This window comes from Salvia hispanica, chromosome 4 (genome assembly GCF_029641045.1).
Source record: "Salvia hispanica isolate PSC_SH4W2 chromosome 4, Shi_PSC_v1, whole genome shotgun sequence".
In the NCBI taxonomy this organism is placed as follows: Eukaryota; Viridiplantae; Streptophyta; class Magnoliopsida; order Lamiales; family Lamiaceae; genus Salvia; species Salvia hispanica.
In genome coordinates, this window is record NC_142695.1 from 49,042,307 (window position 1) to 49,095,626 (window position 53,320).

General features: G+C 34.6%; 7 protein-coding genes, 1 non-coding gene and 1 pseudogene across 14 annotated transcripts; 2 read left to right on the plus strand and 7 right to left on the minus strand.

Moving 5' to 3' along the window:
• Positions 1-5,695: 5,695 nt before the first annotated feature.
• Positions 5,696-6,289, plus strand: LOC125195297 (transcriptional regulator SUPERMAN-like). The gene has a single exon (XM_048093470.2). The coding sequence runs from the start codon at positions 5,726-5,728 to the stop codon at positions 6,212-6,214; it is 489 nt and encodes a 162-aa protein (XP_047949427.2). The 5' UTR covers positions 5,696-5,725; the 3' UTR covers positions 6,215-6,289.
• A 2,104-nt stretch (positions 6,290-8,393) lies between these two features.
• LOC125192660 (quillaic acid 3-O-glycosyltransferase CSL1-like) lies at positions 8,394-13,533 on the minus strand (annotated as a pseudogene). The gene is made up of 8 exons (XR_016137793.1): positions 12,800-13,533; positions 11,999-12,088; positions 10,826-10,930; positions 9,970-10,182; positions 9,785-9,887; positions 9,544-9,710; positions 9,118-9,465; positions 8,394-9,039 (listed from the first exon to the last, which is right to left on the minus strand). The product of XR_016137793.1 is annotated as a quillaic acid 3-O-glycosyltransferase CSL1-like (transcript).
• Positions 13,534-13,784: 251 nt separating this feature from the next.
• LOC125196276 (quillaic acid 3-O-glycosyltransferase CSL1-like) lies at positions 13,785-17,858 on the minus strand. The gene is made up of 8 exons (XM_048094726.2): positions 17,157-17,858; positions 16,501-16,590; positions 16,039-16,140; positions 15,440-15,652; positions 15,256-15,358; positions 15,012-15,181; positions 14,579-14,926; positions 13,785-14,462 (listed from the first exon to the last, which is right to left on the minus strand). Exons 1-8 carry the CDS (start codon positions 17,769-17,771, stop codon positions 13,920-13,922), a joined length of 2,184 nt encoding a protein of 727 aa, XP_047950683.1. The 5' UTR covers positions 17,772-17,858; the 3' UTR covers positions 13,785-13,919.
• A 2,527-nt stretch (positions 17,859-20,385) lies between these two features.
• Positions 20,386-25,821, minus strand: LOC125194493 (quillaic acid 3-O-glycosyltransferase CSL1-like). Of its 3 annotated transcripts, XM_089057308.1 has the most exons (8): positions 25,211-25,821; positions 24,659-24,748; positions 22,183-22,302; positions 21,883-22,092; positions 21,704-21,809; positions 21,465-21,610; positions 21,210-21,392; positions 20,386-20,987 (listed from the first exon to the last, which is right to left on the minus strand). In XM_089057308.1, the coding sequence occupies exons 1-8, from the start codon at positions 25,781-25,783 to the stop codon at positions 20,502-20,504; spliced, it is 1,914 nt and encodes a 637-aa protein (XP_088913434.1). In that variant the 5' UTR covers positions 25,784-25,821; the 3' UTR covers positions 20,386-20,501. The 3 variants fall into 3 exon arrangements, with proteins under 3 accessions (XP_088913434.1, XP_047948698.2, XP_088913433.1); XM_048092741.2 differs by having other exon boundaries at positions 20,386-21,392; XM_089057307.1 differs by having other exon boundaries at positions 20,386-21,388; positions 21,461-21,610.
• Positions 25,822-28,177: 2,356 nt separating this feature from the next.
• On the minus strand, positions 28,178-31,744 carry LOC125194494 (quillaic acid 3-O-glycosyltransferase CSL1-like). The gene is made up of 7 exons (XM_048092743.2): positions 31,096-31,744; positions 30,764-30,853; positions 30,226-30,345; positions 29,921-30,130; positions 29,743-29,845; positions 29,513-29,661; positions 28,178-29,434 (listed from the first exon to the last, which is right to left on the minus strand). Exons 1-7 carry the CDS (start codon positions 31,663-31,665, stop codon positions 28,544-28,546), a joined length of 2,133 nt encoding a protein of 710 aa, XP_047948700.2. The 5' UTR covers positions 31,666-31,744; the 3' UTR covers positions 28,178-28,543.
• A 4,932-nt stretch (positions 31,745-36,676) lies between these two features.
• On the minus strand, positions 36,677-42,400 carry LOC125193296 (uncharacterized). Of its 2 annotated transcripts, XM_048091070.2 has the most exons (7): positions 42,296-42,400; positions 41,981-42,211; positions 41,605-41,674; positions 39,934-40,181; positions 39,222-39,335; positions 38,237-38,291; positions 36,677-37,221 (listed from the first exon to the last, which is right to left on the minus strand). In XM_048091070.2, the coding sequence occupies exons 2-7, from the start codon at positions 42,065-42,067 to the stop codon at positions 36,857-36,859; spliced, it is 939 nt and encodes a 312-aa protein (XP_047947027.2). In that variant the 5' UTR covers positions 42,068-42,211; positions 42,296-42,400; the 3' UTR covers positions 36,677-36,856. The 2 variants fall into 2 exon arrangements, with proteins under 2 accessions (XP_047947027.2, XP_088926144.1); XM_089070018.1 differs by lacking the exon at positions 41,605-41,674.
• Positions 42,401-43,065: 665 nt separating this feature from the next.
• TZP (zinc knuckle (CCHC-type) family protein) lies at positions 43,066-47,924 on the minus strand. Of its 3 annotated transcripts, none has more exons than XM_089056451.1 (8): positions 47,690-47,924; positions 46,828-46,953; positions 46,561-46,719; positions 46,356-46,454; positions 43,990-46,132; positions 43,748-43,863; positions 43,543-43,655; positions 43,066-43,418 (listed from the first exon to the last, which is right to left on the minus strand). In XM_089056451.1, exons 2-8 carry the CDS (start codon positions 46,925-46,927, stop codon positions 43,311-43,313), a joined length of 2,838 nt encoding a protein of 945 aa, XP_088912577.1. In that variant the 5' UTR covers positions 46,928-46,953; positions 47,690-47,924; the 3' UTR covers positions 43,066-43,310. The 3 variants fall into 3 exon arrangements, with proteins under 3 accessions (XP_088912577.1, XP_047948177.2, XP_047948176.2); XM_048092220.2 differs by adding an exon at positions 47,197-47,255 and having other exon boundaries at positions 46,561-46,953; XM_048092219.2 differs by having other exon boundaries at positions 46,561-46,953.
• A 1,041-nt stretch (positions 47,925-48,965) lies between these two features.
• On the minus strand, positions 48,966-49,036 carry TRNAG-GCC (transfer RNA glycine (anticodon GCC)). Its single transcript has one exon. It is a non-coding gene; the product is annotated as a tRNA-Gly (tRNA).
• A 772-nt stretch (positions 49,037-49,808) lies between these two features.
• Positions 49,809-51,110, plus strand: LOC125195298 (uncharacterized). Its single transcript, XM_089056813.1, has 3 exons — positions 49,809-49,987; positions 50,108-50,164; positions 50,621-51,110. Exons 1-3 carry the CDS (start codon positions 49,809-49,811, stop codon positions 51,108-51,110), a joined length of 726 nt encoding a protein of 241 aa, XP_088912939.1.
• The last annotated feature ends 2,210 nt before the right edge of the window (positions 51,111-53,320 follow it).

Consider the following 53,320-nt stretch of genomic DNA (forward strand, 5'->3'; position numbering starts at 1 on the left):
AAAAAGTAATATAGCTTCAAACGTTCACTACAAAAAAATCACTAATTAGTGGCAGAAATCAGTGGCGGAATATTTCCGCCAGTGGTACTGGCGGAACAGTGGCGGATTATTCGCCACTACGAACAGTGGCGGAATTCTCACGGATTAGTGACGGATTTTAATTTGCCCACCCCTGTGGCGGATTAATTCCGCCACTACAAATTTTTTTCAAATAAAATATACAGAATATTATAAAAAATTAAATATAGTGGCGGATTTTCCGCCACTGCTACAGCGGCGGATTATATTCCGCCAGAGTACGAATTTTAATTAAATTAATTAGGGCTTTACGTATTTCATTCTCCCTCTTCGCGAATTCTCGCTCCCGCGAATTCACGAATCCTCCCTCCTGTAGCCGCCGTTTGCCGCTCCAGCCGCCGCCGTTCGCCGCTCCAGCTCCGTCGCCGTCGTCCGCTCGCATTCAACAACCACCGCTGTCGCCACCAGGTACTCAATTTACCATACCCCCGCCTCCTATCTCCTTGCTTGATTTTGTGCAACGACAGTAGAGAGTAAAGACTAGAGTGGGTGTGGGGAGGAGAGAGTGAGTTTGTGTGTATATATATGCACGGCAGCAGGGAGATTTGGTCAGATTAGAATATTGTATGGCTTTTTAATTGTTGATCCTGAATCTGAGAAATTAAAGGAGCTGTGCCAAAATCTGATAGCTGTTCTGTTGAAAGTATCGATGGTGCAACTGCCTGAATATTTGGCCTCTGTTTCTTGGCATTAAATATCATCATACATGGCGATGGCAGCCTCTTATTTGCTCTTACTGTTTTGACAACTTCTCATTTGTACACTCTGTTTTGATACCAAGAGATCCCTAAACTATTGCTCTTATTTGGTTGTTAAGTCCTTTGCAGCCTTTCGGAAGCTTAATTAAGAAATGGAGGTTCAAAACTTGCTCAACAACCTTAAAAAATTACGTTGATTTGTATGTTCTTCAAATCTAAACTCCTTGCTGCTGAAAATTTTATAGCTTCAGCTCCATTACTAAAAAGATTTCTACCCTTTCTTAATTCATGAATATATACTCCATCAGTCCGCGATTAGGAGTAATAATAGCTTCAGTGGTTACAAGCTTTCGATGCAGATTAGTACAAAGACACCTAATGGAAAATATTTCACCAGAAACAAACTTATTGTTGGAGATGCAGTTTGAATATTAGTGTATATTGCTGCTATGTGAACTCGACTTCCAAATCATAGAATCGCCTTTTAATCATTGTGATCAAAACTAGAATATCACTCTTTTAATCATAGAATCGCCTTTTAATCAGGCCATAAGACTGATTCTGTAGACAAGATTACTGATTGCTTGTTCACTTGTATTAAACCTTAAGTACATCTTAATATTTGCCTTTTTCAGGTCAGCTACTAGTCAAATACTACTTGATATTTGTCTTTTTTTGTTGATGATCTGATCAAACGAATCCTCTGAAATCTTTTAATTTATGTGTGGAAATTGAGTTGGATAGTCATGCAATCCGTGCCATTTGATTGTTGAAGAAATTAATGTGATGCCTTCTACTTCTTTGCTACCTCTCCTTAATGTAGCATTACTTCAGTAAAACATCAAAGTCCGCAATGTTTCTCACTATTCGACTTTCTGGTCCTTGTTACTGAAAAATTAAATCTGTTCAAAAATGACATTTGTCTGAATTTTCATGATCATGCTACATGTGAATAGGTGGCGGATAATTTGCTTCATGATACTTCCAGCAACATAGATACTTAAGTATTCTGTTCTCAAACTCTTAAAAGCAAGGTTAATAGTTCATTATTTTTCTTGTTACAATCAAGATTCTATTTAGTATTTCCTCATAATTAAATAGTTTTTCATAAACCCACTAATGGTATGCCAAGAGAATTATAAGTGTTCTCTTGTGGAAGCAGGTGCAACGTAAAATTTTCTCCCTTTCCCTAAACTTGTGTGGTTTTAGCTAAGAGTTTTAGGGGTATCATTCATTTTTTATGCAGTTTGTTATATAAATATTATGTCTGAGATGCTACATCTTTTATTGGAACAATCTTTATCAAAGCCATAATATTTTCGAGTGTTTTAATTTTGCATCTACTTTATGTAGACACTACTGAAATCATTTCACAAGGGACCTCCTAAAGTTAGGACTTTTTAAGGATTATGTAATGTGTTTGAGTATTAAATACTTGGCTTATTATGCTAATTCTAAGATATTCTAGTCTGGCCTATTCTAATTCTGGTGCAATAAAAAAATAGGTTTCTGTAGGTATTATTCTCATTATTAATTTTGAGTCAAAATCATATGTAAGTAATTATCCTTACAAATTCAAAACAGGTAGTTGGTGCTAGTGGGAAGAGTGGTGTTTGAGGACATCTTCTTGAAGAAACATTTGTAGTTGGTGCTAGTGGAAAGAGTGGTGTTTGTGGGCATCTTCTTGAAGAAACAACATCTGGTATGTAGTTAACATTAATGATGTTAAGGTATCTTAGAAGCTTTTCTAAGTCATGTTTAAGAATTTAGAGTAAGTATTGCACATACATAGAAGGTTTGTTTGATAAAGATAATATTATAACGTTTTATTTTCCTATAGAAATCTTTTTTCTGGCCGGATTCATGGGAACACGATGTGCGTACACTTTGGACGTCGAGGGCAAGAGAGAGATACTCTGGCTTCATCTCCACCCTTAAGAAATTGAAAGAGAGGCCAGCATTTGTGTCAGAAGAATTGTGGAATGGGCTGCTCGTGTATTGGGAAAGTAAGGATGTTAAATACAAGTCAGAAATCGCACGGAAGGCGAGATATTCAGAGAAAGGTGGACCCGGCACGGGCTATAGCAAACATTATGGGGGCACATCGTGTGCTGTAGTTAAAGCTTAGAAAATAGTAAGTGACATGTAATAAATCAAGTTCATTATTTATATTAATATTTGTTTTATTATCTTTGACAAACAGGCAAATGAAAAGGGGGTCTCTATTGGAGATTGTATGTATGATGCCTACTTGGCACTACACTTCAAGAATGGAAAATATACAACTAAGGAGGCCGAAGAGATAGATGTAAGTTTATTTAAAAGTTGATACGCATTTAAATTATTAATCATACAATAATTATTGAATTTTCATTTAATAGGCCAAGGTAAAAGAGATTGCGGCTGCACAAGGTGAGGGAGCAAATCTAAATGATATATATGTCAATCAAGTCATGGGAGGCTACCTTGACAAGAAGAAGCGGATGCTTGGAACGGGAGTCCTTGGACCAATGCTCTTAGGGAGTAAGTCTGTGACTGCTTCAACTAGCAATCAACAGGATGCCAAGTGGAAAAGTGAGATGCAACAAAATCTCAACGAAGAGCGTGAGCGTAGAATGAAGTTGGAAGAGGACGTGAGCAGGATGCAGAAGGTGGTGGATCTGTTGGTGAGCCAACAGTTCCACCAGTCCCACCAGTCAAGTTACTCTGCTGCCCGACCTGATGAAGAATATTCTACCTGATGCTAGAAGCGGAGGTTAGTTGTGATTTTGCTACTTGAATCATTTTTATTTCTGCAAATCTATGGCCATTTTATTGTTCATTCTTTATATGACTACTCTAAAATGTAGTGCATTTTGGCTTGCGTTTGTTGAAATTTGACTGAGGTTGTGGTCTTCCTCAAAGAAAATTATTTAATTTTCTGTGTTGTATGAAATCGAAGAGAAAAATTGAATAATTTGTTTCCGTTTTAGGATTTAGTTGTTGGATTTGTCTGATAAAAGTTATTGTGTTAGCTTTCTATTTTTTTGTGAATTTGTTTTTCTTCTCAGTAAAGGCCTTGATTTTTTTACTGAGAGTTGTGTATTTGCTGCTTGAACAAGCATATCTCACCCGTTTCTTATCTTCTGGATTGGATTTCTTATGGAGCAGTCTGGTGCTGCTAGTTCCTCAAACTTCGTCCAAATAACTTAATGAGAGGCTGTAGTGTTCCAGTGTATATCTGGGGATATAAGCTAGTGGAGGGACTTGGTTGCCATTTGAGAATCTGACAGCCAATAATGGCGTTACATATAGATGTTATCCTTCTAATTCCATGTTTTATTTTATAGTGGAAGTCAATAACTGTTAAATAGCCTTTTTTTTTTTTAACTAAATCACTTCTACTTACAATCAGCTTAATTACTTAAAAGTCATTTTTCAATCAATGCACTAGACTTAACTTTATGCTAGCAATTGTTTTTGATATAACTTCAATTGTTTTTGAAACTAAAGATGGGATGGAGGATTTATGTGGAAGATAATCCACTTATTTGATTTCTGGTTTTAGGGGAAGTTGTTTTAATGCTAATGTATATGTGTGTGGCTTCAGGAGGTGGCTCAAAGATGAACAAGATCCAAGATTTTGAGAGAGACGAAGTTTATTACACTAGGAAGGAACAAGATTGTAGATGATTAATTTGTCAAAAACGGTCCCACAACTATTTTGCAGACTTGAGAAGCTACATGCTCGGCTATTTTGTTATTAACTAAGTTTTAGAATTGCACTAATGATCAATATAATTAATCGCTGATGTTATGAGTAATATGAGTATTGATGTATCTATTGTTATTTTTACTATGAATGTATTGATTTGTTGAAAAATTATCTTAGTAGGGTGGATAAATAATAAAATAAATATAACCAAAATCTATACAAAAATTTAGTGGCGGATGCATTCTGTCACTAAAAAAGCATTATATGTAGTGGCGGAATAGTGGCCGAATAGTGGCGGAATTTCAGTGGCGGAACCAAATCCGCCACTATTTTAAATTTTTAGTGGCGGAATGTTAGTGGCGAACTATTTTCCGTGGGTAATCCGCCACTGCGACTCAGTGGCGGAAAATATTCTGCCACTGATATTTTAGCGGCGGTTATATAGCCGCGGTTATGTTCCGCCACTAACTGATTTACTGGCGGAAAAATGAGATTTAGTGGCGGAAATTTCCGCCGCTAATTAGCGATTTTTTTGTAGTGGTTATGATCATTCAAGTTGGACAGATCCACCTACAAGAAATGCACAATTCACACATGTGCCCCCAAAAAAAAGGTGAACTCTTTCGTTATGCAAAACATGTCTACATGATGCTGAAGTGGCGAAGCCTTATGAGAATGACCGAACCAAGAGAAAGTAGAACGAAAATTCGAATAAACCCTAGTTTCTTAAATGTGATATATTCTTAAAATCAAAAGTTGCCTCTCAACACAAGTTCATACTACTAGAATTTATATGACCTTAAAATATCCAGAAAAATTATAAAAAAAAAAAAACCAAAAACTTTAAATTGATCGTTGATTTCTCGTACCGCTTCTTAAGTTATATTCAAATTTAAAGTATATATGGGATTTTTTCTCAGCTAAACTATATGAATACATTCATTCAGTAACCAAACGCATATATTAATTATATTTCTTGAATTGTAAAAATGTGACGTAAAGATTGACACAAAAATGTGAAGAGGAATAAAGAAGTTGGAGCAGACGAGTTTCCTAGAATGGAATGGATTGGCAGGACGAGGTTCCACAATTAGCAACCACTGACCTAACATAGGGAATACGCACTTAATTCCAATATCCAATCCCATTTCTTACATTTTGGGTTTGAATTCCATGCCCTTTTCTCTCTCACATACTCACCCTCTCCCCACCTCTATATCACCTCTTCTTGCTTCTCTCTCTACACTTACAATTAATGAACACAATGGAGAAGGCCAGCAGCAACATGAAGCAAATGCATCATTTCAAGTTCAAGGTTCCATCCTTCGACTTGGTGGAAGGAGATTTGGTGGCATGGCCGCCGAGAAGCTATGTCTGCACCTTCTGCAAGAGGGAATTCCGATGCGCTCAAGCCCTCGGCGGCCACATGAATGTTCACCGCAGAGACAGGGCGAGGCTGCGCCAGTCTCCGCCGAGAGACAGTGGAGGTAATTACGCTCCCTTTAACCTAAATCTTGAACCAAACCCTAGTTTTCACTCAAACCCTAGTTCTAGCCCATCTTCTTCTCCGCCTGCGTCGATGAAATTTCCTCATTTCACTCCCAAATTGGCCACGCCTACACCCATTACCACGGATTTTATGAAGGTGAGAGCGGCAAAAGGGCTTCTCGACTTGGAGATTGGGTTGATTAGTTCGTCTAATGAGGAGGAACTTGATTTGGAACTTCGTCTTGGATATACTTAGTTTCTTGCACAACCAACCTTGAGTTTAAGCAATTTATCTACATCTTGATTTGAAGGAGAATGAGAAAGAAGAGAATACTGGGGCAGTAATATTGATGAATTTTTCATCCCTCTTTTATGTGTTTTTTTCTTTTTCTATGTTGTAGTACTTTGTTAGGTTTTCAGTTGATCACATATATAAAGGTCATGTTTTATTATTAATTAAACTGTGTTATTTAATACTGTTAATGTTTCCGAAGTATATTTGCATTAGCATCTCATGATTTTCTAAGGCCACAACAACTTTTTTTAAAGTTCTCTTCACCCATTTCATCAGCATGTAATGGAAAATGAAAAAATTGCTGAATCCATCTGTCTTTGGAGAGAGAGAGACAGTTTGGAGAAACAATTGTTCTTCTTGCTTTTTTGCTAGTAATTTATTTTTCTGAATTTATTATTTTTTCTCCAAATGAAAGTAAAAAAAATTTTATGAAGTCCGAGGCTTAATTAAACCTACTGATACTTATTCGATCTATGTTCAATATTCTGGGGATTGTGTTTAACAGCAACTTGAGATCTTTATTCTACTTATTGGATTCATACACATTACAAATTTGAATACATGTTCATTACAATAGCTTTCAATGAAGCATGTTTGGAGCTTCAGTCCATTCAAATTATTTCTATCTCAAATCATTACTTCCTTTTTAACTGAAGGGTTCAATAGATCCTTTGGGCCCACTCTGGAGGACTTACTGTATTTTTTAATAAATAGTTATGCAGCTGTAAGGAATAATGATATACAGTATATTCCAGTTTTTGCTTGATGCATTTTTTAACAAATGCATAGATTTTCAGAAATCCTATTGTAGGAGGACAATGCAATAGTGTGACACACTGACAAACTTAATTAGCTAGTGCGTATGATTAATACTTAGAATATGATGTCATCAAATGAAATGGAGTTAAATTTTGTGGGGCCATAAGCCCAAAACATGATAGTTTGCATGTTCCCGACAACGTCCAGATGTTGAATGGCATCATCACATTCCCCAAAATGGAATTTGGTTTTCTGCTAAGTTTCCAGACTACTCAAATACCCTCTTTCAATTCCTAAATTAGAAACAAAAGCCTCTTTAAAATATTATTTCATGCTCTATATATAATTAACTAAAATGGTCAAACGTTTGAGTCATCAAATAAGTTTATCACTAGAAGGATATATTTTAGATATTTTATAAGATGTTTGGAAGATTTGTAATTAAGTTGTTAAGGCATTCAATAAATTGAATTAATTAATAACTTAGGGGGGAAATCGTGAATAAGGACAAGAGTAAATACTATATTTATTGTAATTTGATGAAGAATAAAATTGAGTTCTATACGAACTTTTGATATATTTATAGATCCTATTATTACAGTTTTTAAGCTTGGGATTTATTTCACCGAACACTTCTCGATAGTTTATAAGCTTAGCATAATTAGTCAAACAACTTGCTCCTAGGTCAAAATTGGTGGAAATTTGACTTGTTTTATCGGAAAGGTAAAATTTAACTTATATGTTCCCTCAACTAGTTAATCTCTTGTTTGCGAGCTAATTAATTTATCCCAATTTCTTGATTTGGGCAGTTTTTCTGCAATTTATTACTAATAAGAAATACTAATGAGGTATGTTTCGAAGAAATGATGAGTAGTCCAATGGTAGAAAGCTTCCCATTATAAACTGGGGTAATGTTCCAACAAAGAATTTTCTAGCGAGGTATTTTAATTTAAAAACTGTAACGATCAAATTCAGTTTGGTACAAAAGGAATACAAAAAAGAACTTTGTGTTTATTGAGCACGAATGATTGGGCTCCGATTATTGGGCCACACATGAATCACAAAAACAAATGTGGCAGAATGAAGTCGATTCAAATACTGAAATAAATTAATAAGACAGAATGATGTAGTACTATAATTCTCTCGTGAGACATTTTATTTATTTATTAGTTCTACTCTATATTTTTAAAATAAAGGAAACCTTTCATTCAATAATTTATCTTTTTTATTTTCGACTCATTTAGATTGTAAAGCTCTCTGCCTTTCACCAATTAAATGTGGCAGAACAGAATGCATAATTTTTAAAACAAACGCAGCAAAATGACCATACTTTCAAGTCTCTCGTGAGACAATTTATTTTCTTTTTTTATATTAATAGAACTTTACTTAAATAATTTATCATTATTTTGACTCGTACGAATTGTGAACCTTTTAGTTCACTGTAATATTAAGTCCATAAACCATGAGTTGAAACGTACTAGCTAGTAATGAGCAAAGGCTGCACAAATCGAAACTAGAGAGGACACTACAACTGAAAGAAGTGAAACTGACGGTGAAACTCTGCCTCCATCCTTCCTCAACACCATTCCTTCCATCAAAGGGTAATGCATAACTACGCCAAACAATGGTACAAAAGCCTGCATTGCCATCTCATTCATCTTCCCATTCACCAAAACCCTTGCCAATCCGACGACCAAGGAAGCCAGATTTAGCATATAAATGGAGCACAATATAACCATGAATGGAGGCGGAGCTCGGAAGTCGTATTTCCCCATTTGATAAAGCTTATCCACTTCATCATCCGTGACTTTGCTCGTTGGCACAAAGCCAGCTTTGGCCAGTCCCATCTTCTCTAAAATCGCGTTTGCAGCCGCAAAAGAGAAAGATGTCAATGACTTCATCACCCATACCCTTTGCTCGTTCACCCAAGCCCTGAGTGAATCCCCTGACGCCAAGACCTCTTGCGCATGTTTGAGTAGTGATGAGACAAAAACAAACACAAACACCGCAAAAAATGGACTTGAAACCTGCTTCAGCAAACAAAGTGAACAAAACGCACCCTTGAAAGTTGAAGTGAACAAAACAAACGCAAACATAAGGCGTACCTGAGGATATAGAGGGACGCCAGCAAGGAAGCAAAGCTGGGGAAGGAGGGCTAGAATGTATACAGGGAGGAAGTGAATCGCGTAACATGCTAGTTCTGCATAGGCCATGCTTTGCAAAACCGACATTCGCATGGCCCCATAGACTAAGGGGGAATATCTGGACAGAGCAACCTGGCTCGCCCCGAGAAACCATCTCATGTTTTGAACAAGCGTTTCACCGAGGCTTATAGGAGAAGAACCCAAGAAACATGGCCTTGAAGGAGAAAAATACACTGAAATCCAACCCTCGCAATGCAGATTGAACCCTGTGAAGTAATCTTCCACTACTGAGAAATATCTATACCCCACCTGCATTTCCATTTAAACACATTTATGCATCGATCTTGTAATTAAGATATGTAAATTATACTATATAATAGGACTTGCCTCTTGCCCCCATTTTGTGTCCTTGTCGTAGCTGCAAGAAGCTAGCAATTGCACCTCATTCTGCAATGATTCTGTGCTTGGGAAATTCGGTTTGTAGCTTCTGTAAATCGACTTTATGAACTCGTTCGATGAACCATAATATTCGTTAAGCTGGTTAAGATCAATATCTGCACAAAATGGAAGAGGAAGATGAAACATAAATCATGGATCGACTAAGCTCTACAAAGTTAACAAGTATTACTTGGTTGAAGTTTCCGAGTTCCATAGAGTGCTTCTCTCTTGATATAGAACCCTGTCCCTGACAAGACTGGCCCTCTAAGACCATTAAAGCCCTCCCATTTTGTCTGAAATATATTAAGTAATTAATTCAGATGAATCACAATAGTGCATAATTATACTTAATCTATAATGAAAGTGAATGCTAACCCAAATAAATCTTAAGGCACCATCGTAGATATCATGTTCACGTCTGATGTTGTGAAATATTTGTGGGAACTGAACAAATGCAAGATTCTGGGAGATTTTAGGATCCAGATGGAAGCACATTGCTTGACGGGCCGATGTAGGATCGTTGCAGTACATGTCGCAATCAAGCGAGAGTATGTATGGCGAGTTGCTCATCATGCCCGATACTCGTAGCTGCGATTGCAAACACTAAGTCATCAAAAATAAAAACTATACTAAAAGGACAAATATTCTATCTTGCCTCATCGGTTTGCCGTGTTGGGTTAAGAATGTTCCCGAAAATATTCCACACAAAATTTCCTTGGATCCACTAAAAAAACTACTCCTAGAATTGATTTTTTTTTAAAAATAACCACAATCTAGGATGTAAAAGAAAACATCCATTAGTTGAGACTAATTTTCCACTAATATTTTCATATTGCTTCCATATTTTCATAATGCTTCCATTCGCACCACCTAATTATAGTTGGGACACCAAAAGAAAAATGTTTTTTGAATTGATGGTATTATATTTGGAAACACAAGCTAATGTACTTAAAATATTGAAAAATATCTTTAGTCATTCTTTTTTTTAGTAATTTTTTATATTGGTGAGGGATGTCCGCACTATACTTTTGCTAGGTCCTCAAATTTGCCAAAAATCCAAAAAGAAATTTTGTCTCGAAATTTTATTGGCATTCTTAAGCTAAATTGAAACATTAGGTATTTAATTGTGATTATCCAAATGAGTTATTTTCGTTAAATATGTTGAAATGATGTGACAAAATTTAATATTTATGAGTGATAAATGAATATATAAAAGATAAAAGAATATTACAAGAACATTGAGGGCTCCTGCTTTGAAATTGTGGGGATGAGATGGCCTTTTCTCGCGAGCAACGTAGACTACAAGCGGCATCTCTTCCCCGTCTTCACCTATCACCTGTCATTAGCCGTTGGTTTAGAAAATACTTTAACTAACTGCTTTATATTAACTCGTAAAGAGAAGACAAATAGTAGTAGTATTTAAGAATGGCTAAAATTCATTTCATTGTAAAGACTCTAATTTTAAGTGAAGACTAATGTCATCAATAAAGAGCATTGAGTTTGACTCGATTTTATATTATACTACTCTCTCCGTCCATAAAAAATAGACAAATTTTGTCATTTTGGTCCGTCCGCAAAAAATAAATTAAGTTTAAAAAGAAAAGTTTTCAATCAATATTAGCAACATCAAAAGTTTTCAATCAATACTAACCACATCATTCTAAATGTTGATCTCACAATCGACTAACACTCATTTCACTGCCTTTTCCCTCCATCTCTCTTACTTTTCGCATCTCTCTCTTACTTTACCAATTACTCCCACCGTCCGCCATTAGGAGTCTCATTCATGGGCGGCACGGGTTTTAAGAAATGCTAAGAAAAGTGAGTGGAAAAAAGTTAGTTGAATAAGGGCCTCACTTGTATATATTAGTTTTAAATGAAATGTGAGTGGAATGAGTTAGTGGAAGGTGGGACCCTATTACCATTTATAGTAAAAGTGAACCGGGATTCTTATTCGCGGACGGACTAAAATGGAAAAACGGGACTCTTATTCGCGGACGAGGGAATATATATTAAAATCCGTGTTATTCACAATCTTATCTATTTTTCGTAGACGAAGGGAGTATTATTTATCACGATGGAGACTGAGTAAAACACTAAATGAGATACTAGTTTAAAATAAACGATGAGTGTATTTAGTGTTAATTTATTTTGTACTTCACTTTTCTCATTCACGTGAAATTATAGTCATGTCTAGTCATGTCTATTTTCGTGTTAATCTATTTTGTACTATTTCAATTACAATGAAAAGCATCATCTCTCGCTGATTAAACATTCAGACTTATCTATTCCATCAAGACTCTGTAGTCTGTATTTGTCCGTTAGCAATTTTTTTCCACTAGATATGTTTATCAAATTTAATTCGAACCACAAAACTATAATCACACTCAATCATTTTCGATACCTCAACAATCGGTGAATGGTCCTTGCTGGCCATAACGTCTGCTTCAGCAACAATCTTACTCATAGAACTCTTGAAATCTTCGTATGCTTCCTGTATCATCCATACAAAATATCTCAATATAGTAATAATTAAGGAAAAACAAATTCCGACCAATGAAACTATATTAAGTAATATTTTAAAAGAACCTTTTTTATATCTAAATTTTCTAAATATTAATTAATAAAATTCCACCTAATGGTAATACGAAACCCATTATAGAGTAGAAAATACTTCAATGGTACCACAAACAACTCATCTCATTTTAGATTTTTGAACAAAATATATTCATTTTTGGATTTACGCATTTCCAATCATTTATATATAAACTCAAACTTTAAAAAATACTCGGTATTCTTTATCTATTTCCTTTTTTACTCACAAAATTTGTTAAAGGAATTTCAATTTTATGTTAGTGAAATTCTAAAAATAGGTACTATATTTTACGCATATACTTGATGGGTGAAGGTATATTTTAGATTTTTGTGTATCAATGAAGGTGGCCAAACAACTCAAATTACTTTTATAAATTCTGTGAGTATTAAAAGTAAGTTGACAGAATTTGGTGTAAATATTAGAATAAAATTACTACTCCATTTGATAGTATAATATTTACATTAAAATTAATTATAAATTTAATGTAAATTATCAGATATGCTATTAGCTAGAAAAAATAGTTTCGATAATATATCGATTTATTTTGTACATGGAGGGAGCATTAGTTTGTGAAGAACAAATAAGCAAGAAAGTGTAAGAAACACAAACCTCAATTGACTTCTCCTCGAGAAAAGTGATCAGTATCACCAACTCTTCTTTCCTCTCCCAAGAAATAAGCCTGAGGGCACCTGTTCTTCACCTCATACTTCCTGCAAAATGGGAGCCACACCTTGGCAAAGCTCCGTGCTCGTTGCAGGGCGCGGAGCGTGACAGGGGAGCCCCCGTCGTCGGATAGATAGACATGGAGTTTAGTGGGAGGGTAGTCGAGAGCCAAGGCCGATATAACGGTGTTCATCACACCCAAGCTTGGCTCCTTCACGGGATCGGCGGTGCAGATGAACACATCCAGCGACGGCAGATCATCGTCGGAAGGGAGTCTCTCCGGATACACCGTTCGAGCAACGGGGTTCCACAGAGAAGCCTGGCTGAGCAGCCACATAAACGAGAGAGTCAGCTCTGCCGCGAAGATGAGAAGGTGGGCCACAAATACAATGGGGCTGCTGCTGCTGCTGCTTGTGGCTATGGCGGTGATGGAAGTGATTCTGTAGTAAAACAGGGCTGCTAAAGCAGAGCCATGGATTAATAAATGGACTCTGTTTATAGCTCTCTGAGTTTTCATGGTATTCCATTCATTCATTGGGACTGACTTCTCCATTTTCTCTGATTTTTCATTCTCTGCCTATTAATAGACCCCCGGAGTCGAGCAATCAAAGATTTGTGACTCATGATATGATGTAAGCACAATTCTGTTAATTTTTTCATATTTTAATGATATAGTATAACGCAATAGATTCAAGACGAATTAAACTAGCCTTTGAAATATAATTTTATTACTCTATATAGATGATTACATACCCAAATACAATAAAATGTGCTCCTTTTTTTAATTTATTTTTTCGTTTTAATTATACTCCTTTCATTCCTCAATATTTACCGTATTTTTTTATGGTGCAGGGTTTTAAAAAATTAGTGAAATATAAATTGTAGTAACTGAAATCATGAGTAAATTTAAATATGAAATCTACTTACCAAGTTCAGTAAAAATAAAATATGCAATTAATTGGGTTCACAATGTACTACTAATACAGTAATACTATTTCCATACTTTGCTATGGAAACCTTTATTGAGACACACAAAATAAAAGGCATATATTACCATGAGTAAACACTAATGAGCTAGGGCTGCATAAGCCGAAACTAAAGAGGAAACTACAACCGAAAGAAGAGAAACTGACGGTGAAACTCTGCCTCCATCCTTCCTCAACACCATTCCTTCCATCAAAGGGTAATGCATAACTACGCCAAACAATGGTAGAAAAGCCTGCATTGCCATCTCATTCATCTTCCCTTTCACCAAAACCCTCGCCAATCCGACGACCAAGGAAGCCAGATTTAGCATATAAATGGAGCACAATATAACCATGAATGGAGGCGGAGCTCGGAAGTCGTATTTCCCCATTTGATAAAGCTTATCCACTTCATCATCCGTGACTTTGCTTGTCGGCACAAAGCTAGCTTTGGCCAGTCCCATCTTCTCTAAAATCGCGTTTGCGGCTGCGAAAGAGTAAGAAGTCAACGACTTCATCACCCATACCCTTTGCTCGTTCACCCAAGTCCTGAGCGAATCTCCCGACGCCAAGACCTCTTGCGCATGTTTGAGTTGTGATGAGACGAAAACAAACACAAACACCGGGAAAAATGGACTTGAAACCTGCATGAACAAACAAAGTTCCTAGGAATTTTGATTTTGAGAGTAGCAAATAATTAACCTCAATGTCTGAGAAAGGAAACCATAAAGTAAACAAAAAGTGGAAGCAGAAGGCATGCCTGAGGATAGAGAGGGACACCGGCAAGGAGGCAGAGTTGGGGAAGGAGGGCTAGAATGTAAGCAGGGAGGAAGTAAATCGCGTAAAATGCTAGTTCTGCATAGGCCATGCTTTGCAAAACCGACATTCGCATGGCCCCATAGACTAAGGGGGAATATTTGGACAATGCAACCTGGCTCAATCCAAGGAACCACCTCATGTTTTGGACAAGAGTTTCACTAAGGCTTATAGGAGATGAACCCAAGAAACATGGCCTTGAAGGTGCAAAATACACTGAAATCCAGCCTTCGCAATGCAGGTTGAACCCTGTGAAGTAATCCTCTACTACTGCGAAATATCTATATCCCACCTGCATTTCCATTCAAACACGACATAACTATTTATATCGAACTTGTTACCTTAGTATGAAAGAATAAATATGTATATATACTTGCCTCTTGCCCCCATTTTGTACCCTTGTCGTAGCTGCAAGAAGCTAGCAATTGCACCTCTTTCTGCATTGATTCATCAGTGCTTGAGAAATTCATTTTGTAGCTTCGGTAAATCGACTTTATGAACTCGTTGGAAGAGCCGTAATATTCATTAAGCTGGTTGAGATCAACATCTACACAAAATGGAAACAAAAAGATGAAATATAAATCATGGATCGACTAAGCTCTACAAAGTGAAAAGTATTACTTGGTTGAAGTTTCCGAATTCCGTAGAGTGCTTCTCTCTTGATATAAAACCCTGTCCCTGACAAGACTGGCCCTCTAAGGCCATTTAAGCCATCCCATTTTGTCTGAAATATATCAATTCTAATGAATCACAATAATAATACACAATTATCCTTGTGTAAACTATAATGATAGTCAATGCATACCCAAACAAATCTCATGGCACCATCATAGATATCATGGTTGCGTCTGATGTTGTGAAATATTTGTGGGAACTGAACAAATGCAAGATTCTGGGAGAGTTTAGGGTCCAGATGGAAGCACATTGCTTGACGAGCCGATGCCGGATCGTTGCAGTACATGTCGCAGTCCAGCGAGAGTATGTATGGCGAGTTGCTCATCATACCTGATACTCGTAGCTGCGCTTGTGCACATAAAATTGTCAAATAAATATTGCCTCACCATTTCGGTGTGTCAATGAAAACGTCTTAGGTAATTACAAAAAAGTACCAACTTTTTAGCTTACGAGTGTCCCCTAAAAAAAATACACAAAATTGCCTTCGAATTTTTAGAGTGGCGAGGACCTATTGCCTTATTGCTAGGTCCCCACTCCAAGAGAAAATTTGTTTGGAAATTTTCCAAAAATTCTTGAGCTATCTTGAAATGTTGGGTACTTATATGTGATGACCTAATATTGTGATATTTTTGTCAAAACATTAATGATAAGATCAAATTGAATATTTATCGATAAATTATATGAATGCATAACACATTTAGGATATATGACAGGTGTAAAATTAATTACAAGAACGTTGAGGGCTCCTGCTTTGAAATTGTGGGGATGAGACGGTCTTTTCTCGCGAGCAACGTAGACTACAAATGGAAACTCTTCGTCATCACTCATCACCTGTCATTAGCCATTGATTTAGAACCAAACTTAGCTTTTGGAAAACAATTAATTAACTATGCGATCGATAGTAGGAGTATCTTCTTTCTATAGTTCAACTATTGATATTTGGTACTAGTCAGATTGATAATTAGTTTCAATTAGCTACTGTTCCAAATGTTTATGAGTATGACTGAGTCAATTCCATTTTAATTTATTTTGTATTTTACTTATATATGGACTCACTCACGTGAAAATCTGCAGTTTATTGTACTACTATAAATTTCAATTGAAAAATGGAAAGCATTATCTCCAGACAAAAGATTCACACATTAATTAGTTTGATCATATCGCATTCTAAACCACAAAAGTGTATAGTACCTCGATAGTTGGTGAATGGTCCCTGCTGGCTCCAGCGTCTTCCTCAGTCACAATCTTGCCCAAAGAGATCTTGAAATCCTCATACGCTTCCTGCATCATGGAGTACAAAATATAGAAATAACCTCACCAACAACCAATTAAAAATTAAACTCCGACAAATATCTATAATTATTAAAAGAAATATATCTTATCAATATTTAACATATAAATAAAAATTTTATATATTGTACAAACTCAAAATTATGACATGTACCGTTAAATTCTAAAATTTGAGGATAATATATAGACAAATAACATCATTAGAAAATGTCAATACATTATCAAATTGTCATAATGTTTGCAAATTATCACTACCATATTTAACATATGTACTTTATCATATATGTTTAATATAAAAAAACTGTTTTAATACAAGAACTTTTTATATCTAAAATTATACTCGTGTACCACATACCACTTAACTTGTAAAAACAAACCAAAAATTGTCAAATATATTTCATACCTTCACTCTTTCTTTAATTCGATGCATAAAAGTGGAGTAAGATCGTTGAAAATATGGCATAGCATGTAGCATTAAGATAAAGGCAACAACGAGAAATCAATTCCAATCTTTTTTGTGAGTATATATATATATAGATAAACCAAAAAAGACAAACCTTAATTGCCTTCTTATCAACAAAAAAGTGATCAGTATCACTATCACCATCACCAATTCTTCCCTGGCCACCAATTTCCTCTCCCAAAAAATAAGCCTGAGGACACCTGTTCTTCACCTTATACTTCCTGCAAAACGGGAGCCACACCTTGGCAAAGCTCCGCGCCCGTTGCAGGGCGCGGAGCGTGACAGGGGACCCCCCGTCGTCGGAGAGATAGAGATGGAGTTTAGTAGGAGGATAGTCGAGAGCCAAGGCCGATATAACGGTGTTCATCACGCCCAAGCTTGGCTCCTTCACGGGATCGGCGGTGCAGATGAACACATCCAGCGAGGGCAGATCATCGTCGGAAGGGAGTCTCTCCGGATACACCGTTCGAGCAACGGGGTTCCACAGGGAAGCCTGGCTGAGCAGCCACATAAACGAGAGAGTCAGCTCGGCTGTGAAGATGACAAGGTGGGCTACAAAATGAGTGCTGCTTGTGGTTGTGGCTATGGTGGTGATTCTGTAGTAAAATAGGGCTGCTAAAGCAGCGCCATGGATGATTAAATGGACTCTGTTTATTGCTCTTTGAGCTTTCATGGCTTTCCAATCATTCATTGGGACTGACTTCTCCATTTCCTCTGCTTTTTTTTCTCCTTTTCTTATGTATTCTATAGAAAATTAATTGTATATATTTATAGCCTATATTCGTGGAGAGAGATATTGTTCCCAATAAAATACTTGTGACTACATAGATGATGCATGTACAACTTTGTATACTAGTGCGTACTTATTTGGATGATAGTTGGTCTTGTTTTCTTATTTTTACTGATTCACGTGCATACTTAAGTAGTACTCATTTACTTTTATACATATTATTTGACGTTATATTATCACTATTTTAAAACCACATTTTTGCATCATAATATATTTAGAGGTTGATTGCTAATAAAATCACATATTTCTAACTAGTCTACAAACTACTCTCTCCGTCTACCATTACAAGGTCACATTTGACTGGACACGGGTTTTAAGAAATGTAATACTCCAGAAAGTGGATGAGAAAAGGTTAGTAAAAAGTGGATCCTACTTTTATATATTATTTTATAATAAAATGTGAGTGAAATAACGTGGGGTTCATTACTAAAAATGGAAAAAGGTAAATGAGATTTACATAGGTGGACGAACAAAATGCAAAATGGGATATTTATTAATGGAGGGGGAGTATCTTTTAAAACATAAATGAAAATTCATTAAATTTAAAAAATTCTTAATTGTATTTTTCTCAAATCAAATTTATGTTTTTTTTTAATTTCTTTGTCTCAAAACGATTGCAGTTAGTCTTCAACACCGTCACATTAATACACGTTTATGTTATTATTCATCCCATGATTAAAAAAATGTTACAAGTGTGCCCCAACTTAGCATTTGCATTTGCCCGAAGAAAAAAAATAATTTCAATTTTTGAAAGATAGAAGATTAAAATTTGACCAAACCTACCTTTTTATAACTGAGGGAAATTGGTCTCTAAAACCATGAACTTTGCCCAAAATTTGGTATTTTCCATGAACTTTGAAATTGGTACATAATATCACGAACTTTGTATTTTATTTGGTATTTCCCAAATTCACTCAAATAAGATATTTTCATCAAAATCTTATTTAACATAGGCAACCGTGATATGTTTTATAATATTTGAAACCATTTTTTAAGTTCATAACATGTAGCATAAAAAGTCACGTTGAAAACCACGTTGATTTAATTGTGTCAAGTATGATAAAAGCCTCGTAAGTTAGTCAAATATAGTAATAAACATGCCATGGGAAATACCAAACATAATGCAAAGTTCGTGATATTATATACCAATTTCAAAGTTCATGAGAAATACCAAATTTTGGGCAAAGTTCATGGTTTTAGAGACCAATTTCCCTATAACTAATATCAAGTCAGTTTTTTTTAAAAAAAATCGTGTTGCGTCCTATCGGTCCCAATTAGTTCTATTCTTTGGTGGTCGTTAGAACGAGTATTACAAGTAGTACAGTACTAGTATAATTTTGAATTCAATTCAACTCTTAAATTTATAGATGCAATTTGTATAAAATAAAATACTCCCTCCGTTCAATGTCCTTCTGTCCCATTGAAGATGACCCACTTTTCTTTTTAGTTTGTCCCAACTAAGATGACTCATTACTTAAAATGAAAACATCTTTATCTCTACTTTATTTTCTCTCTCTTACTTTACTCTCTCCTCTCAACATACCAAATAAATTTGCATAAAATCTCGTGCCGTCCAAGAAAGGGGTCATCTTCCTTGGGACGGAGGGAGTATATTTTAAATTTCACATAGAATGTTCTTGGGTGAAGTATGCAAAGTGCAAATTCGCGACATCCATAAATAATTGTAAGTCAGTGTAAGGGGACTTTTTGTATTTAACTGCACATTATTGGCAGAAGATTATTCTAACCTTGATATTCCAGTGTTATACTTGATTCAAATTTAAAAAGGAAACGTGTATAAACTGGCTTCTCTGGTCGCCATATATATTATCTAATGAATATGAAAACAACGTAGATGTCAGATATTCATCATTTCCTGTCTTAACATATTGCATGATTTTCTAATGATAGACGAAACAGTTGCCTAAAATCTTCCACCACTTATTTGGTTTTGACTAGACGATCTGCTTTCTTTTCTTTCAAAATTTGGATTTCCGATTCGGTTTCTATTTTTTAATATAGAAAATAATCCAAAATACAAATTATAGTTAATATAGAAATTTATATAAATAATATACTTAGATAAAATAATTTATTCAAATAATAATTAAGTATCTTATTTCGGAACTTTCTAAAAATCCATGTTTTTCAACTTTGTTCGGATTTAAATTCTCATGTATCCATTATCCCACTGAAGATGACTCACTTTTTTTTTTAGTTTGTCTCAACGAAGATAACTCATTACTAAAAAGAAAATTCTTTTATCTCTACTTTATTCTCTCTTTTACGTTACTCTATCCACCTAACACACAAAATAAAAGTGCTTAAAAACCCGTGCCGCCAAGAAAATGGGTCATCTTCCTTGGATCGATCGAAATTTATATTCTATGAAAAAAACAATTTTTGACTTAGGTCCAAATTTAAGCAAAAAAAAAAAAACTAAGAATTTTCTCCCAACTTGATCCAACAGTACAACTAATAACTGATTCCTGATTTTTCACAATAACATTAAAATCCAAATCACTCATGTATGTGTAAAAATAAAAACAAAATGAAAATTAAAATGAAAAAAAAAATAGTAACACAGAATTCATATCAATACATCATCTCTAAATCCAAAATACCAATTGAATGGCACAAACCCTATAATTAAGTGGCAAAAGATGCATAAGCCATCACTATGGATGAAAGCAGCAACGAAACAATAGAAACATTAGTGGGAACTCTGCCCTTATCCTTCCTCACCACCATTCCTTGAAGCAGAGGCAGATGCAAAATCATTCCAAACAGTGGGATCAAACTCTCTATCAACATCATCCCATTTCCCTTTCCAGCCTGCCAAATCCCAGCTACAAATGACCCCATATTTATCATATAAAGAGTGCACATTGGAACCATGAAAACAGATGGTGCTTCAAAATTGTACACTCCCCTTTGATAGAGCTCGGCTGCTGCTTCGTCCACGGCTTTGTTTGTTGGCAAAAAAGTGGCTTTTCTCAACCCTATTTTATCCATGATGGTATACATATTAGCATAAAAGTATGATGTAAAGGATCTGATCATCCACATTCTTTGCTCGGTAATCCATGTACTTGTTGGGTACCCCGTCATCAAGACTTCTTGCAAATGTTTTGCCTGCGACGAAAAGAAAAGAAACACGAACACTAGGAAAAAAGGGCTTGAGAGCTGAGGAAAGAGATGGATGCCTTGGAGTAGAGAGATTTGAGGGAGGAGAGCTAGGATATAAAGAGGCAAGAAGCTGATTGTGTAGAATGCAATCTCTGCATAGCCCATGCTTTGCAAAATGGACATTCTTAGTAATCCATAAACAAGTGGAGAGTATCTGGAGAAGGCAACCTGGTTGAGTCCCACACTCCATCGACAATGTTGAACGAGAACTTCGCCTAGGTTATCCGGGGACGTACCCAAGAAACCTGGTCTTGCTCTTGAAGATTCATAGTAAACAGACTTCCAACCCTCACAATGCAGAATCAGTCCGGTGAAGTAGTCCTCCACCACCGCGAAATATCTAAACCCTACCTGCACCATATATATAACATGATGATCAAACAAGTTAACAAATTAGCCCATTTTTTCGCATTCATTACTTGCCTGTTCACCCCACTTGGTGCCGTTGTCATAGCTACAAGAAGCGAGAAACTGCAACACATTATCACTCGGATAATTTGGTTTGTTATGTGTGTAAACCGAGTTGATGAACTCTTCGGACGAACCAAACCACTTGATCATATCACCATCTATATCAAGAATTATATTAATGATTATACATAAAATAACAATAATAATTGTGGCAATTTTTCAAATAGTTTAATAAGACTTGATCACATTACTCTTTTGAAGTTGTTGAGTGCTTCTATATAGTGCTTCTCTCCTTATATAAAAGCCTGTGCCAGACAAAATCGGTCCCTTGAGACCGTTCAGACCTTCCCATTTTTCCTAAAACAAAATCAAATTATTTCATTAAAATTACAGATTGGATCATAATATATAATGTAGATAAATAAATTACCCAAGCATATCTGAACTCGCCATCATAGATATCCTTGTCACATAAAGTGTAAAATCTCTGAGGGAATTGAACAAATGCAAGATCAGGAGACAGCTTGGGGTCGAGATGGAAACACATTGCTTGACGAGCTGATGTTGGATCGTTGCAATACATGTCACAATCCAGCACTAGAATGTAGGGAGAATTGCTGATCAAGGCAGATACTCGAAGCTGCAGCAAGGTTAATTAACAAATTAATTAATTTATGAGAATGATATTTTTATATATTCTTAAATTTTTGTATGTGACAATTTATATTACAAGAACGTTTAGTGCTCCAGCTTTGAAACGGTGTGAGTGAAATGGCCTTTTCTCACGAGCAACATAGACTAGATGAGGCATCTGTGGGTCCTTGTCCATTTCATCTCCGTCGTTTATAACCTGCCAATCATTATTCATATTCATATCTATCTATATATGCTGTTTTTAGAGTATAGATATTGATGTCAAAATATTAAAATTAATTGTGAATATACAAGAAGTAGATTAACTTTATCATAATAGTATTATTTTAGACATAAATTTCTTTTATTTTGTATTAACAGAAATTGAATACATGTATAGGGTCCTATTCTAATGCTTTTAGCACCCTAATCCAAAATCAAGACTAAATCTCCACTCTTGTATTTTAAAATGAGTGGATGAGATTAAAGCTCACAAAATCTCAATAAATAGTAGACAAAATATCAACAAAAGGGTAATATCGTCATTATGTTATCATATGATAATTTTCGTGAGTGTTTTTTTATATCAACATTGTGTATTACAAATATCAACACAAGGACAAGAAAATATCAACACATTTTTATTGAGATTGGACATGCATAATATTGAGATTTTGCCTACAATATATTGAGATTTTTTGTTGCATTTGTTGAAAATAGCTGCTTATCAACATGTACGAAAATTGAAATATAATTTATCAAATTTCATCACCCGAACATCGTCGGAACATATGCAATTGAGATCTCGTTGGAATCCTTATTAAATTATCTTTAATTTGATATATTTTTTGCGAAAAAATAATTTAAATTGAGATAGTTACGTAAATTTAAAGATTTGAAATGATTTTGAGGAGAGAGAAAGTAGATAGTTATAATTAGTACATATAGGATTTGACATTAATACCCTTTTAATTTAATTAATAATTATTTAAATTTAAAATATATTACACTTGGCATTATATTAACCACAAGATCTTCTAATCGTTGAAAATTGGTCTCAATTTAGAATTGGTAATTAGTTAGCAATTGATTACATCCCTACATGTATATATATTAATTACGTACAAAACTAAAGTAAATATAAAAACAAATTATAATATTAATAACAATCATAAATATATCATATGTGCGTGGTGCAACTTAAATAATCTTCAATGATTGTTTCTCAAATAAACCCACTAATATAAAAATATAATCTGTATTTTGGAATAATTTGATCTTAATGGTGCAAGATTCGAGATACTCAATCCTATAATTAAGAGCAAAAATTCAAACCAAACATGCCTACCGCAAAAGGACAAGTTTATTTTGTCGCCAAGATTTTAGTCATAGATATCATCTCCACTAGAATGACAATACGAGAATAACACTATTGCTCCATTTATAAATTCACCTACACAAAATATAAGTGTTTACCCATTCAGAAAAAGAAAATATCTATAATTCTTAATCAGTCAATTTTAATTTTAATATAAAATTTTATATCTTGTCGTACGCCGCCTTCTAGAAAGTGAAATTAATAAAGTGAAACAGGATTACTATTTTATACTCCACAAGTTTATATAGAGCTTAGAAATGTTTTAACATAAAATAAGGATTCTTTTCGAACTAGTTGTGAATTTTATCTTATCTATTTTATTTTTATTTTTCTAATAAAATTCTTCTCAAAAACTTTAATTTATTCTTATTATCGAATAGCCTTTGAAAAAAGAGAGACATTTTCTCTTTAATTATATGTTTTGTCCTTCATATTTGCATTCACTTTAGCTTATCTAATATTCTAAAATTTTGCGATATCATTATAATACGAGCACATGATATATATAACAAAATATTCTACATAATTAAGGATTCGACATGCATGATCATGGGTGAACCGAAATGGGAAACTCAAGGAAGGTCAAGGGACTTAATATCACTACAAATAATTTATCTTTTAGAGATAAAAAAATTAAGACTTAATAACTATAGTGTTTAAAATTTTAAAAAAATAACCATAATTTAGGATGAAGAAGAAAGCGTTTCTAAGTTGAGAGCAAATTATCTTAATCTTTTGCTTTTTTAGGACGCTTTTATTTGTGTCCGCTAATTTTAGTTGGGACACTAACCATATATGTGGCCATTTTATGAAACGTTGGTGATATAATTAGACACACAAATTAGCGTCCTTAATAACATTAAAAAGTATCATTTTCCTTTCTTTTTTTTAGTACTACCTCCGTCCCACAAAAAATGTCACACTTTCTTTTTTAGTTTGTCCCACAAAAGATATCACATTTCCTTTTTTGGAAAAAAGTTCTCTCTCACATAAATATAAGAATTATATTTTCTCTCTCAATTTAACACACAAAACAAAACCTCCTAAAATCTCGTGTCATCCCACAAGTGTGACATCTTTTGTGGGACGGAGGGAGTATCACTTAGCCCCTTTAATAAAACTTTATTTATTTTTAAGTATTAATTTTATTGTAGTTTCAAGGCAGAATATGGAAATATGGAATATAGTATATTACCTCAATAATTGGTTGGTGGTCTCTGCTGACACGACTATCTGTACTATCAGCTATCTTAGCCAAGGAAATCTTGAAATCTTCGTATGCTTTCTGCTTGATCATACGTACAATATCAGTATAATCCAACACTGTGACTAGTACAGAAATGAAATTAATTTATACTACAAAAATGTTATGTAGTACCAATCAAATTTTGTAATTAATTTAAGTCATATTTGAATCCAATCTTGTCACACATTTTTATACGGAGTACTCCATTTAATTGATATTTTGACTATATATACACATGTGAAAAATATTTTAATGCATAACTTAGATTATATTTAATCTTAATTATTGAATTAGAGATATGAATATACACTAAGGTCGGTGACATGTAGCATCGTGTGATAATGAAATAGAGTAATGAATGATAATTCGGTCATTTAACATGTGAAAAAGAGTCCCATATGAACTAATTAGCTTATGTTAAATGAGGGTTTGATGAGAAAAGAACTAAAAATAAAACTCAAAAAAAAAAAAAGAGAATTCATTTAATGGTAGACCGGATACCTGTATGTGTGCTTTGCGAAGTAAGAAGTGATGGTCACCGGTTTGTTCGGTCATGAAATAAGCCTGAGGGCATCTGTTGTTCACCATATACTTCCTGCAAAACGGAATCCACATTTTGGCAAATCCCCACGCCTCCTTCACCGCGCGAAACGTGACGGGGGAGCCGCCGTCGTCGGAGAGATAGACATGGAGCTTGTGGGGAGGGTAGTCGAGCGCCATGGCCGATATAACAGTGTTCATAACCCCTAAACTCGGCTCCTTCACGGGATCAGTGGTGCACACGAACACGTCCACCGACGGCAGATTGTCGTCGGCGGGGAGTCTGTCAGGACACGCGGTTCGTGAGACGGGGTTCCACTTGGAGCCCTGGCTGAGCAGCCACTGGAAGGAGAGGACGAGCTCGGCGGCGAAGATGAGAAGGTGGGGGAGACTTGTGGTGATGGAGATGGAGGTGATTCTGTAGTAAAATAGGGCTGCTAAAGCGGCGCCATGGATCAAAGCATGGAGCCTGTTTATTACCATGCGTTTTTTCAGGCTTTGCCATTCATTTAGACCTTCTACTGATTTCTCCATTTTTCTATAACAAAATGAAAATGGAGTGGAGGAACTGTGAGATGGATGATGTCAAGAGGTATCCTTTACTTGTGTTTAATTCTGTGTGAGTCGGGTCGGTGCTTTCCTTATCGCGTCGTTTTCTGATTTGGCCTTATCACGTTGTATTATTCTTGTGTTGTAGTATTATACTCTACGGTGACACGTTCGGTTTGCTACATACATAATCTACGATTGAGTTTTAAGATTGTTTTAGTTGGAGTCTGGAGGGTTAAATATGACTGATTATCACATGATTATTCATCTAGGATTGAGTTTTGGGATTCAATCTCATGAATATTTTTAATTTTGAGAAACAATCTTGCAAACCAAATAGCCCCCCGGCTAGTACAAAAATAACAATGTTAAGGTGTTTTTTAGTTAATTCGAGACGCTAGCTATTTTGTACTAGTATTTCTAAATACTTCATTGGCGCTTTAAATTGCATCCTTATTGGTGTTGTGTCAAATAAAAATAAGGACGCAGATAACAATCGTCAGTGAATTACTTTTTTGGAGACGTTTTTAAATTGCATCTCCAACATATTAAAGACGCAATTTATAAAACTATCTCAGTTTTAACATCATTCGTAATGCTATTGAAAAGCGTCTCGAATACGATCATTGGTTCCAATATATGGGATTTGTCTCTTTTTTCGGATTTAAGAAATGGTCTTTGGTTATTTATGAGTAGAAAGGATGATGTAAGTGAGAATAATGAAAGAGAGTTTAAAGTATTTATTTTTGTCAAAACAAAATAAAATAATTCAATATTAAACGTCCTAACAAGTGAATATGAATCCTCTAAAATCACTTTATTTGGGATGGAAATTTATTTGATATTTCATTCGTCCATAAAAAAAAATAATTTCATTTGTGAACTGTATAGGTTTTAATGAGAAATTAGTAAAGTAAGAGAGATATAAAGAAAAAATAGGTAAAGTATAAGAAATAAGAAAAGTGGATGAAGTATGAGAGATTTTTTATTTTTAAAATTAAGACTATTTTTTTGGATATTTCAAAATGATAAAATGAAATTATTTTTTTTTGGAATGAAGCGAGGAAGTATTAAGTTTAATACTACTATTAATATAAAACTAAAATTAGAATTATGAAACGGCTGCACAAAAATCAACAAATGCAAAAGGAATAGGTAAATAAATTATACAAATCCCGTCGTGCAATACACAAGGGCAATCATCGATATGGACCAACGGAGGAAAAAAAAGACAATTTCGGCTATCACGAATTATCACGATCAATGGACCAATTGAAAGGACCAATCTTACTACTTATAGATTTTTATTTATATTTTTTTAAATCCTCTGTTTGATTTTATTTATTTTTGAAAATAATTGACTCAATTTTTATAAAAATTGAGAACGGAATTGACCTTTGTTATAGCGTTTAGAAAAAGTAACATGTGTATACGGTAATTATGTTTTTTTTGTTTTTTTTTTGACATGGAGTACATAATTATGTGACTTTTTTATTTATTTCAGATGTATCTATTTTTTATTGTTTTCATAACTTTTCTTTCATTTGTAAATGAGTTTAATTATACGGAGGAGTGTCTTTATCATATTCTCGAGAAGAATCGGCAATTTGTTGGCACGTTTCTCTATCCAAACTTCCTCTCCCGGCAAATGTTTCCTCAAAGATTTTACTACTCTGTAGCGTCTTTATCATATTCTCGAGAGTAAAATTGGCCCCATTTTCAAATTAATTGCTATTTATCCATGTACAGCTGTAAATTATATTTATTTTAATATAGTTTATATAATATTTAGAAAAAATAGTGAAAAACTAACAGTAACGGACAAATGTCAAGATATGACCATTAGGTAATAGGAAAAGAATTAGGTGATTCAAGGTAGGTGCTATAATAAACACATCAACAACGAAAAACAACGTCGATTAATTATGTCTAATATACACATTTCTCTGTTTTAATATATTGCATGTTTTCTAATAATAGACGAAATAGTAGCCTAAAATTCTTTCATAGACTTATTTGGTTTGGACTATATTTGCTTTATTTTCTTTCAAATTGGATTTCCAGTTGGGTTTAATTTTTTAATAGAAAATCATCCAAAAATACAAATTATATTTGAATACTCGTATATATAAAGTTATTTAAGTAGTAGTACTATACTTAGATAAAATATTTTATTTAAAAATATTTGTAACTTATGTATATACATAATAATTAAGTTTTTTATTTTGGAATTTTTGTAATTTTCAATTTTGCTCAGATTTATATAGTTATAAAAGTTAGATTCTCATATACTATTTCGGATTTGTCCATATTTCTATTCTACGAAAAAACCAATTTATAAAAAAAATAAATCAAAAAACCCCTCTCAATGTTCATCCCTAAAAACAAAGACCTACTTGTTCTATTTAATCCAACATTACAATTAGTAACTGACTTGTGAGCATAAAAACACAGATTTGATATTATGGTAGGGTTGGTGATGACAGGAATGGCCACACCAACCCCCCCCCCTATTTAAGCTATTACATTTCAACACTCAATTAGCTAGGTCAGTTACGTTAACAAACACTAGTAACTGAAGCCATGTTTGGTAGGGGTGATAACTTTATAAAATTTCTTTCCTATATGAGTTATCACCTCTTATTCTAGTATCCGCCTCAATAACCCAAACTCCCGGCTAGGGCTAGCTTATTCCGTGCACTTGCTTCTTAATTATTCCTCATTCCTTTATACTGTATGATTAATTTAAGTGGCAAAAGATGCATAAGTCATCACTATGGATGAAAGCAACAGCGAAACAATAGAAACATTTGTGGGAACTCTGCCCTTATCCTTCCTCACTACCATTCCTTGAAGCAGAGGCAGATGCAAGATCATTCCAAACAGTGGGATCAAACTCTCTATCAACATCATCCCATTTCCCTTTCCAGCCTGCCAAATCCCAGCTACAAACGACCCCATATTTATCATATAAAGAGTGCACATTGGAACTATTAAAAGAGATGGTGCATCGAAGTTGTACATTCCCTTTCGATAGAGCTCAGCTGCTGCTTCGTCTACGGCTTTGCTCGTTAGCAAAAAACTGGCTTTTCTCCACCCTATTTTATCCATGATGGTAGTCACATTAGCATAAAGGTATGCTGTAAAGCATCTGATCGTCCACATTCTTTGTTCCGTAATCCATGTACTTGTTCGGTACCCCGTCATCAAGACTTCTTGCAAATGCTTTGCCTGCGATGAAACGAAAAGAAACACGAACACAAAGAAGAAAGGGCTTGACAGCTGAGGATAGAGATGGATGCCGCAGAGTAGAGAGATTTGAGGAAGGAGAGCTAAAATGTAAAGAGGCAAGAAGCTGATTGAGAAGAATGCATTCTCTGTATAGGTCATGCTTTGCAAAATGGGCATTTTTAGTACTCCATAAACAAGTGGAGAATACTTGGAGAAGGCAACCTGGTTGAGTCCCACAAACCATCGACCTTGTTGAACCAGAGCTTCGCCTAGGTTTTCCGGGGCCGTACCCAAGAAACTTGGTCTTGCTCTTGAAGATTCATAGTAAACAGACTTCCAACCCTCACAGTGCAGATTCAGTCCAGTGAAGTAGTCCTCCACCACCGCGAAATACCTAAACCCTACCTGCACCATTACATGATATGATAAAACTTTAATTAGTCCATTTTTCATACTACTATATGTTTTTACTGTATAACTTGCCTCTTCACCCCACTTGCTGCCCTTCTCATATCTACAAGAAGCCACAAACTCCATCTCTTTCTGCTCACTCATACAATTTGGTTTGTTATGTGCGTAAACCGAGTTGATGAACTCTTTCGACGAACCAAAACGCTTCATCGTATCAACATCTGCACCATAATGTAGGAGTACTATAAATAATTAATTGTGGCAATTTTACAAATATTTCTAAACTTGATCACATTAATTACTCTTATCAAGTTGTTGACTTCTATAGAGTGCTTCTCTCTTCATATAAAAGCCTGAGCCAGACAAAATTGGTCCATTGAGGCCATCCAGGCCTTCCCATTTTTCCTGAAACAAAATCAAATTGTTTAACCAAAAACAAAGATTTGATCATAATACCATTAATGTAGATAAATTAAATACCCAAGCATGTCTGAACTCGCTATCATAGATATCCTTGTCGCATAAATTGTGAAATCTTTGAGGGAATTGAACAAATGCAAGATCAGGAGACAGGTCGGGGTCGAGATGGAAACACATTGCTTGACGAGCTGATTTTGGATCGTTGCAATACATGTCACAGTCGAGCACTAAGATGTAGGGAGAATTGCTGATCAAGGCAGATACTCGAAGCTGCAGCAAGGTTAATTAACAAATTAATTAATTTATGAGAATGATATTTTTATTATTTATATATTCTTAAATTTTAGTATGAGAATTTATATTACAAGAACGTTTAGTGCTCCAGCTTTGAAATGGTGTGGATGAAATGGCCTTTTCTCACGAGCAACATAGACTAGGAGAGGCATCTGGGGATCCTTGTCCATTTCATCTTCGTCGTTGATAACCTGCCAATCATAATTCATATTCATATTAGAGTTGCTAAAATTCTGAATATATTTACATAACATTGAGTATGTAGGTAAACTTTATCACAATACCAATTATTTAGTGAATAGTTTGATCTTTATCACATGAATTTGAGGAATAGTTTGATCTTAATTATTGAGTGAATAGTTCGATCTAAAAGGTCAAGATTATTTTATATGAGGAGTAGTAAGTTTGCCTAGAAATATTTAATACTCCTACGATTTATTTGCAAATAAGAACTTTTTACGATCTAGTTGTGAATTTTATGTTATCCATTCATCTAGAATTTTCAAATTATATGTTTTGTCCCTCCTATACTTTTGCGATAATTAAAATCATGAAAAAACAAGCACATGAAGTACTATGAAGTTTCGAAGCAGAATATAGTAGTAGTACCTTAATAATTGGTTGGTGGTCTTTGCTGACACGAATATCTGTACCAGCAGCCATCTTAGTCAAAGAAATTTTGAAATCTTCGTAAGCATTCTGCATCATCATAAGCAATTTTTTAAAATTCCAATGGTGTGTACACTGGAGGAACGAATTTAATTTGCAAAAATGCATGAACCAATCAAATTTTGTTATTTGAATACAATCTTATTACATATTTTATTGATGTTTAGACTATATATTCTATCCATACCGTAAAATTTGTGACCTTTTTTGGGAAAGTCAAAATTGATTGACTTTATAATAAATGGGTCATTTAATGGTAGACGGTTAGTTACCTGAATGGATGTCTTGTGAAGTAAGAAGCGATGGTCACCAGTTTGTTCGGTCAAGAAATAAGCATGAGGGCATCTGTTCTTCACCTCATACTTCCTGCAAAAGGGGAGCCACACCTTGGCAAAGCTCCGCGCCTGTTGCAGGGCGTGGAGCGTGACAGGGGAGCCCCCATCGTCGGAGAGATAGACATGGAGCTTGTGGGGAGGGTAATCGAGCGCCATGGCCGATATAACAGTGTTCATCACCCCCAAGCTTGGCTCCTTCACGGGATCAGTGGTGCACACGAACACGTCCACCGACGGCAGATTGTCGTCGGCGGGGAGTCTGTCTGGATACGTGGTTCGAGAGACGGGGTTCCACTTGGCGCCCTGGCTGAGCAGCCACTGGAAGGAGAGGACGAGCTCGGCGGCGAAGATGAGAAGGTGGGGGAGACTTGTGGTGATGGAGATGGAGGTGATTCTGTAGTAAAATAGGGCTGCTAAAGCGGCGCCATGGATCAAAGCATGGACCCTGTTTACTACCATTCGATTTTTCAGGCTTTGCCATTCATTTAGACCTGCTGATTTCTCCATTATGAAAATGAAGTGGAGACAGAGGAACAGTGAGATGGATGATGCCAACAGCTATGCTCTACTTATAGTCGTCCATGACGCCGTTTTCTGATCCGTCCTGTATTATGGTCCCTTACACTGTTGTAGATTCACTTCCTTTAATATGGAATGCACACAAATATGTCTTGCTCTAAATTGGGATGGTAAGGCCCACATAATTGAGTCTGTACCCTAGCGTTCGGCGTCCTACAATTGGTGTAGGTTTGGGAACTGTGGAAATTCTTTTTTTAATCAAAGAATAGGGTTCTGACCCATTTGCAAATTACATCACTGACCAAAAAACGAGGAGGGTATATTTGTAATCTCCAACACAATTCTGGATATCATTTCCGCTTATAGAAATGAACACCACCTCAACAAAGAGATTTGAATTTGGACATTTCAGACACGAACAGGGCAGACTTGCATTGTTCCTGTCTGAAAACCACCTCAACAAAGATACATTTAAGCAAGCCCGCATTGTTCCGGTCTGAAATGTCCAAATTCAAATCTCTTTTTTGAGGTGATTTTCATTTCTGTGAGCGGAAGTGACATCCAGAATTGCATCAGAAATTACAGTTATACCCTCCTCATTTTTGGGTGATGTATTTTGCAAAGAGTAATGCTTTGTGGCCACAATGTGGCTGGCCACACAAGAACATAATAGTAATTACAAGTATTAAAATCATCAGAGTTAATGAGTGTAGTTATTAGTGCTATAGCGTTTTTACATAATAGACCTTGCCTATTAAAATCTTTTTACTGCTTAATTTTTATGTTATTTAGTTTCAATACAGTTTCAAAATGAATCAACAACCATCTTGCCTACTCTTTCCCAACAACCCTCTCGTCGGAAAAATTCTGATCAGGGATGCTTAATTTTTTCTATTTCCTTAGTATATCTGATCAAATATAATTTGTTTACACCACCATAATAGTACTCCACATCTTATAAAATGACAAGAACAGCAATGTTGATAATACTAACTTGATAACATTAATAATATTCTTTTATATTGTATCACACATTATTGTTGAACATTATAGTTTATAAAATACTAACATATAGGAGTAATAATATTTCAATATTATATATCAATTATTTTATAATTTTGTATTTTAATTTTATTTCACGGATTGATATCATAATTATTGATTTTCATATTATGATATATTCGTGTATATATACTAATTATTACATTGTTATATCATCACTATATTTACGTCCCATAATAAGAGTCATATTTTGGCCGTCTCACAATAAGAGTGTTATTTCACTTTTATTATAAATGGTAAGTAGACCACACATTCCAACAATATATCACACTCACATTTTTTTATAAAACTAATATATATATTAGTGAGACTCGAATTCCACTTACTTATTCAAACCAAATAGAACTTTTGTCGTGGGACGAAGGAAGTATTTAGTACTCCCTCCGTCCCATCACAAGTGACTAGTGTTATATGATTAGAATTTAAATTACTGAATGAATTTTAAGAATTATTTTGAATTCAAATTAATTCCCATCCTAATTGTTCAATGGAACCTAAGATCAAATAAAATTTATGTACTATTTAAATCTTCAATTATCTTGAGTTCAAATTAATTTGATCTCAATTATTCAATTGAAATTTAAGATTAAATAAATTTCAAACTGATCCATGATCAACCGAATTGTAAGAAGTAAGAACAATTGAAATTTCCAATTCAAACGTTCAATTATTCAACTCCATATAGATTTAATATTAATTGAAAATACTAAGCTATTTAATTAAATCTAAAATGTATTTAAATTTCTGACTATACAATGAATATACCATTGAAAATACAAATTTATAGTTCATTAGGTCCTTGTATAAATGCATTTTGTTTCATTAAGTCTTTTACTTTTTTTTGTTTTGTTAGGATTTTATACAATTTTCCATTTTAAATAATTTTTGAATTAATTTAAAAAAAATTAAAAAAATAACTATTTCAATAAAATTAATTAAATTGTAAAGTCTATTAAATAAAGATCCAATCAAATTAAAAATAAAAATATAAAAACATCTTAAATCAAAATGCAATACATAAAGACTAAATGAAACTTAAAATTGTTAAATAACTTACTTAAAGAAAATACTTTGGTAGAAGGACCTAATGAACCAAAAGTTTGTTGAATGACCTAATGAAATAAAATGTACAAGTACAATGGGCTATTTTGACTTTATATTTTTAATATTCAATATATGGTGGAGTAATTGAGCATTATAATATATAGAGTGATCAATTGCTAACTAATTAGCAATCCCAAATTAAGACTAAATCTTAATTATTAGATTAGAAGATCTAGTGGTTGAAATAATGTCACATAAATTATATTTTTAATTAAAAAAATTAATAAATAAAATTAAAGGGTATTGATGTCAATTCTCTCTCATTAAAATCATCTTAAAACTTTAAATTTATATAACTCTCTCGATTTAAAATATTTTTTCGCAAAAAATATATCAAATTAAAGATAATTTTATAAGGATTCCAACGAGATCTCAATTGCATATGTTCCGACGACGTTCGGGTGATAAAAATTGATATTTTTTATTTTAGTTTTCGTAAATGTTGATAACCAGATTTTTATCAACAAATACATCAAAAAATCTCAATAAAACTATGTAAAAATCTCAATAAAACCATGTAAAAATCTCAATAAATATGTGTTGATATTTTTTTGTACTAGGGTTGATATTCTTATGTCATATTGTTGATATTTGTAATACACTATGTTAATATAAAAAAACATTCACGAAAATTATCATATGATAACATAATGACGATATTACCCTTTTGTTGATATTTTGTCTACTATTTATTGAGATTCGTAAGATTTAATCTCATCCACTCATTTTAAAATCTATATGCATTAGAATATGACCTTTATAATATATATTTAATTAAATAATTTGATATTTCAAATTATCTAAAATTCAACTGAATAATTGGTTAATCTATCTCAGATATATTTAAAGATTTCAATTAATCTTAATTTCAACTAAATAAATAGTTGGACATATCAATCCATCTTAAACTCAATTAAAATTTGAATTGATATTAGATTCAATTTCCTACTTAAGGATTTCAATTGAAGATTTTAGTTGATCTCGTCCGAATTGAGATTTTAATTAATTTTTTACTCAACAAAAATTATACTTAATCAAATACTATTAACTGGTGATAGTACACTAAATACTATCAATATTATTGTTGCTGTAAGTTATTACTGATTTGCAATTTCAAATCATTGTGTTTTACATTTTTATATTCTCAAATTATCTAAGTATTATTAAATTTATTTTAATTTAAATAAATGAAACTACATTAAATACATATAATTTAACAATGATTATCATGGAAAATTCATAAAATAGTTTTAAAATAAATTGTACTACATATTTATATTATAGTTTCAATTTCAATTGATTTTTTAATTATAGACTACATAAAAGTGTCGCAACTAATTTAGGATATCAAATGATTTAATTCACTTTCAATGTTAATCTTATATTTCACTTAAAAGACGTAATTATTATGAATTTGAATTATCTGTAAAATATGAAGTAGGAACATTTTTTTTAGTCCACCAACTTTGCCAAAGTATCATTTTAGATCCGTGAACTTAGAAAATATCATTTTAGGTCCATCAACTATGAGTTAATATCATTTCAAGTACTTTTTTACTATTTTCAAGTTTTTCTGGACGAAAATACCCTCCATACCTTAAAGGGTATATATTTTTAATAAACTTATCATATACTCATATTTTTTATAAATATCTTTACAATATATTTTTGACGAATTTTCTAAATATAATTTGACCTTCAATATTATCACTTAATTATGTGACATGCAAGTAAAATTGCTTCAATTTTTTATATTAAAGAATTTTAAAATTGAATAAAAAAATTTTCTTTAATAATAAAAAATTTAATAAGGATCTTTTCTTGCATGTCTCAAAATTAAGTGATAATATTGAACGTCAAATTATATTTAGAAAATTCATCAAAAATATATAGTAAAGATATTTATAAAAAATATGAGTATAAGATAAGTTTATTAAAAATATATAACCTTTAAGGTATGAAGGGTATTTTTGTCCAATAAAACTTGGAAATAGTAAAAAAGTACTTCAAATGATATTAATTCATAGTTGATGGACCTGAAATGATATTTTCAAAGTTCACGGACCTAAAATGATACTTTGGCAAAGTTCGTGGACCAAAAAAGATGTTCACTCAAATATGAATTACTTGTATATTAAATTAAAGTATTTTAAATTATTATGGTCAAAATGTATGTTATTTAAATCTATTTATAAATAATGAATTTGAGAATTAGTATAATAACAAATTTAATGAATAGTTAAATTAAATTCGCATAGAAAATTATGTGAAGAATAAATACAATTTTTAGTGCATTATTTTGAATTACTAAGAAAAAGAAGACTCTTTCCCTTCTTCATCGACTGTTCACACACATTAACAAAAAGAGTAATTCTACATTCCTCAGTTTTCCACTGTATTGTTGATTGAATAAGAATGTATTTTACACACAGAATTTATTAGAGGGTACAATAGTCTTAAAAAAAACCTTGTACTTCCAAGGCCAGCTGATCTCATTAAATGAGTATAGTTACACAATTTTTATTAATATTTTATTATTATAGCTGGCCATGGCAAATGAGTCAGAATCCTATTCTTTGATTAAAAAAAGAATTTCCACACTTCCCAAACCAACACCAAATCTAGGACGCCGAACGCTAGTATACAGACTCAATCATGTGGGCCCTACCATCCCAATTTAGACCAAGACATATTTCTATGCATTCCATCTCCATCATGTACCGCTGTTATTTGTATTTATTTTAATATAGTTTATATAAAAATTGTGAGGTAAATGTAAATAAATGACCATAAGCAGCGGCTATAATAAACACATCAACAAATACAAAGCGAATAAGCAAATGATGGTAGCTCAAAAACAATTAGGAGGGCTAAATTTTAAATTTGAGATCTCAAAAAGACAAATTCTGACTACGTGTTATATTTTTGATATCTAAAAAAAATTCTTTGGTGGTTTGGAGCATATGGAGGTGCATGCGTAGTGTATCCAATTAAAAAGGACCACAAGATTTATTTACTTTGGAATTTCCAAGGTAGGATGGGGTTCCACTTCCACAAATTTCCATTCTGATCTTTGATTCTTGGAAGATGAAATCCCTTCTTGCAAAATCTTCTTGAGCCATTTAACTTTGTTTATATATTCTTCCAAATTCATAATTCCTGCTTCAACAGTATATGAGCGCTTCGAATTCAGAGAGTCGCGTTCATTCATGCCTTGCCTAGAGTCCGTATCTGCTTGCCTTGCTTCGTTAGGGTTAGCTCCACATCCATTTGTGCTTGCGCTCTTCACTTCACCTGAAGTTGATGAGTTAGACGAAATGGGCGAAGAGGACAGCAATCTAGGAGGCAATCCAACACACTTCGGAACATCTTCAATGCCTGCATTATGTCAGTAGCCAGAGTGATTTAAACGTAACGATGGTTGTTGATGAAAGGGAGATAGAAAAACTAAATGAACTTAGAGTTCAGAACTAGGTAACGAGTGACATGCGTCATGGCATTCATCACATAACAAAATCACATCTACAAACAAAGCTTCAAATGGTTTGTCATTACTCATTAGCATAAATAGATTCAATAGATATTTAAGATCCACTTTCTTCAAGGGAATACTTGCTAAATCAGGATTACTAATTTTTTGTTTATCAATATAGATGGAAATTTTAAGATATCTTAAGGCCCTTGATAATCTCTACAATTTGAGGTAACCTGTTTGATTCTTGTCCAATCGCAAGGAGTAAGATTCGAGACATTCTAGTTTTGACAACAACTCAATCCAATATATTACCAATCCTAAAAAGTGAACGCATCGTAATGGTTAAACTCTCAGTTGTACCACCTATTTCTAGGCCACATTGAATCGAAAGCAAGTAGTAGGAGTATATGTATTTAGTTTTCATATAAACTAGTCTAGCTAAGTTGTTACACAAGCAAACTAGTACACATTTCAGGGGAAAAGTTTTGGAACATTTAATCAAGAGTCACAAATCATAAGACATACACTTGCGATAGCAAATAACCTATTCGTTTGACTCTCCATAGGGATCGATTTAATCCACGACAATGCCACAAACATGCAACATTCGGTAGACAAATATGAATTATCCCAGACACCATTTACCGAATTGCAAGCAGATAGAATACACACTGATCTTTAACAAAGATTTCCTAGGCCACCTCACTTCTGTCCAGCAATGTTTTTTACTTCAAAAGTTCCTCGGACAACCAGACATATATAAAGGTAGAGTACAGAAACAGGAAAAGAAACAAACGTAGAAGAATTCAGCCAGCATAACAGGGGTAAACAGGATATGAAAGGAAGACTTTACGAATTTTACTTTTAACAAATTAGATTCCCAAACATATTCAAGAGTTGTTTGTTGTTAACTCATACCTTGATTATTGGGTTTAATGATGCGAGCAGCACAAGGGTGGCCAAAACCATCTTCCTGCAGTTTGCAACAACAAAGTTATTCTATACATCAAACAGTAGATCAATAAACGTAAGACATCATAGTGAACATGCATGCAGAAGCACCAACAGCCCTTATACGATCTGAAAAGTAAAGACTGGTGTACAATATAGACGCAGAAGCCAAAATACAACTTCACATAGAACTATAATTGCTCATTTTCTAAACTGTAGATATGATATTAGGAGAAAACATGATAACTAGAACCAAAACTACTACCACTGACAACCTCCCTAAGCATAGACCTGAGGTAGAATGAAATCAAATCTTACAAAACAATCTTAATGATTTTAACAATTGTAATAAATAATAATAAAAAATGCATAAGAACACAACACAAACCACTTGTGAGTAAAAATCAATATTTGCATTATAATAGCATAACGAAAATTATACTCCGTTAAATGTGCAAGTACATAAAAATCTTTAGAATGGGAAAAAAAAATACCTAAATTGCACTACTTTTCCTATTTTCATTTCCAGAATTTGTGCCAAATAAATGGGACCTTTAGGATAGAGGAATCTTAAGATCAAGTTCCTTTCAAGGAGCTTCAAATGTCTCAAAGAAGAAGAAAGACTTGTCATTTTCCATAAGGTATTTTCGTATAACGACACATGTGCGGACAAAGAAACTGTTAGTAGAAAATCCAACCATGTCCCTCAAGGTTCAAGTTATGCTAATTAAACTCACACTTTTACACATAACAACCCACGATAGATCCAACACGCAATTTAAGGTATGAATCAAATAAGAAATACAATGCAGTTTTGCACCATTGACAACTTAAGAAAAACAAACTTTCTGTTGATAGGCTATTAAGTTACATGTGATTCCGCAAGTAGATGGCAAGTAAATATGTTCTATACGTGAAATTTCACACAAATAAGAGCGAAGAAATGACAAACCTGCAAAGGTAATGTCCAACCATGTTGAAGAGACCAGTCCAAAGATGGGCGTAAATCTTTAATACTTGCTTTGTAAGATGAACCCTCACCAAGAGGTGGTGGTCTAAGCTCAATCTAAAAAGATAAAGAAAGAAAAAAGTTAATAAGTTCACAACATAACACCATAGTTGAAAATTCTGCCAAAACTAAATAGTGTTTGAATAATTGCATCTCTGCCATAATAAAAGTGAGGGTTAATTATTTTATTAAATCAACTTCCGACTTATTTTTTGTATATAATGAAGATGAGAAATTGTTTAATTATGGCTCATCTAAAAATATTGGCAACAACTGTGTCAAGTTTGTGGCCCATTTCCACTCATTTTAGAGCAAGTTTGTTGGAAAATTCAAAAATTTTACATATGACTCGATTTTGATCGAGTTATGAGGACGAATTTAGTCAGACAGGAGCGAAGAACGGCTACAAGTCCCATTAGCTCCTAAAAATTTTCATCCTCATTACTCAAACAAAATTGTCATATAATGTCAATATCTTTGTCTTGACGTGAACAACAAATCTTATTCTATAATTACCAAAAATTGACTGCATAACTTTATAATGGCGTTGCTGCTAATTTCAAATGGACCATGATTTCAAAGGAACTCATTAACCAGGAGGATTTGAGACTAATTAGTGGGCTCACCCATAAAACAGGCCACCAAGAATTATTACCTCAGCTTTTTCATCATCAAATAACTGTGTTATTCTTCCACACCAATAACAGCCAGTATGGAAGAAGTCCACCAAATCACCAACCTTCCAGGAATCACAAACAATAACTGAGACTTCTGAGATATCACTGACGTGAGGCATTTGCTTTTCATTATAGACAGGAGGGTATTGTGGCCTCAACATCAATTCGCTATGTTTCCGCTTTGGTTTGCCCATTGGTAGCTGATATAGCTTAGTCCAATTTAATTCTGCACAGAAACAAATCCGAATTCAATTAGATGGTTACATAAATATCTAATATGATGAAATTAACAAAAGCATGAAACACCAAATAGCTCTGAAAAAATGGAAGAAAAACTATAAACAAGACTCCTTCAAGAATGAAACTTGTGCCTATCTAATAGCCGCAAATCAACAATAAACTAGACACCTTACTTACTATTAAGTAGGATTATAAATAATCCTTAACTTATAGTTAGCTAGGGCGATAAAATGCACAACCCCAGATGGCAAAAAGAAACAGAGATACATGAGTCGTGTGCCTATAATGTGAGATGAAGGATATCATCAATCAAAACTCCTCAGTCACACCTTGAATTTAAAATTCCATTTCAAGGTAAGTAAGACACTACAGGTGCACCCAACAAAAAATGATTCATAACCTTTGCCTAGCCATCATCACTCTTGACGATAGCAGAGCTCTAGTGCAAGTACTTGGTCTCCATAGCTATAAACAATTTCAAGCCAAAAAGGAACTGACAACATGAAATCTTTACCAAACACAATGGACCACAAAACGCCATGTGGACACACTATGGAGGTACAAGGGGGTGTTTCAATCAGAATATGTGATCAAACTTGGAGAACCAATCAAACATTACTAAGATGCAATGAGCATTGTGAAATCGAGAAAGACTTATAATGAAAATTATGCTTGACTGAAGAATGTGTGTCTTATGTTGCTGGCATACTAGAAAGTCACAAAAATTTGTATAACTTGGTGCACCAACCCTGGCCAATAGGCATTTGCGGAAAGTTGTGAATATGTTCGTTAAGCGCCAGAATCCAGGGTGGACTCATTAACCTTGAAATCTAGATAAGGCCGCAAGGAAGCTTAAATTGATGGAGGTGTAAGGAGCCTATGACAAATCAACTTTCGGCTTTTCATGTCGGCTTTGGTTAACCAAAAATTTGACTCTGGGCGTTAAGTAAGTGGAGGCTGGAGATACATGCATGCTATATTTATAAGTTCAGAATAAAAAGTCACCATAAGGTCAAAACTTCGGACTATAAGAACAACCTAGCAAGCAACTATGAACTACCAAAAGTGTAGAATAAACATATCACAGAACAAAGTACTATTGCTCAACTTTTGGAAATGTATGCACACTTTAACTTCTAGACTTCAGCCACTTATATATGAAGGTTAATAATTTTTCAAAGTGCAAAATTCCAAAAGCAATAACTGTTTAGGGGGGAAAACAGAGTATATATCTTTTTCAGATGAATCTAAAGTAAATTTCAAGTTTCAGCCTCTACCTCCTGTCATGAGCTAACATATTAGCCAATCGATAAGACAAAATTCAGAGGGGTATCTTACAGTTACAAGAGTGGATCCCAATTCTAACCTATGTTTTCGTTTAACAAAAACAGGCAACTTTGGACACTTACTTTCCTCCGTGTAGTCATAATATTCTGAGATATGTCCAAGTTTTCCATTTCTCTCGCTGATCTCTCTAATCTGATACAAGAAATATAGAGGTTGACACAAGTAACAAAAATGATATGCCAAAAACATATTCCTGAAGGCACAAAGCAAAACAAGTGCAAAGGGTTCCTAGAGGGTGTGGCCACACACGCAACGCATAGGCACCAGTAACTTCGAAACGAGGCTCACAAAATTTAGAATGATAGTACCCCATCTCATATGATAAATGGTTAATAAGAGCATTTAACAAAAATGCAAAAAATCATTATCATGGTAGATAAAAAAATTTGCATCTTGATCTGACCAGCATACATTTTCTTTGCATCTAAATTGTTTTACCTTGCATCGAAACCATGCACCACGATAACCAAAGCCAAAAGACCTCAGTTCAGCCAGTTGTCCAGCTTTAAACGGTAAGTTCTCCATGGAAGATAAATCCAACAATGTGTGCCCACACGCACACAGTGAACTTATTGCAAGAACACACACGCACTGAATTCTTTAAACCGACCCATTTATCAATTTAGGTAAATTGAATTGGTAATTCAAATAGTTTCAAGATCCCAATTCCTGCAATCAAGAAACAGTCTAAATCAGAATCACAAGAAAATATAGTATTTCAGAATTGGAATTCAATTTCTGAGACATTAATACTCAAGATGAAGACGGAGATGTGCGGAAAGGATTTGAGGTGGCGTGCAGCGTCGAGCGACGAGAGTTGGTTTGCTCTAAAAGCGGTTGTCGAACTTTTTTTTGTTGGCGTTAACACTTTAAACCTTTTTAATTTATGATGAGTGTATTATTTTATTCTTATAAAGCGCTGTATCAATTTTAGATATATTATGGCAATATTAAATTATACTATGTCGTGTGTCAAATGGCAACTTCAAAAGATACTAGTATCATTTTAACAATTAATTAGAAGCATTTTTATATATACTTTTATTTATTAATTTATTGACGAAACGACATCAGTTTAGTTAGACTTTTGATGTATCGTTTTAAGAATTTTGGCATGTCATATTGAATTCAATTTTGGTAAAAAAAAATTTAGAAAATTTAGCATATAATACAAATTTATGTATTTTTTTTATCACATTCAAAAGTGATAAATGTAGATCCTACTTTTATACATTGATTTTATAATTAAATGTTAGTGTAGGAAATTAGTGAAATGTAGAAGTGCTTGCCAAAAGTAATAGGAGTAGTAAAAGTAAAATGGGTACCGGAAAATATGGTAAAATAAGACTTCTAATCGGGACCGAAGAGAGTTCGTATAAGTTTTCCACTTTGTTCACATCAAACTCACGCAGTCACGCGGCAGCGTGGACGCCACCACCAGAGCATGAGGCGGTGCCTGATCTTCCTTCCCGGCACCGCCAGCTTGATGGAGACACCATGAATGTCAAGTATCAAATGGGGTCTACAACAGAAATATGATTCTGCGTTCTGTGATCTACCAAGTTGCAAATAAAGCTAAAATTCCTCAATGAGGCTTACAAGCACTATTGCCAGCAAACAAAGTAATGATTCCCAGCAATATAGACACAAAAAATTTCATTTTCTTACAACAAAAGTGCTTCACTTAAAGCAAATCTAAGTAAATGCTATTTACTTGTCAAAAAATTCTTAAAGAAATAGTGTAGTATGTGTAAGTGTGTGCTTGTAGTTAAAGACCTAGACATTCTCTAGTTCCGAATTTTGACTTCAACTCATCTAAAGAAGGGATCTTGCCACCAGTTTTTACTATTCTGCTCCACCAACCTTCAATCTCTTCCTGCAAAACAGGTCAGGTGAAGTTTATTGAACTAGCAATAAAAGTTATGGATCCAACAACAAAAAATATAAAAGTTTGGTAACAAATCATTTCGTTGCCGGACTCTTAGTAAGTAAGAACTAACCTCCAGAAAATCTTGATTGGAGATGTACTGACTCCCAACTGATGATTTCAGCCCTCCAACATCTACCAACACAGACTTGTTGGACTTGCAACCAATATTCTCTATTGAGTCTCCTATTGGGAGAAACACAGACAAGAATTGAGGAAAATGATTATAATTAGAAGCAGATATAAACAAATTTTTGACATAACTGTGTTTATGGTACCTGAAATACAAGCAACATAATAGCCAGTCCCTTCTAGTCCCCCTTCCAACTTTGCGAGGCGCAAACGCAAGAAAAAACCGTTTAAATGTGACAAGGAGACATCAGAATCCATCCATCTGAGACAATGTAAGTATTAGCTAGAGATCAGTTACTGATTACAGTCCAGTGAAATGAAACATGCAGCCAATTCAACAATACAAAAAATTTCAAGACTCCTATTTATCAGGTGGTGTTAATAATACCTGAGAATATCAGCACGAGACAAGCGCAATCTCCTTATTACATGAAACATCTCCTCCTGTTGAGTGTTGGAAATCTTACATGGTGGAAGTATTTGTTTGTCCTTTAGATGGTTGCCTGAATTCGATAGAGTACTCTTTTGGAGCTCATTTGAAGTAGAAAGTCTTTTGCTCGACCTTTCTTTCATGTTCGAAGTCAGAAAGATAGGAAAAGAGGCAACAGCTGGTTTCGCGCTGCAGCCTACCACACCAGCAAAAGGCTGCGGATAACAAGTAGTTTGTTGCTGGACAGTGACAGCATTCTGATTCAATCGTCTATTATCTTGTGAGGATGCCGAGGGGCATGAAATTGCCCAATGATCAAGCTGAAAGCATTTAATGCACAAAGTAGGGGATTCATCCACCCTATTAAATGAGCTGATGTTGACAAGGAGATTCTCCAGGTCAGATTCAGTTAACTCCGGGCATTTACGTATATCATGGCCACTGTTGCCACAAAAGAAACATGTAAGTGGGGATGTTGGAGGGCTTCTCCTTCCTGAAGGGTGTATAATGTTTCTGAGAGCATCAAGCCGCTTGGCAAACACTGATGCCATTTCCTCTGAATTTGTCGATTCCTTGAAAGGTTGTATATGGCTCTGTCCATGACCAAACTTGGGATCAGCGGATTCTGAAGCACGAGCCTGATCTCGAGCACAATCATCCCTAGCCTCAGAAGTTTTCTTACCACTGGAGGAAACATCATTTTCCCAACTCTCATGATTAGCCTCAAGGCGTTCAGAGTTGCAGTCGAGGGCTTCATCATTTATACGGTTGAAGTTTTCAAACGGAGCAGTTCTAGTATAAAGGCGCGTAATCCACAAACTAGGAAGAGGTCTACTTTTTTCAGGAACACAATTCACTGGAAAAGGGATGTCGAGATCCATCTTCTCCGCCTTTTTACACAACGAAGCAGAAGACTTTCCCTCGACCATTTTCCTACTACTTTCTGCCAAGCTCTTTTCAGAAGAATTTCTATTAAGAAAACCTGCTGAAAATATCCACGGTTTAACTGGCCTCGTAGATACATGTGGATTGGATTCTTGATCAGAAATAATAATCTGCTTGCAAGAGCTATCATTGTTTCTGTTGCACGACTGTGGAGTTTTGTCAGCTAACTTTGTATCAGAAACCATAAGCTCGTCAGATTCTGCTATGAGCTGGTTATCCTTGTCTGCTCCAGAGATCAGTGTCTTGTTGGTTTGGCAGTACAAGGACTGAAACACATTTTGGAACCCTGTCCTTGGTTTCGCGAACTCGGTTGTTTTGTTGCACACGAAACTCTCCTGGTGATTGCGACTGCAAACATTATTAGAACGAGCTAGGGTGAGAGCGAGGAGAGAAGAAGACTCTTGTTTATTAGAATCTGAGAGACCATTAACCATGTTTGATATCCATCTCACAAAGGAGCTATCAGCTTTTATGAAGGATGTCGAACCAGGTTTTTCTTCGACACACGTTTTAACCCTTTTGCTTTCTATTTCCTGCCCTTGATCATAATGCTGTCTCTTCATGCCTTTTGGGAACAATCCAGCACTATTACAACTCCCCACAGTCTCGTGGCTGTCTTCCTTATTATTTGACGATCTTCCATAAATATATCCATCAGATAAGGCTTTTTCTCTCTCTTTCTCTTTTCCCTTTTCTCGGTACAAGAAAATCCTGCTACTTGTAGGAGCTATGTCAACAGCAAGAGGATCCTCTCTTGGAAGCTCCGTCTCTCGTAAACTCTGAGCCTCTTTTGCAATCAGATGGCCACCCAAGTCATTTTCGTCAGATGACTCCACGTTCATCAAAGTGGGCGCAGGGATGATCGAAGGGGATGCATCAGTTTTAGTCTTGTCCACGGCTGATGTGACTTCATCATCTATCTGATCATGTGCTTGCAAGTTCGGAAGAGAGCAAACTACAGCTTCGGATATTTTGGCTGTTGGAGGTTGAAAACGTATAGGGACAGCTGAGCCGATAACAACACTTGTACAAGCATCCATTTCAATTTTACCTTTATGATTGAAGTGTCCTCCTCTAACAAGATTACTAGGGAACTTCCAGTTTATAGCCTTGTCTGATTTCCTATCGTGTTCTGCATCCGCTAGAGTATGAACCTCTGAAATCAACCAAGAGCCCCATAAGATGAAATAACAAGAAAAGACAGTGGGTGTGTCTAAGCATATCGTTTAGCATGATACAGCCTGAATGGATTTCTATACATCTAAACAGTCATCTACGTCTCACAAGCATACTGAATAGTTACGAGAGAGAGAAATGGAGTTAAAACCAAATGGTCTTGGTCAATCAAACGAACAAAGTGAAATGTTAGAAGAATTTACCGGCATTCATTTTGCTGGTTTCAGCAATATGGACATGACCTTTGTGTTGTTGAATAGCATCAGTAGTGATAGCTTTATCAATTAAACCCTTGCTCCCATCTAAACAAGAGTTCATAATATATTTTTGCTCTTAATCAGCAATCAAAAGAGAAACTCTAAATGGAAAAGATGTAGCTAATGATACAAGAAACTACTTAATCAGTACCGTAGCTAGAACTAAATACAACAGCCTTGTCGCCAGAACTCCCAGCCTCATCGAGCATTGTCAACTTCTCCCCAGCACTAACCACTCTAATATCCTGTGATGTTAAAATCTCGTTTGCGCTCTCTCTCAAAGCCAGAAAAGGTCTGTTATTGGCCAAGCCTGGAATAGCACATTTCATGGACAAACCATTATTTGGCGACCAAACTAATTCGGATAGAGGATCAGATGCTGTAAATGGCATGCCCACGCGTGAGTTTGCATTTACACCTGCACCTACGCACACGCTGCTATCCAACCTCGTCTCTACACTGTAATTTGTAGAACCCAAAGCAAGCCTTAAATCAATATCTTCATCACTTTTATTCATTATCAGCTTCGCCTCAACACAAAATCCTGCAATGCCATTTATAATCATGCTTATACAGAAGCTTCAAACATAAACTTGTAAAGATAATTACTATCACAGCCTTGTAGTTGTAATACTTGGAACTACAATTCTACTACTACGTACATTAAAAATGAAATCATTAGCCCTTTTCCTCAAGCATATTTAGGACATTTTATCACCAAGAATCACACCAAAAAACATTTAGTAAATAATTATTATTACTTCTGGAACTAGCAAAGACTATATACCTCAAAAATTTGCAAAAGGGGAAAGCATATCATGATAATCAAGCCTCAGCACTAGAAGCCTGAGTGAACATTAACCATCACAAAGATCAATCTAAACAGCAAGATCTAATAATTATGTAACAGGAACTAAATAGTAGGAGTAGTACAATTTTAAATATACTTCAAATGAAAACCTAAAATATCACAAACAAAAAACACCCAAATTAGGTTAATACTGGCTTCATAATTACAGACATGCATCTCATCCAAAAAATCTTCCCTTTGTCAAGTAGTAGTTGTTACAAATAAAATCTCAACTATCAAGAATGACTTTTTCTGCAAAAGAAATGAAATTTCATCAAATATCAATTTATCCCAGCATGTGCTTCAATATTCTTGCAAAGAAAGCAGGCAAAGGATAACAATATAGGGCCAAAAAAGCAAGAATTCCTATCAATATATGTCAAACATATACAATCCATTAAGGGCAAACAGAATTGAGACTCCCCCATACCTTTCTCTCTCCACAACTCATCACACCATTTTAATCTCTCTCATTCTCTCACCAAACAGCAAAAGCATATAAGTATTTATCACACAGACAGCTAGTGAGAGGAATGAAGCAGAAAACAAGAATCATAAACGCAGTCGCTTTGGATCTCAAAGATTCCCAACCCATTGAGAGAGAAGTCTGCAAGAATTGTTGGCTAGTTCAAGGACAAGTGGTTGAGAAGCTGCCACGCGGATAACGGTATCCCAGTATCATAATTTAATAATTTGTGTTTGTAACAAATAATTAAATAATCATATTATAATACTATCCGTATATAAAGCGCAGAGTTTAATGGTTGTTTGTCCATTGCGTAACAGTATGTGATTCTACAGTTTAAAGATAAGACTCAAGGAGTAGTACTAGTATTAATTAATTATTCCACTTCTTTTGATTGGTTCATTAATTATTCCACTTCTTCTGAGTAGTGAGAGTGATTTTTTAAAGTCGAATTTATTTAAATATATTTAAAAGTAGTGGACTTGGAGATGGAGTCGTCGAAGAAATAAAAAAAAGTACTACTACTCTGTATGATAGATTAGTTGCTATCGAAATGATTCTTCAACCCTTAAACCAATGATTAAGGATTTTATTTAATATAAAAACCTCTTAATACGAGGTGATTAGAATGTTTAGAATAGCGTAGTCCTCTCTCTCTCTCACCAAAAGAGATAAAATTTTCGGAAATTAAATATATATACCACATCATATACTAACTCCTTGAAATTCACACAATACTGCCATTCTTCTTCTAAACCCTAGAGATTCTCGAAATCATAGTCCAAGAAGTTTCACATTCACTAACAACTTTAAATTTGTAAAAAACTTTATTTTCCTAGACCCATTGTATTAACTATAATCAAGAATATGAGTCGTTATTTACCAACTAGTATAATGTTTCTCTATAAAAAGTATAGTAAGAGTACTACTTGCTCCGTAAACTCGTACTCCACTCACGAACATCTACACAAACTAATTAATTTAACATTATAGTATTACAGTAGTAAATAGTAGTAGTAGTTGTAATAGTAATAAAATTGAGATACAATATGATAGAATCTATTTCACTTAAACCTATGACTCACAGAAATTCAGTAATTTATGAATCAGTGATCTAAGTCCAACCCTCCATTCTAAATGAGATGCTGAAAATGATACGATCATCTTAATTCTTATCTACTAATATAATTACAGTAATTCTAAAACAAATGAAAATAAAATAATTTCACCACAGCGAAATTGCACCAGCCGGGAATCGAACCCGGGTCTGTACCGTGGCAGGGTACTATTCTACCACTAGACCACTGGTGCTAATATTTAATATTTTCTATATTTTTAAATTATTTCAACATAAGATGGTGTTATCAAGAGAAATTAGTTAATGTTCATTTCGAAAGATTTCCTTATGGACGGTTTTAGTACTTTCCAATATATTCAATTATTAAAATAATTTAATTCTTAGTTTATGAAAATAGTAAAAATGACGAGCAGCACATAACCTGCAGATTAAATAAAATAATTTGCAACTCAATTTAGATAAAACATCCAAACGAATAAATAAGATTACATAACGCAGAGAGCATTTTGATTGTTTAAGTTAAAGGACCATCTTAACCTTTTATATGGAGAAAATTGGTAAAAAGGTATCCTATTCTATCGATTGCATCAAAACTATTTATAAGCGAGCCCGCAAAATTGTAGGAAAAACCACAAAATTTTGTCGAATTCTAGTGTGTCCTGCAATTTTAAAAATCAGTCAAAAATTATAAGAGCGTCCACAGTGGGGGAGCCGCGGCTCTCGGCCCGGGCTTGGGCAGCCCGCGGCCCCCCACTACTGAGGCGAGGGGTGCCCGCGGCTCGGGATGGTGGACGAGGGAGAGCCGAGCGCTCGGCCAGGCCGAGGCTCTTGGGCAGGCGGCTCGGCCCACCACTGCAAGGGCCGAGAGCCGCGGCCCTGCCCACCGAAAATTAATTTTTTTTTTTTTTTTAAATTTTTTAATATATTCATCCATTCTCCTCCTATTTTTTTTACCTCAAACCAAACTCTACTCTTTCCACTTGATTTCAATTTCAGATTCAAAACATGGATTCCGACGATGAAAATTTTCAGCGTTTGGTCGATAAGAAGATCGAAGAACTCGTTGCAGCGGTGCAAGATGAAGCCGACGAGGAGGAGGCGGCTTTGGCGGCGGCGGCGGCCATCCCTCGGCCGAGATACCGTCACCGGTTTATCAACCGTGACCATGTCGGAGCCGACCAGCGGTTGATGGAAGACTACTTCGGCGATAACCCCCGTTATACGCCGGAGATTTTTCGTCGGCGATTCAGAATGTCGCAACGACTCTTCATCCACATTGCAGATTGTTTGTCTTAACGATACAGGTGCTTCACCTTGCAGAGTGATGCCACCGGTCGACCCGAATTGTCGACATATCAGAAGTGCACGACCGCAATTAGGCAGCTTGCCTATGCCGGGCCTGCTGACATGTTCGACGAATATCTACAGATGGGCGAAACGACTGCCCTCAAGACGCTGAGGCAGTTTTGCAAGGGTATCAAAGAACTCTTCAAAGGGGAGTACCTACGGAAACCGACGGCCGAGGAATGCCAGCGACTAATAAATATGCACGGGACAATGCATCATTTTCCGGGCATGAGGGGCAGCATCGATTGCATGCACTGGGAGTGGAGGAACTGCCCGGTGGCTTGGAAGGGGCAGTTCACTTCTGGTTTCAAAGGGCGACATCCCACGATGATTCTTGAAGCCGTTGCTGACTACCGCTTGCGAATCTGGCATGCGTATTTTGGTGTCGCTGGGTCGAACAACGACATCAACGTTCTACAATCATCGCATCTCTTCAATGATGAGTCCCGGGGTGAGGGTCCGCAAATCAGCTTCTTGGCCAATGGCACGCAGTACAACAGGGCATACTATTTGGCCGATGGAATATACCCTCGCTGGCCCGTGTTTGTCAAGACGATCCGACAACCAGTTGGGCTGAAGCAGACCTATTTTGCAAAAAAACAAGAGGGTGCTAGGAAGGATGTTGAGCGGGCTTTCGGAGTCCTCCAATCGCGATGGGCCATTTTACGGTGTCCGGTTCGACAATGGCACGAAAATGATGTCGCGGACATCATGACTGCGTGTATCATACTGCACAATATGATAATAGAAGACGAAGGCTTTACTGCAGAGCGTTGGGCACCGGAAGATGGTGCTAGCACAAGTCACGGTATTGCAACCCCTCCTCTGCAGATGGGTGTACCACGCAGTAATGAATACTTGATTCAGCGCTTCACCAATATGCGGAGTGAAATATCACATTCAACACTGCAGGCTGATTTGGTTGAAGAGGTCTGGAACCGTAGAGGGGGCGCAGCGTGATAGGGGTTCTCTTTGTTGTTCGCGTTGTATCGAAAATTTTCGTTGTGTAATTTTCGCTTTTATTATAATACAGCGAAAATTTTGTTATAATTTTGTTTAGTTTAATTATTTCTATGTATTTTTATAATTATATGCAAATAATTTTTATTCTAGCTAAATTAAAATATATCAAAAAAGTTAAGAAAATAATTTTAATTGGTGGCCCGGAGGGCCAAGTTTTAAGGGCAAGGGCCAAGTTTGTTGGGCATGCCCAAGAAATGGTGGCTTGGGCATGCCCAAGAGGGCCACCATTGTGGACACCCTAATGTTTGGATGTGTTCTCAAATATCTCAATTATGAACTTTAATTTATTTTTCAAGAATTATATTTGCTTAAAATATCACTCCCTCCGTCCCATAGAAGTTGACACACTTTCCTTTTTAGTTTGTCCCACAAAAGATGTCACATTTCCCTTTTTGGAAAAAGTTCTCTCTCACATGAATATAAAAATTATATTTTCTCTCTCCATTTAACACACAAAACAAAACCTCCTAAAATCCCGTGCCATTTTCAAAGTACGCTAACTTCTCTGGGACGGAGGGAGTAATAATTAGACTAACGCATTATAGAGTATTTCGAACATACTTTCAAAAATACTAGGACTGATTCAGTTAGACAAGATATAAGAACAATCCTAAAATTTTCATCTAATTAAGTTTTTCCTCCTTCTTTTAATCTAAATAGAATTAGAAGTCTGGAAATAACCACGCTATTTAACACACGTCTCTAAAATAACTCAAACAAATTGTAGTATGATCTAATGACTAGAATTGAAGCCAAATAAATTCCATTATACATAATTAAACATTAATCAATGATTAAGTATCTACGTGTGCCAAGGACAATGGACACAACTAACCTATCATTTCATTGCAAATTACACCAAGAATAACTAAAACCATAGGCATCATGGCGTTCTTTCAATTGACAGGAGTTGTTCGTCTCTGAATCACTCTCCTTCTCTTTCCTGCACTTTTCTCAAATTTTTCGTAAAATCAATAATATTTAAAACTTTTTTTTTATTTTTTGTTTGTATCCGCCTTTTGTTCTAAAAGAGTGAACTACATAAATGGTACCTGATCTTTCACTTTCGCACATAAATGGTATTTGATCTTTATTTTATATCGTTTTTGGTATCTATTAATCACATTTTTGGTACCTGATGTAATTTTCATCCCAAAATACCCTCTAAACAAATTCATTTTTCCATTTGTGTCATAAAGGGTATTTTGGGCATTGACAAAACTAGTACCAAAAGTGATATTATAATACATTCTCTCATTCTCCTCACTATTTATAGTACTATTATGTTTAATCAATATTAATATTATTATTTTGATATTATAAATTAATAATTAATTTATTTTTTAATATCATTTAAATATATTTATTCATAATTATAGTTATAATTATATTTAATTATTATAATAATATTACTATTATAATTGTAAAATTAGTAATAATTAATAAATAATTATTATTATTTTATATTAAATTAATAACTAATCAATATAGTCTTAGTCAAAATTTAAAATTGTGAATTATATTCATAATGATAAAGAGTTGAATATTTTTAGTTAGGTGTTTCAACCCTAAAATGAGTATAAATAATTTAATTAAAATATTCAATTAATTTAATTACTTTAAATAATTAATTTAATTAGGTGTTTTGTTATTGATTTATATTATGAATGCAATTAGATGTATGTATAAAACACTAAAAAGAAAGAAGAGAAAAGAAAAGGAGGAAACATAAACTAAGGAAAAAAAGAAAGAAGAAAGGAAGATAAAATACTAAAAAGAAAGAAAAAAAATGAAGAATAAACTAAAGAAATAAAAAAAAAAATCACATATTTGGTTCTATTTGATTGAAATTTCCAAAAATATCCTCCATAACAAAAAAATCACATATTTAGTATCTAGGGTTATTTTTGTCATGGGGTACCAAAAACGATATAAAATAAAGATCAGGTACCATTTATGTGCGAAAGTGAAAGATTAGGTACCGTTTATATAGTTCACTCTTTTTAAAATCCAAGGGAAAGAAGTACTAAGTTGGATAGTAAACAAGGACCTTAAATATTACTGTCTTCCCACTGTTAATACTTAATAGTCTCATTTCTTTTAGATGCGAGTTTTAAAAAATATTACGAAAAATGAATAAAAGAAAG

What these genes read in the sequence shown, in the direction of transcription:
- LOC125195297 (XM_048093470.2), top strand. Translation starts at nt 5,726, where the DNA reads ATGAACACAATGGAGAAGGCCAGCAGCAACATGAAGCAAATGCATCAT.
- LOC125196276 (XM_048094726.2), bottom strand. Translation starts at nt 17,771, where the DNA reads ATGGAGAAGTCAGTCCCAATGAATGATTGGAAAGCCATGAAAGCTCAA. An exon ending in TTGATAAGAAGGCAATTAAG is followed by an intron (nt 16,591 to 17,156) that starts GTTTGTCTTTTT and finishes TCCATGATGCAG; the next exon opens with GAAGCGTATGAGGATTTCAA. An exon ending in GTACAAAATGGGGGCAAGAG is followed by an intron (nt 14,927 to 15,011) that starts GCAAGTATATAT and finishes ATGGAAATGCAG; the next exon opens with GTGGGATATAGATATTTCGC.
- LOC125194493 (XM_048092741.2), bottom strand. Translation starts at nt 25,783, where the DNA reads ATGGAGAAATCAGTAGAAGGTCTAAATGAATGGCAAAGCCTGAAAAAA. An exon ending in TTCGCAAAGCACACATACAG is followed by an intron (nt 24,749 to 25,210) that starts GTATCCGGTCTA and finishes ATGATCAAGCAG; the next exon opens with AAAGCATACGAAGATTTCAA. An exon ending in GCACCAAGTGGGGTGAACAG is followed by an intron (nt 21,393 to 21,464) that starts GCAAGTAATGAA and finishes TATATGGTGCAG; the next exon opens with GTAGGGTTTAGATATTTCGC.
- LOC125194494 (XM_048092743.2), bottom strand. Translation starts at nt 31,665, where the DNA reads ATGGAGAAATCAGCAGGTCTAAATGAATGGCAAAGCCTGAAAAATCGA. An exon ending in ACCACCAACCAATTATTAAG is followed by an intron (nt 30,346 to 30,763) that starts GTACTACTACTA and finishes TATGATTGGCAG; the next exon opens with GTTATCAACGACGAAGATGA. An exon ending in AAGTCAACAACTTGATAAGA is followed by an intron (nt 29,662 to 29,742) that starts GTAATTAATGTG and finishes ATTATGGTGCAG; the next exon opens with ATGTTGATACGATGAAGCGT.
- LOC125193296 (XM_048091070.2), bottom strand. Translation starts at nt 42,067, where the DNA reads ATGGAGAACTTACCGTTTAAAGCTGGACAACTGGCTGAACTGAGGTCT. An exon ending in GTGCATGGTTTCGATGCAAG is followed by an intron (nt 41,675 to 41,980) that starts GTAAAACAATTT and finishes TTCTTGTATCAG; the next exon opens with ATTAGAGAGATCAGCGAGAG. An exon ending in CATTAAACCCAATAATCAAG is followed by an intron (nt 37,222 to 38,236) that starts GTATGAGTTAAC and finishes GACATAATGCAG; the next exon opens with GCATTGAAGATGTTCCGAAG.
- TZP (XM_048092219.2), bottom strand. Translation starts at nt 46,927, where the DNA reads ATGAATAAAAGTGATGAAGATATTGATTTAAGGCTTGCTTTGGGTTCT. An exon ending in AACCAGCAAAATGAATGCCG is followed by an intron (nt 46,133 to 46,355) that starts GTAAATTCTTCT and finishes GGTTGATTTCAG; the next exon opens with AGGTTCATACTCTAGCGGAT. An exon ending in TTATGTTGCTTGTATTTCAG is followed by an intron (nt 43,656 to 43,747) that starts GTACCATAAACA and finishes TTCTCCCAATAG; the next exon opens with GAGACTCAATAGAGAATATT.
- LOC125195298 (XM_089056813.1), top strand. Translation starts at nt 49,809, where the DNA reads ATGGATTCCGACGATGAAAATTTTCAGCGTTTGGTCGATAAGAAGATC. An exon ending in CATGTCGGAGCCGACCAGCG is followed by an intron (nt 49,988 to 50,107) that starts GTTGATGGAAGA and finishes TTAACGATACAG; the next exon opens with GTGCTTCACCTTGCAGAGTG. An exon ending in GAATTGTCGACATATCAGAA is followed by an intron (nt 50,165 to 50,620) that starts GTGCACGACCGC and finishes TCCGCAAATCAG; the next exon opens with CTTCTTGGCCAATGGCACGC.